This window comes from Aulostomus chinensis, chromosome 12 (genome assembly GCF_037954235.1).
Source record: "Aulostomus chinensis isolate RoL2024-O1b breed Wild chromosome 12, RoL_Achi_v1.0, whole genome shotgun sequence".
Classification (NCBI taxonomy): Eukaryota; Metazoa; Chordata; class Actinopteri; order Syngnathiformes; family Aulostomidae; genus Aulostomus; species Aulostomus chinensis.
In genome coordinates this window covers 23,158,360-23,230,448 of record NC_141331.1, presented here as the reverse complement: position 1 = coordinate 23,230,448, position 72,089 = coordinate 23,158,360, and the positions used below count along the sequence as shown (strand labels likewise).

Here is a 72,089-nt window from a genome sequence, read left to right as displayed (position 1 = left end):
ACTATCCCCAGACTCCTCTAAATTCATCTTATGGGAGTTCAACCACAGCAATCCTGAAAAATCCCTGAAAGGCTTCATACATCTATTGCATCATCCGCCTGGGGAAGACACTGGACAGATGCTATGGTTCTGTTCTTGATGCCTACAGGTCTGTCACCCTCCCCCCGCTCCGCTGATCACCACACCATCCTGCTTCTTCCTGCCTCCAGCCCCCTGGTCATTAGGACAGCAATGAGGGTGACCAAGAGCATCAAACAGTGAACCAGGGATTAACGCTCTCCAGGGATGTCTGGAGTCCACTGACTGGAGCAACCTCCTCTCTCCCTCCAATGACGTTGATGAGTAGGTGGATGTGGTCTCCTCCTACATCAACTTCTGTAAGGAGAACATCATCCCCTGAAAGTCAGTCACCCTCTTTCCCAACAGTAAATCCCTGCATCACCAAGGAGCTGAAAGAGATCATCAACAGGAAGAAACAGATCTTCTTCAATGAGTATGAGATGGAGAAAAAGGAGATAAACAAGGAGGTCAAAAGAGCCATCAAGATCCCCAAGCTGAAATACAAAAACAGTGGAGGAGAAATTCACTCAGGGGAACCTCTGTGCAGCTTGGTAAGGTCTGAAGAGAATGACAGCTGTTAACGCTGTCACCACCACCAGTGACCAAGTCCACATCACTGGCAGCAGACATGCAAATCTCCCCAATAACTTCAACTCCTTCTACACCAGGTTTGAGACTGACAACTCGAACCAGCTCGCCAACATCAGGTCTCACCCGGAGCCCAGCGCATCCCCCATCACGTTCTACACCAAGAATGTTGCGAGGGCCCTCAAGATGACCAAGATGAACAGTGGACCAGGCACCAACAACATCAGTGGCCGGGTCCTCAAACACTGCGCTGACCAGCTTGGGTTTATTTTCCAAAGCCTGTTCCAGACCTCCATTAACACTGGCACTGTCCCCAAGCTCTGGAAACACTCCACCATCATCCCAATCCCCAAAAGGAATCCTTCCAAGACCCAGAATGACGCACGCCCAGTGGCACAACTCAACTGTCATTTGGTGAAGTTTGCTAATGACAAGGTCCTCCTGTCCCTCCTGTCCCTCCTGTCCCTCCTGTCTGGCTGCACCCACACCTGCACCATGGACCTGCCCTGCAGCAGTTTATTGAGTGGTGTGATACCTCCCGGCTGGAACTGAACGTCAGCATGACCAAGGAGATGGTGGTGACCTTCTCCAGAAGACAGAGGGAGCTGGCTGCAGCTATCCATGGGTCATCGTGGAGACTGTGACAGAGTACAAATATCTGAGGACCATCGGCAATGACCACCTGAGGTTCTCCACCAACATGGAGGTGATACTGAAGAAGTGCCACCAGAGAATGTACCTGCTAAGGAAATTGAACTCATTCTCTGTCAGCAGCAAGATCTTTCTGACCTTCCTCCACACATTTATCGAATAAGTCTTATCGTTCTCAGTGGTCTGCTGGTTCTTCTCCATTAACCTGCAAGAGAAGAACTGCTTACATAGTATTGTCAAGGTGTGTTCCAAGATAATTGGACTTCCCATTTGCTCCCTGATGTGTACGTGCAGCAGATTCGTGGCATGGCTACCCTGATCCTGAACGACCACTCCCACATTCTCTTCCTGACATTCAAAAGGCTGCCATGCAGTCACAGGCTACAGTGTCTGGCCTGCAGGACCCAGCAGAAGAGATTTCCCTTTGTTCCCCAAACTGTCCTCCTCCTGAACTCTCTGAACTCTGACAAGGATTGCCACTTGTCATACACTCAGTGTATGCATGTACTTTCTGAATATGCTTCAATTATGTAAATATATTCTATTTATGCTACGCTTCATTCTGTACATACTGCAATATATGTAAAAGAATATTCTAAATAATATGTTTAAAAAATTAAGTTTTAATTTCTCAGTGCAATAATGTAAATGTACGACTCATCCACAGCGTACTACTACTTCTATTATGCACCTTACAAGGTAGCCACTGTTGTTGTGAAATTTATGTAACCAACTGCACCACTCTTTGCTCCCTTAATTGCCCCCCCCCCCCCCACACACACACACACACACACACACACACCACAGGGATAAAGAAAGTTTTCTGAATCTGAATCTGAATCTGAATGATTCAACATCCTGGTGGAATAATCCTCATTGCAAAATTTAGATGACCTAGTGAAGAGAGAAGATCCTTCTTAACACAGAACCAGGAGTGGAGTATGATTTAACATATCTTAAATATGACACGATTTCTCTTAGGGAGGAGAAACTTCTTTAAGAACACTGTCCAATATAATCCCGAGAAATTCAGTGTGCGTCCTGGGTCCTACCATTTTCTCTTCAGACAGAGTGATGAGAAAACATTTCTTACAATTGTAATACAATAAACTGGGTCAAAACAGGGAAATCAATCACTGAAACATCATCTAAAGATGCGGAATGAAAGGCAGTTTGCAATTGTTAGCCAAAATAACGCATAACTATCAAAAATGTGAGGGCTGCTTTGACATCGAAATTTTATTTAATCAAAAAGAAAATATATTTGAATGCCAATAAAGGCCAAAATGACGCGATTGGGAAGGATGAAATGGCATCACTTTAAAAACATCTGTGATGCCTAAATTCCCTTGCCAATCAAACCCACCCCTTAGACTCTTTTAGAGCTGTTAGTTAATGTTTATGTACATGAGTGATCTTGGAAAGCCAGAAAAGACCAGCCAAAAATCCCTTTACTAGCCCAGTAAAAAGATTTTTTTTTAGCTTGGGTTTTCCACTTCTTGCTAATAGTAGCAGAGCCTTCGGGTTGTTGCCCTTTGATCGCATCTTAAATAGGTTATATGAGAAACTCAAACAGGACCCTATGAGTCAGGCCAGGTGGAGCATAGATGTTATGAGTGAACAGAACCTCGAGGATTCAAACTATGGGCCAGTTGCTCAGTTGTTTTGGACCAGGGGAGAGATGTGATGAGTCATGGGGAGAGCTTCTTGCTCCCCAGAAGGGAAAGGTGCACCGGTCTCAGTATCTGGGATTTCAAGAAGAGGGGGAAGGGGGACATTATTCAAACAAAGAAACAATAAGGAAGTGAATCTGATCAGATCAAATACAAGTGCGTAATTTTCAAAGGAATGCTGAGTCCATACTGGTGACCTGTCCAGGGTGTGCCCCGCCTCTCGCCCGTAGCCGCTGGGATAGGCTCCAGCCCCCCCGCGACCCTTAATAGAAAGGAATAAGCGGAAGATGATGACTGACTGACTGAGTCCATATAAAGTCAATACTGAAAGCCAACAGAGAAAAACAAGACTGTAAGTTAGCAGAAATCTTTAATTTATTAATGTAAAGCACTGTCTTTTTGTTTTTGTTTGTGATCACAGACATAACAAACCAAACTAAGGGAATCTGTGATTTGTCAAAAATGAGGGTGAAACATTTGAATCTGATTAGTGGGAAATCAAGCTAAATTACAGCTCTGTTGTGCGGAAAGACCCCCTCAAGCTGGTTATGGTGGCTTTTAGTGGTGGCTTTATGTTGTGCGGACAGCTGGTTCATCCACCAATGTGATGAATTAGCTACAAAATGCACACACATTGAGCCAGCTGATGCTGGCATCAGCTTTAGCAGGCTAAGGATTAAATATATCTGTTCTATTTAGCTTGGAATTACAAACACACATGCACACACACCTACCCACACACGCTCAGGTAAAAACAGACACACACCTTCACTCATTTACACATGCTTAATACTATGTGATACAGATAAAGAAGGAGCAAGTCAGTGGAAATTAAAGAAATGTAGGTATTTACCTTTTCTGTGTGTGTGTGTGTTTGTGTGTGTGTGTGTGTGTGTGTGTGAGTGTGTGTGTGTGTTTGTGTGTGAAATCCCAGGCTGACCAGGCAGTCAGTAATCGAGGCCAGCTGTGAGTTATAATCCCACACACACTCACACACAGCTGCCAGTCAAGCACTAGTCCTTCCATTCATCCATTTTCTCTACAGCTTCTCTCCAGCTTATCTGTTATGGGTCGCGGGGTGGGGGTGGGGTGTGGGGTTGCTATCTAAGCTGACGTTGGGCGACCCTGGATGGGTTGCAAATCCGTCACAGGGCCATCCAGAGCAATAAGGGGCTCAGTATGTAGTATCTTGCTGAGGATCGAACCAGCGACCCTTTGTGGTGGCATTCCTCATCAGTGGCATGGTTGAGTCATGCCACTGATGAGGAAATGAATGTAGACATACTTGAGTATTGGATAAAAGCAGGCCAGTGCTTGAAGTTTCATCAGGTTTCAGCCTCTTAAATACCAGTACAATGAATTACAGTTCACCATCTCTTTCTGCACCACTGAATACGTTTCAATGTTTGTATTGACAACAATACTTTCTAGCAGCAAAGTGACATGAAAGCACATTACTCCTAAAGCCTGTTCAGCTCCCTAATGAGCAGTGGGAGCTGCTGTGAGCCCCTTTTAAGTCTCAAAGCACTCTGAGGCTCCATCACACTGTGTAGCAGCACAGCGGTCCTGGCTGCAGCTGGAACAGAGAAGACTTTCAATAAAGATTGTTTTAAAAAAGCAGAGAAGATCCACACCACCCTTAACTTAAGCTGTTATTTTTTAAAAGTGAAATATTTCATCTGAACAATTCAAAGCAACCGTTCATTCAACCCTGCTCTGTGTTTCTAGTTATCTTTCATTATCAACTGTTTTGATCAAATTGTGATATAAAGTAAAACAATGATCAACAAAAAGTTAATTTGTAGGTCTAAACACATTTAGGGTATTTTTCAGTTATTTCTGTCAATGTTAATCCTTTCTCCAGCATATAACTTCCATTATAAGCAAATTACTTCATCAGTTATGTAATATAGTCATCATGACATCATCTAGCTACTTTTAGGACAGCCAGTAGCTCCTTTCCATACTGGGCAAAACTGCTCCAGAAGGTGTTTGTAAAGGTGGCTGCAGAAGTGGAGGCGAAGAGGAGTCAGGCAGACAAGGAACATGCTACTGCAGCCACCTATCACTGCTGAGTGCTGTATGAAGGCCTGACATGTTCTGGTGACAGGCAGATTCTCCAGGTATTGGGAGGGGTCTGGAGGCTTGACTCTTATGAGTAACTGCGATTTTTATCACAATGCATCCCACTAACTCGCAAGTTCCTTGGTTAACCTCAGTACTGACAACCAACCATAATGTGCTAGCTTGAGAGCTGTGAACACCACACCAATCTTGACTTCTTAACAGGGCTGTTGAAGGAACCACCAACCAAAGGAGGAGCTGCACAGTCATGGATATACCTGCTTGCCAGGCTAGCGTCTGCTACAGTGGTGGCAGGTGTTGGAAAACTGGAAACAGGATTCAAGTTTAACTTTCAGGTACATGTTGTCCCCCGCCCACACTTGTTGTTGTTGTTGTTTTTAATTGTAAGAGAGTGCATGCTTGTTTAACAGCATTTTAATTTTAGTTTTAGCAAGCTTTAGTTTTAACAGAAAATGAAAGGCTATTAGTTACAATTTCTGTTTCAGTCTTGGTCCCCTGGGTCCCAAGCTGCTCTTCCTTGTATTCAAACCTGAAGGTGAAAATAATTAAAAACTACTGAGTTCTCAGGCTCTCCAAATCTAGTTGGCATTGTCAGACAATGACTAAAAATCAAGGCCTCGTTTATGTTTCAGATGTATGGGGGATATGACTGTGACACTGTATTAGCCACCATTCCAAATTCATGCCTGGTATACGCACATTAGTAATGCCTTTGGTCCACTGGGTATGCCTTCAGCAAGACCTGATTTTGGTGCAATCAGTCTTATTAACAGCACAAAGATTACATAAAAGCAACATCAGAGGATGAAGTTGCTAACATGAAGTTAAGATGATGCTAAGATGAAGTTAACAGAAAGCATTCTAATATGATTAACATGCAACTAATGTGTGATGCACAATTGCATATTGTCAAAAAATTGTGGCAGGGTAGCCTGGATCAAGCCTCAATTTATTTTACCTAAAAAAACAGCATGATTTGGAACATGCCACAAGTAGACAGGATGCATGATGGGCTGCTCCTTGGTAAGTAATTTAATTTCTCTGTTAAAGTTATTTAAAGTAATGTGGTACTTGTGCACGTGCGATCAATTTCATGTAGCTTCAGAAGTACAAAGGAAATGTGCTGGGATTCATGCCTGTCTATGAGATACTTATATTCCTCATATTTGTTAAGGATTTTGATTTCTTCCTCTTGAGTCACAAAAAAGAACTCCCACACATTGTCTAGCTGGCAATATATTTATTGGCAAGTTATGGTACTTGACCTTGATCATGCAAACTTGAACTCCATGAGGTCTAAAATGTTGCTAATACACATGTTGTCATAGACAATGTGTGAGAGTCCTTTTTACAAGTGCCTTTTCCCTTTCACATCTAAGAAGTACAAAGTGTTCTTCTATTATTTTTCTGTAAAAGAAGCAGCACTCAGCCTCTTCATTTTGACAGTTATTTAAAGTTGATGCCATCCCATTTATGTGAACATGCTCACATACAGGTGAGGAAATGCTGCCTAGATTTATTGAGTTGATATCTAAATTTGAGGGTCCACTTATCCCTGACTGCTGGGTTTGTCAACACAAAATATGCAAATTCCCTTGGTGTGTTGAACTTGCTTTGTAGTAGTGGCACCGCTTTTCTCAAAGCAAGGTGTTTACATGAACATGATATGACCAGGATACTGTCATTCTAGATCAAGAAGAAAACATTATACATCATGTACCTCTCAAGAGCAACATGCAAACCTTGCCAGGGGCTGTGGGTCAAGCAGTGTGTTTGCATGCTATCATATTTTACCTCATACAGAGTGACACATAAGTAACTGCACTCTGTCTTTGTTAGCATGTGTTTCTTTGTTTATTTGCTCTTTGTGCTGGAAGCAGAGGTCAATCCCAACAACTATAGTTTTCAAGATGCTATCATGATAGACGCCATACAACGAAGTCTCTCTGGTCATCTCCATTTGCTTTGTTGAATGTGTCTGTTGCAGTGACAGGAAACAATCATTTTTGATTATGGTTGGGTCACTTCTACCATGATGACACTGTTGTTGTTGTTTTTGGGTTTTTTTTGCTGAGAAGATCTTTGTCAGGACACCACATGTCCATACCTTAGTTGTTAAACTTGAAGAAAATTATCCTGCCAGCTTAACGAGGAAGCTAGGCAAAGAATGATAATGATTAAAAGCCCCACCCTAACAGTGACCCAAAGACAAGAAACACAGCTGTCACAGAGGTACCCAAGTGTCTTGGGTTTGCCCAACTTAACAGATTCAATGAGAAAATAATCAACAGTACATGGAGATGTACACAATGACCAGCAGCTGCAGCTTTGTTTTCATTTGAAATCATAATGTTTCAATGGTAGGGGGCTAAGTGGCGATGACTGTCAGCTATTGGCCCAATCCTGATTTTGACTTGCCTTTGACACATTTCTCCTGCAAAGGTTGCTTAGCTCATTTGAATTCAGCACTTCACACACACACACACACACACACACACACACACACACACACACACACACACACACACACACACACACATTTCAGAAATTTTCCACTACAAGACACATTCACTATCCATTATGAATAATGCCAACAGTGCAGCAAAGGGCGTCACCTTCTCCACACTTGTCACTTGTGCTACTGTGTAAAGAAAATGACTTAAGAAGTTTTGAAAAACATGTAATTCCTTTTGAAGATGCCCGTATATACAGTGTTTCAGACACATCACACAAAGGCACATCTTGCTGGTAAAACAGATGAGAAAACACTTTGCTTGCATATTTCCTTTCTATCTTTGGGTCAATGTTGAATGTCACCATGTGAACAGGCATAATCCAATGAATTGGCAACTTACGAACAACTCTGGACTCGATTGCCCCACTAAAAAAGAAAACTATACATCCAAGGAAACAAGCACCTTGATACAATTCCGCAATCAGACAGCTTAAACACAAAACTCAGAAACTGGAGAAAATATGGCGTGCCTCCAAACTGGAGGAGTCAGATATAGTCTGGCAAGATAGCCTTAAAAGCTATAAGCAAGCCCTTGGTAGAACTGGAGCAGCCTACTACTCAGCATTAATAGAGGAACACAAGAACAACCCCAGGTTCCTCTTCAGTGCTGCAGCCAGACTGACAGAGAGCCACATCTATTGAACCAAGCATTCCTGTTTATCTGGGTAGCAACGATTTCATGGACTTCTTCAATGACAATTTCTATTTATTAAGAAAGAAAATTCCTCTCCTCCTGCCATCAGCTGACAACATGGCACCTATAACCCTAGAAACCTTGGAGGCAGCTGTTGGACCAGACATAGACTTTGATCGTTTTTCTCCCATTAGCCTTCATGAGCTTAGTACAACAATTTCCTCCTCTAAACAGTCCACCTGTCTTCTAGACCCCATCCCAACTAAGCTGCTTAAAGACCCCCCCCCCCCCCCCCCCCCATGAGCATCTCTCTCTTAGATACGATGAATGTGTCACTGTTATCTGGTTCCTGCTTGTTAAAAGGAAGGTTTTCATCACCGTTGTTGCAGAATGTGTGTATGTTCTCATGGAGAATAGTTGGGTGTAAATTCATTGAAGGAGTGTGGTACTAGACCTGCTCTACTTGTAAAGTGTCATGAGATAACTTTTGCTGTGATTTGGCACTATAAGAAAAAAATAAAACAATTAAATATTGTATGATTTAAGTACCTGTATTGACCAAAAGTAAACGAGCTACATCTTTGAAAACATTCTTCTGGCTGCTACATACTAACTGCACTGCATTGGACCTCAGCTGCTTGGGGTTACCCTCTGTGTTGGTCTGGCATGAAAACTTGGAGGTAGTAGTGTACCACAACTTTGTTGTGTTTTTGTCTTGTTGGCAAATTAGCAAGTTACATGTGGTACAAACTTGACGGTATTATGTCAAGAAAGGATGGGATCAGCAGACTCTCACATACAGCGCAGATGCACCCCTGCAACAAGCGCGCGCCTCAAAAGAAATGGAAAATGTGAACTGACCTTTATTCATTCCAAATCCAAGACAGGTTGATCCTTGAAACCTAAACAGAAGATATCACTAGATTTTGAAACAGTCTGTGTCCTGATTGTTGTAAGCCTGCTTGTTTTTTCAGTTTCTGATTAATAAGTTTAAAAGAGGGTCTTATACAATTCTATACTATAAGTATTACCAAAAAAAAAAAGGAATGTAGTGCAAATCACAGCAGATTTTGGTCTGCTTTCCATAAGTAGAAACAGACAGATAATGATGTTCCCTGGAATCTAACAAATTCAACCTCAGTATCTGTGCAGCAACTTCACTTGACACAAATAACTGGATTAAGTATTTGAACAATAAACATAAATGCTACAATAATGTAAACTGTTTCTTTAAATTTACAAAAGCACAAAATACATCCTGTGTCCTGTCACAGGACCTTAGTGTCCTGTTATGGTCGAAGACAAAAGGGAGGGCACTAATGTATTTCCCTATTCCAAAGACACACAAACACACACTAACCTGAGGGGATGACAGGACAAGCAAACTAATGGAAATGTGAAAAGACAAAGAGAGAGGTCTTAGAGTGGCTGTCTCTCACCCTGAGGCTAGTAGCTGGTAATGACAGTGGTCAAAGAAACACACACACACGCACATACACACACAGAGTAGTGGCCAACAGCAGTGATGTTTGAGACAAGCTACCACATACAATTTGATGTTTGTATGTTCATCCTTAAAGGAGTCTGAGGTGCAACAATCAAAAGGATTATCATCTAATATCGTTGTAATTTTGCATTTATTCACATTTTTCAAAAATAATGTTTTCAAATTAGACCAGTAACTTCCATTTTTTTCCTCATAAAGAAAAAGATACAGAGATGGAAATACAGATGAAATACAGATGAACTTTCACTTTGACTAAGTGAGATGTCTTCTCAGGCTAGAAAATTGCCTTCCTGATCTTGTGTGACTCAAACAGGCTCAAAATCTCAACAAAATCATGTTGAGTAACAAAATCTAAATCAGCTGCAGTATTCAAAAACAGTATGAAGGGAAGTTGGCTCAGTCAGACATGCTCTGCAAGGTTGGTCTTGTGTACATATGCTTTATAAATAACAGAAATAACAGTATCACTGTTGTGATAGTGGACTGGATTGATTTCCAGGTCTTATCAGGAGAAAATACAGATGTTATCAAGCCTGCAGAGACATGTGCCATGCCTACCCAATAGTTTTGATGGTTGGGAAATGCACATCTGTGTTGTCAAATTGGTGAAAATTACCATGTTATGTTCCATAATTTCTCCGATTTAAATTCCTTATTTAAGAGTCTAATAAGATGCAAAAGTAGTTGCCATCCACATAATATGGTGTCAAGCCAACCACAAGTGACATAAGAATGTGCTAGTTAAAGGGTGTTGGGATAGGGATACAATGGTGGCAGCCATAAGTCTGTGAACGTTAGTGAGAGGTTACCATAAATTATAACTTGACTGAGGTAAGCATAATTCTTGTAATAATCAATCATCATCATTAAAAAGCATCAAGTTTTTTCTTAATACGAAGTCAAATTTCCACAGTAAATTCAGAAACCTGAAGACTGGAAAAAACTGGAAAGGATATGGTGTTCTTCCGAACTGCAAGTCTTGTTTAATCCGGTACAATAGATATCCCCAAAATCAGAGCAGCGATTAGCTTTAAAAGAGGAATATAATGCAAACCGAGGTTACTCTTCAGCACTGCAGCCAGACTAATAGAGAACCGCAGCTCTGTTGAGTGGTGTATTCTCGTATCCCTTAGCAGATGACTCCATAAGCTTTTTCAATGATTCAACTTATAACAGATCAAATTCAAAACTTTCTCCTGTCTGCTGGCACCACATTGTCCTTCAACACTGAAATCTTAAACAGCTTAAAGATAGGATATATAGCTTAACTGCTTTTCTCCCAAAAAATAATTTCTTCATCTAACCATCAACCTGCTTCCTAGACCCTATTCCAACTTTTTGTGTGAAAAAAATACCTTTTAGCCTTCGATAACACTTCTCAAAATATGATCAATCTGTCACTGTTAGCTTATTACATACCACAGACATTTACAGTAGCAGCAACGATGACACCATACAGCTAACTAAACTTCAAGTGTGTCGTAAGGACATAAAATTGTGGATGACCCACAATTTTCTGTTAGTAAACTAAGACAAAACCAAAGTTATTGTGCCTGGTACAAAACACACTTAGAAACACTTTATCTGATGAGATCCCTTAGGCCCTCTGGACAGCACTACTGCGGCCTTGGTCAGAGGTAATTTTTTTTTACTTCCAGGCTGGATTACTGCAATTCCATATTTTCTGGTTGCTCCAATAAGTCTCTTACTCTCCGGCTGGTCCAAAAATGCTTTGTTGCATAACAGCAGATGTATTCATGGTCTGTTTTTTCAGGAATTCTTCAATAGGGATGAAACAGCTAAGTCGTTGACAAAAGTTCAGAACAAAATTACAAAATAAACAACAAATTCATTTCTCAATTCGTTGGCAATGGATTGTGCATGTTTTTCACACTGCATGTGTAACACGGTTGACATTATATCTTTATTTTTACATTTGAAATGTCACCAAATCCTAATGAATATTGTTTAAGATGTGTTTATTGGAGGTAGACTGTTACACATGGCTGAACTAAACATAATTTTTCTGGAAAACTAATGTAGCTGAGCTAAGTAGTGAGCCGTCTCCTTTCCTATCTGTCTTTGCTGAGTACACCCTCAACACAACAAACAAATCAATGACCTGCGAGAGGCATGATCAAAACTCGGACTCAGGAGGCTTGGGCACAGTAGAAAGCCTGGTTTGTATTTACTGTTCCAAGTTTCTAAATGGTCAACCCAATCCAATCCAACTTTACATCTAACAGGCATAACATGAGCATTGACAGGTGAAGTCAATATCTGATTTTCTCTTAATGATGCCTCGGGCTTCTTTCTCTTCCTCTCTGTCCTCTCTGTCCTCCTGTAATCAGACGTGTTACTAACGCAACTTCTTCTCTGTAGACTTTGTGCTTCCCCACTGATGCTGCTGCTGGAGGAGGCTACAGACCTGAAGAGGCTCAAGCTGCAACTCTTGGTATAAGTATTAGTATTAGTACTAGTGGTATTTGAATCAGTATTCTCAATACTGTCCTAGCATTAACATCAGCATTCTGTTTGCTAGCACATAATTGCTTATATTATGCTGAAACTGATGGCTTGAATAACCTGTAGATGTTACTACTGGTAGCTAGTTGTTGTTATTGTTTGCTGTCTTTCTCCCTCCAGCCTGTTTACCTCAATCTGTCATTCTCTCCCCCATTCTCTCTCTCTTAATCTCTGTCCCTCTCTTTCCTTCTCTGTCTTTTTCCATTATCTGTCTTTGTCTCTGACCTGCTTCTCTGCTCTTTTCCCCCCAACCATTCAAAGCAGATGGCTGTTCCCAGTGAGCCTGGATCTGCTCGACGTTCCTGCCTGTTAAAAGGAAGGTTTTCATTGCCGCTGTTGAAGGATGTGCTATCTGATGGAGAATTGTTGAGTGTAAAATCATTGAAGGAGTGTGGTACTAGACCTGCTCTACTTGTAAAGTGAGATAACTTTTTTTTTATTTGGTGCTATACAATTAAAATAGACTTGACTTGACCTGACTTAACTCTTCATCGTGGCACCTGTCAGTGAGTGGGATATATTTGGCAGCAAGTGAATATTTTGTTCTCAAAGTTGATATGTTAGAAGCAGAAAAAATGGGCAAGCTTACAGACTTGAGTAAGTTTGACAAGGGACAAATTGTGATAGATAGATGATTGGGTCTGATGGGTGTATTCCCAGCCTGCAGTGGTCACTAGCTATCAAAAGTGGTCCAAGGAAGGTACAGTGGTGAACTGGCAACAGGGTCATGGGTGGCATGGGCATTTTGTAGTGTATGGGCGGTGATCCACGGGGAAAAACAAAGGATTTATGGTGCTTATTCATGAATATGAAAATAGACCCATCCTGCGTTTTCATTGCATTCCATATCAGGAGGCGCTTTGTGTTCAAATGTGTGGCGTGCAGCTTGGTGAGGTGATGTCGCTGGTCATTCAAGTGGTCAACTTTATTGTTGCCCAAACTTTGAATGATCGGCAATTTAAAATACTGCTGGAAAAAGTTGGGAATAATTATCCCGGTCTGCTTATGCACAGCAATGTGTTTTTGCTTGTCAAGAGGGAAGATGCTCAGCCATGTTGTGGCTTGCTTGAGTGAAATCTGACTTTTCTTAAAATGAAAGGTCAAGCATCCTGAGCTTGCTAAAAACCAAGTGGCTGCTGAAATTTCCTTATTTTGTGGACATGACTGAACATCTGAGCCAACTCAATGTGCCACTGACAGGCATTGGAAATACAGTGTTGTCCCTTCAACAAGCAGTGTTTGCATTGGGAAAAAAATGCTGGAACTCTTTATCGTGGACATTGAAAGAGGTCGTTTACTACACTTTGAAAAATGGAGAGAACTTAAAGATGTGACCCCGCTCAACATTTTGATCTCCAGCAGCTAGCTGGCTTCATATCTAAACTCCTGCAGTCATTCAAAGCACACTTTGGGGAATTTCTTGAGCGCACTTTCTTTTTAAGGTCATCACTCATCCACACAAGTGTGCAGCGGAAGGAATACTTTGAGGAGCTACTCAATCCCACCAGCACATATTCCACGGGGGAACATTCCTCAGCCTCCCGAGAAAGGTCTATGCCAGGGAACTGGAGAAGAGGGTCCAGTCGATAGTCAAACCTCAGATCAAGGAGGAGCAATGTGCTTATCATCCCAGCTGTGGAACCATGTATCAGCTCTTCACCCTTGCTAGGGTGCTGGAGGGGGCATGGAAGTATGCCTAACCAGTCCACATGTGTTTTGTGGATTTGGAAAAGGCTATGACCATGTTCCCAGGAGCATCCTGTGGTGGTACTCCAGGACTTTGGGGTGGATTGCCCCTTACAAAGGGCCTTTCATTCTCTGTACCGAAGGAGTCAGAGCTTGGTTCAAAATTGCCGGCAGTAAGTCGGACTTGTTTCAGTCAGGGTTTGACTCCACCAAGGCTGCCCTCTGTTACAGGTTCTGTTCATAACTTCTATGGACAGAATTTCTAGGCGCAGCCAGGTGGTAGAAGGTGTCAAGTTTGGTGGCGGGAAGATGTCATGTCTGCTTTATGCTGATGATGTAATGCGGTGTCCAATTTTAAAAGTGTGGCTGGATTGTACACACATTCCCAATGTATATCAAAAAATGATTTATGACGTCCACTTCCAGGAACAAAATACGAGTAAAATGTAGTTGTAAAAAAAAAGGTATTCAAAAGGAAAAATAGCAAACTAGAAACTAAACATCAGAAAATGTGGTCCAAACAGTTTGTTAAGCCATGCTTCCCTCATCCATTGGCCACAACTAAAATTGTGACAAGCTCTATATGGCCTTTGATGTCACCATATAACGACGGTAACATTACAGAATACATGAACACAAAAAGAAATTAATAATTCCAAAGCCTTTCATCAAACGAAAGTATACAAAAGTGTCCCTACTTCAAAACAATATTATGAATTATAATTCAAAGTAAAAAACATCAAAATGGCTGTAACACATGGTCCTCTTAGCTCCATCAAACAATGACCTCCAGCTCCAGCTGGGGCAGTTCACAGCCGAGTGTGAAGCGGCTGGGATGAGAATCAGCACCTCCAAGTCCAAGGCCATGGTCCTCAGCCGGAAAAGGGTGGAATGCCCACTCCGAGTCAGGGAGGAGGTCCTGCCTCAAGTAGAGGAGTTTAAGTATCTCAGGATTTTGTTCATGAGTGAGGGTAGGATGGATTCTGGCTTTGCAGATTTTACGGACCACATGGCTCTTGTCGATATCGCAACTGCCTTCCATTGTTTTGAAACAAAATATGCCCAAACATCAGCTTTAAAAGCTGCTGGAGCTGGCTGTAGCCTCACATCCTCAGTCATCGCCAGTGAACTGTGCTAATTTAGCAGTTAGCATGCAGTTTGCCACAGACTGGCACTCTTGCAGGATCTCGGGATCCCGCGGGACGTCAGTGTTTCTTTGGCGCGGAGGAGGTAATGACATAAGTACAACACAAAAATGAACAAACATCGTGAATATTTGCATGTTGAGTTGTTAATAAAAAATAGATACAGTGCTGTTGAATATCGATACGGTATTGTCAAATAAAATATCGCAATATTTAAGTGTATTGATATTTTCTTACACCCCTAGTCTGCAGTCATGCAGGTGCTAAACCTGTCGGTTGTGGTGAAGAGGGAGTTAAACCAAAAGGTGATGCTCTCGATTAATCAGTCAATCCACTTTCCAACCCTCACCTATGGTCATGAGCTTTGGGTAATTACTGAAAAAACGAGATCGCGAATACAAGCGGCGGAAAGGAGTTTTCTCCATATGGTGGCTGTGCTCTCCCTTAGAGTTAGGATGAGAAGCTTGGACATGTGGAAGGGACTCAGAATAGACCCGCTGCTCCTCCATGTGAAGAGAAGTTAGTTGAGGTGGTTCGGGCATCTGGTGAAGATGCCTCCTGGGGCTGACCGAGGACACGCTGAAGGAATTATACCTCTCAGCTGGTGTGGGAACGCCTCTGGATTCCCCTGGAAGAGCTGGTGGAAGGGGCTGGAGAAAGGGCAGTCTAGGTTTCCTTGCTGAGGCTGCTGCCCCTTCAACTTGGACCCAGATAAGTGGACAACGACCACGATGGTGGCAAATTCACAGGTTGTGCAAGCCTGAGTAGTTACTTACGCTGCCTCAAAAATAGGACGCAAATGCAACCACTTTGTTGCAGTCTGAGGCCCTGAAATATATTGTTGCTTGCCTCACACTGTGAAGGAAGACCTATCAACCAGTAAGCGAGAAAGTTTGGCATAGCTAAGTACAACATAAAGCTCACTACTGTAGTCCAGTCAGGTAGATATAAAAGAGTATATACCCATGGCACTTCTGGATCCAAACATCAAAATTCCAAGTTTACTCTCATTTAGGTTTAGAATGTTTAAAGCCAAGCTTTGACATCTTCAAGACACATCAATGATGGTTTTAGAAAATTAGCATTACTCTTCTTTTAGGGCTGATAAATTTGGGTATTTTTAGTGTAACATCCAAACAACATGGCATAGTATAAAAAAAAAATTCTGGTCGCCTATAATGTGTGTATTACACACACACATACAGACTGTTTCCCAATCCAATATTTACCTTTGGTGGCAATATGAGCTTAATCAACAGCAAAGTTATTAAAAGATGCAAATTTGATTGAAGTGTTCATCCTTTATTTTCTTGATTGTTAGTACATGCCCAAACAATATTTTAAAATAAGCTAAATAAGAACCCTTAGGAAACTCTGTGATTCATAATCTGATTTACTGAATATATAATTTCAATAATCCATGAAAATAATCATGAGTCACTGTTCTACCTTCAGAGTTTTCAGATCGCAGACCATATTTGTTTTCACTTTTTTTCCCCATTTCATCATGTTTTCTCCAAGTTGTTTCTACAAGTTCTCACAAGGAAGATCAAAAATTCTCCAGTTATTCTTCCTCCTTTGTAAGGAAATATTTCTGTCAGCAGTGGTGGTCAAAACCTGTTCTTGATACTGTTTATGTTTTACACTTTTTCTTGCATTCCACATACATTCTGTTGCTCACTTTGTACAGAGTAGTCACTCATAAGTGTCATCCATGTCACGCTGAGTCCCTTCTTTTTTCTGAAAGCTATGTAGCCTTTTTCTCAAAAATCCTTCACTGCAGCAACTTTTCTTGGGTGTTTTGTAGGTTTTTCAGCTCCACTCTTGTGCAGTCTACTCAGTCACTGCACTAAACACTGGTGCACCCGCCTTCCCTTTTAACCTTAGTTAGCACTAAGGTTCACCTTGAATAGTGTCTGGTCCTGATGGAGCAGTGCAGCTATTTAAAGATGGAACAGGAGTCATAGCGTTCTGAAGTGAAGGTCGGACAGATAGGGCATCCTTACTGCACTTCCTGCTCTGAGTCTAATCCCTGCTGTAACATACAAAATGATGTCATTCTAACATATGAGAGGATTATAATTCACACACCCCACTTTCTCAGGGAATCAAAATGATACATACACATTCATTCACTTAAAAATGCATCAAACAGAGACAGAATCCAAAACAAATTCTCAAAATTAAGGGATTAAATCCCATACATTGTTTGTTTATTTATAACTGTTAATTGGACATTATTTTTTTCATGTGTGTCAACATTGAGGTAAGGTTTGTTTAGGTTTTGGCACAAAAAACTCTTGGTTAAATCAGGGGAAGTTTGTGGTTTGACTTCAAATGAACACTTTTGGTAAGGCCAAACATGGTGGTTAGTTTAAAGTTCCACCTCATCAAGGTAAGGCAACCTTTGTTATTATGGTGGTGTATGATAACCACAAGCGATACTTTATGGGCTGACTGTGGTGACCATAACAATGGATGCCACTGCTTTCTTCAGGATGTCCACAAACTTCAATGAAGTCAGATTGGGCAATTATATGCTCTGTCCTAAAAGCATTTCGAGAGACTGACATCCAATAAAAATGCTGGAGTCCATCCATCCATTGTCTACCACTTATCCCGTCAGGGGTCACGGGGTGCTGGAGCCTATCCCAGCAGCTTTTGGACAAGAGGTGGGGTTCACCCTGGACGGGTCACCAGTCCATCACAGGGCCAACACATGTAGACAGACAACCACTCACTCACAGCCACACCTACGGTCAATTTACAGTATCCAATCAGCCTAGTCCCCATTTGCATGTCTTTGGACTGTGGGAGGAAGCCAGAGTACTTGGAGAGAACCCATGCAGGCACAGGGAGAACATGGAGACTCTACACAGACAGATCCTGTGCTCAAGCCACGGCTCAAACCTTGAACCTTCTTACTGTGATGCGACAGTGCTATACACTGCACCAATGTGCTGCCCATGCCGTAGTCAAAGCTGAAATTTAACAAATGTAGTTGGAAGGTTACTGTATTTCTGAGATTGTAAGAGGTGTGTGTGTGGTTAAGTAACAATATGTAACCTGACAGATACAACTGATCACAACTGATGATGATGGGGGAGGGGACCCCTTCCTTACTTTCTATCCTTTACACTGTACTTGCTCTGACCATACTTGCTGCCAAAATGCTAATGATGAAACATGAATATGTTGTGATTTGGAGCCATATAAATAAAAATGACTTCACTGGGTTTGGTGCTGAATATAACAATATGCCTGAACGCATCCTGGAAAATGTTCCTCTGTTAATGTGTTGCTCGTGCTACAAATCATTGAGTAATCAGAAGTCATGTAATTTAAGAGTTGCAGAGATTAAACCAGATGTTCCTCTTTTATAGACTGTCAGGGATGAACTGAACACACAACTGCATGTAGGTTACCCAGCAGACTGTGCAGGATTTGGTGGGACATGATTGGTTGAGCCAAAGGGAGATTGTGGGATTGAGATTATAATCCACAGATATAAGTGTGTGTGTGTGTGTGTGTGTGTGTGTGTGTGTGTGTGTGTGTGTGTGTGTGTGTGTGTGTGTGAGCTCAGTTAGTATAATCTGTAGTCTAATAATAGAGATTACCCCTCTACCAAACATCTACTGAGAGTTGTCTGACTCTGCTGCTCCCTACTTTAGTGTCCCTGTCAAAAATACTGAGCCCCTCTGACCTCCCAGTGGCTTTGTGTGTCAATGAAGTGTCCATCAGTCTGCAGAGCACTTTCAGCACAGCACAGAAGTTCACACTTGACCTTTGGGACCAGAATATATGACAAAATAATCTACTTCTAGAGCTCTCAATGTCTATTGTCTTCTAGAACTAGCTATGTGTCTTTATTTAAGGCTGATTCATGATTGTACTTAAGTTTAGGCAAGTCTCACTGCTCGGCAGCCTTCTTAGCAACACCTCAAAGCAGTTACATTGGGCGAAAAGCAGGGGTTAATTTGAGCCGGATCCTGCCGGATCAAGATCCAGCTCCTCTGAATTTTGGCCTCCCTGTGTTCCTGTACTTATTTGGGCAGATCCGATACCTCTGATATTTAAAAAAAAAAAAATTGTAAAAAGATTTTTAAAATGTTTAAAATAAAATAGTAACATGCATATATTAATTTACAGAACAAATCCTAAGAATTAAACATTTATTAAGATTTAACATCATTTGAAGGAGTCGGAGCTCTGTTTATGCACTAATGCCAACAAACCGCCCCTGACACAGAAAAAACAAACAAACAAACAAAACTTTTGCAATTCACTACATCTGAGGAGCAAGCAGAGAGGAAAAAACAGTTATTATATCAATGCCAACTTGTCAAAAAGAGTTAACTGTCTTTTTTCAAAAAGAAGGAAGAGCTGCATGATGCCGCAAAACGAGTCAGAAAAGCCTCCACAAGCGCCGACGAGGGCAGCTGCAGCGGTCATGTTGACGATCAAAATCGGCTGCAGCAGGAGGCTAGCACTGCCACAGCTAGCCAGGTTCACCTACAGCTAGCCTAGCTGGGGCAGGAGGCTGGCACCGTGGCAGCAGCTGGCCAGGTTCACCTCCAGCCAGCCAAGCCGGGTCTAACATGATGTGGGGTGTTTTGGACAACTAAATGGTGAGCATCCTGTCTAATAATAGGCCGCCGTGCCAATCTTAAAAAAAAGAGCTCACAATAAATCACACAAATCATCCATATCATTACTGTATTTATTGTTTGTTTTACAAGTTAGACCTGTTGAGAAATTAATTGCTGACTGTGTACTCTAAGTCCCACCTGTGGTGATGTGGGCATTTGCCTGTGCTGCACAGAGTATCTCAAAATAATTGTAAATTATCATCATAACATTTATACCATGGATATTATTTAAAATTGAGGCTTGTAAGTCCCACAGCATGGCAAGTGGGCATTTATATGTTGTTTTCAGCATGTTTTCTGAATACGTTCTGGGACCTGTGCCCCTCTCTCCTCCCTGAGCTGTCATATGTACTAAGCGTTTCGGCACCTTGTGATTTACAAATTAAGCAATGAGTATAGGGTATTGGACTGTCTGATTCAGGCAGAGTTTGGTCTGCATTGCCAGCAGTAAGGCGGACTCATTTCCGGTGAAGGTTGGACTCCGCCAGGGCTGCCATTTGTCACTGATTCTGTTCATAACTTTTACTGACAGAATCTCAAGGCGCAGCCAGGGTGTTGAGGGGATCCAATTTGGTGGCTGCAGGATAGGGTCTCTGCTTTTTACAAACGATGTGGACCTCCAAGTCCAAGCCCATGGTCCTTGCCTGGATAAGGGTAGGATGCCATCCCAGGTCCCATTTCAAGCTGACTACTGATGGATGCGTCTTTCCAAGTTCCACAGTGCTTTTCATTATGTCCTGAATTCTGTGAGGTTAGCATTCTGTGAATTCTGATGATCACAAAGTCAACAACATATAAAAGATGATGGAAACAGATTGCTGCAACCTTGCAAAAACGATCAATTTCGATTTGTTTGACTTTGGAGATGACTTTAAAACATCTAACACACATATAGAGTATGACGAAGATCTCCCCAAGCCAGGTAGAAGAACGAGGCAAACTCATGAGCTTCTTAAAATACTCATTGACAATGGAACCATCGGTCCACAAGTAGCACAGACACGGACATAAAACAGGGGCAGAGATGACTGTCCAGTTGAAAACTGTCAAAATGAGGGCAATGACAACTCCAGGGGTCCCAGATACGGGGCTCCTGCTGCCATTTACCCCACAAAAAAAAGTAAATGTTGAAATAGGAGGACGACATGGCCTGGATAAAGAACCAGAGAGGACTGAAGAGGATAGCTACCAAACACGGAGGCCCCTCACTCGACCTGCTCGTTAGTGTAACAGCAGGGCAGAGAACTGGGGGCGTCCCAGTGGTGGGTCCCTGGGTGAACACCTTACAAGTACTTGGTGGAGGAAAGAGACTGACACACAGTTCTGGCAGAGAGAACGCTGCTCTAATTGAGCAACGTTATGATCGGCCCAACCATGGTGAGCAGAAGAACCCTAAAGAGAACAGGAGGCCTCCATGTGGTGTTTCCCACATTCGCAGAAGACATTTCATCAGCAACGGCCCTTCAAAAGCAGACCGCAGTGACTGATGGAGACCACATAATTAACATGATTGCATGCTGTGCAAATGAAATTGCATAAGTATACAATACCCTTGAAAGGAAGGTAGTAACTGGCCCACGGACGGTGGTTACATCATTACTTATAAGTCAAATAGCTTCTCAGTAGCAAAATCAACCAAATACTGAGATAATGTCTACAAAAGCTACAAGCTAACTTTCCCAGGAAAAGCTCTGAAGTGTGCAGTTTGAAAAACCTGTGGCTGCCATACTCATTCTTTTCTAATGCCTTTTTCATTGGTGCCATTAAGTCCCACTTTTTCAAAATAAAATTTAAAAAAAAATCAGATTCTTAAAGCCTCTTCCATATTACTGCCTCGCTTGAGATAATCATGGCTGCGCTAATCGACGATTTGGTTTCCACTAGAGGTCCTCCAGTCCATGTCAGGCATGTCCAAGTAGTTGCTCGGCGGTCCACTTCACTTTACTTTCAAGAAGACAGTAGACAAAGAATTCAGAGTGTCTGACTTGTTGATAGATTTGGAGTTGACATTGTTGAAACCAGTGAGTTGGCCCAGTGATGGTTATACTGAAACTGTTGAAACTCTGGCATTTATGACAAGGGATGAGCAAGAAGACCATAGAGGTTTAAGAAAAAATAAAATCCATTATATAAAGATCTGTCACATATTTTTCAAGCTTCTTTTTTTCTGTCTTGCAACCCACCCTCCTGTCTGCGGACAACTAAATGGTGAGCATACTGTCTAATAATAGGCCGCCGTGCCAATCTTCATGATTTTTTATGCACCTTATGATTTACAAATTAAGCAATGGCTAAAAGGCTTCTCAAATGAAAGCAGAACAACCCGCCTATTGCATTTTCAACAGTCACAAGGTCAAAAAATCTGCATGTACAAAATCACAAGTGAAAAAACACTATTAAGGTATAAAACATAAAACTTCTCCTGTGATACTGGCTATTATAATTTCCTTTGACAAACTATTTACGAGAGATGGATCCAGATTTTTGAATATTGGAATATTAACTAAATATTTAAAAAAATCAAAGTTTGATTTAATATTAACAAATAAAAGAATTGTGTAACTATTAGTGATTTTTATTTATGACTTGACAACAGACTCAGTAACAGTTGGGCTGTTTTCTAAAGGAGGTGCCTGATTGGCAAGACAGCAGTGCCCAGCTGCAGTGTTTGTTGAGAAGAGAACAACCAGATTAAATATTGTCACCTCCTTAAAATAATTGCCAAAGACATTTTTTAACTTTTTTTTTTGTGTGCCTAAAACAACTCATGATGCCTTATCTTGTTTTTGTGTGTGTGTGTGTGTGTGTGTGTGTGTGTGTGTGTGTGTGTGTGTGTGTGTGTGTGTGTGTTTTCTGAAAAACTACAAAAAATGATTTAGGCTATTTAAGAAGGCAACAATATGGCAGATTCCATCTCAAAGGAAATTCGAACAGCACTACACAGGCTGTATGTTAGGGTTAAAAAAAACTGACAGTGATGTGCACTAAAAACACAGACAAGGTAATAACGTTTCCTCTCCTCTACTATCTGTCTTCATTCTTTATAACATTACTGAATTCTTCCATTATTGTATAGCCAAAGCTGTAGCTGCTCTCGGCCATTCAGCCTTTGGAACACGTATCATTATGAAACAGAAAGTAAACACAGCTTTATTAACACCAACTGTTGATTTAATCACTGCAGCATAGACTTATAAAATCCAGTGTGTGCTTTGCATCTTTCTGAAGTGTAACTCACAACTATGTGGTGTCTGTGGCTTCACATCGTAAGAATATTTTACACTGAATTCACATTACACATCTTAAATACTGATAGTGGCATCATTTGTCAGGGCACCTATAGGTATTTCAGTACCAGCCCAATCACCTACCTTGGTACCTGTCCCTGTCTATGACATTTTCGTCATGTCATGTTCCTTTGATTAGTGATGGAGAAAGAGATGGGCTTGGCATTGTCAGAGATGAATCTCGCCACTCATGTTTGACTGACGTGTATTTCTTCAGTTGTAAATATTATTCAAACTGATGCTTAAGTGAGTGCATAACTTAAGACTCAAAAGTGTTCATCTGACTCAGTGTGGTTGATATATCATTTGAGCACAGATGAATGCATAAAATGAAACATGAGTTCTGTTTTGTTTTTTTTTTATTCTGAATCATTTGTTTTCCTAACAAGAATGGTCAGAACCACAGTGCTGTTAGCATACTCTATAAGTACGACATGGTGAAAATCTCATTTGAGCACATAGGCCAGAAAACATTAGCCTGTGCTGAAAGTTGAGAAGACAACTATGACATAATTTCCTTCTCAACATGCTGTCTCATCAAACATTCAACACCTGCTCCACTCAACTAATGGAAGAAGAAACACGAGACACACACCCAGAAACACACACCTTGGAAGGCATGTCGTTGAGGTTTTACAGACTCATTCATGTCTACTTTCTGAATGTATTTTGGATTACAAACGGAGGCTAGAGCTAAAGCCCATCCCAGCTGACTTCGGGCGAGAGGCTGGGTACACCCTGGACAGATCGCCAGTCTGTCACAGACCCAACACATATACACCAACAACCATTCACACTCACACCGACACACAATTTAGAGTAGTTGATAAACCTAATTTGCACATCTTTGGTCTGTGGGAGGAAACCAGAGAACCCAGAGAGAACCCACACAGGATCTTTACTTATTAAACTGTATTTATGTTGACTCTGTCAGATGACCTTCTGAAGCGATTTGACTGTCAGTGTGTCCTTCCAACCTCCCAGTGTGTAATACCGAAGAGACACAAGTCACAAGGAAACACTTCATCACTGCTGACCTATTTACACATACTTTCTTTTTCAGAGATATTCTATCATCATGTCCTTTACGCAGTCTGTCCTTTAGACACACTCTTTCCTACCCCTAACTCTCAACTCCCTGTCAGGACACTAATTGTATTTCTTATAATGATCAGTCAGTGACATTTTATTAGTGTTGTCTCTTCCTCATTTTCACATGGTGGATAATTCATTGTAACTTCCTCAGACAACACAGGGAGCAGGTGCAGGCAAAGGCACACACACAGATATCTCCATAAATCACAGTGGACAGAATGGGACTACTGAGGTAGCTTGCTGTTAGCAGTTTGTTCTCAAGCAATGCCTAGCCAACTGAGCATACACAAAATCTCAAAAACATTCAACAGTATTTTAAGTACTGTGTTACACATTTAGCAACACCAATATGTCCTCCTTCATCATCAACAAAACTACAGAGCACAGAAATCTTTGGAATAGGCAGTCTAACACCTGACTCGCAATGTCATTAATCTTAATGGTATACTGTCAAAACTGAGAAGACGCCTTCAGCATGAATTCAAAATTTGACCTGATGACAATGATGATAAGATAAGATAAGATAAACCTTTATTCGTCCCTCAGAGGGGAAACTGGCGCTGTTACAGCAGCAGAAACAGAGGAGTAGCAGCAGAAAAAGGACAAGAGCAAACTGTCGATGGGCAGGGTTAAAAAAAAAAAAAGCTGATAATGATGATGATGATGATGATGATGATGATGATGATGATGACGATGACGATGATGATGATGATGATGATGATGATGATGATGACGATGACAATGATGATGATGATTCATAAAAAGGTGTTAAAAACCATCTTGAGAGAATGTCATCAATCCAGCTAATTAGTTCTCCAGATATTGGCTAAAAACATAAACTCAACCTGATTCTAGCCTTAGAGAAAATACGTCTTCTGTATAATCTATAATGAAGAATGGATTCAACCTTTTTTTAGGGTTCATCTTGTACAGTAGGAACAGGCATTTTGGACTAAAGTGCTAGACCAGCAAAATCAAGTAACTGAAGTCTTTTAAATACTCATACACTTAAATATCTATGATTGTTTAGCTAAGATGACAGAAAGGGGCATAAGATTATGAAGATGAAGTCATTTACTATCAAGACATGTACAGTCAGTACAAGCACACATAAATAGACAAATTTAGTTAAAAAAAAAAAGAAAAAACTCAGTTGGTACTTGAATCCATGCAAGTAAAAAAACATATGTGTGTGTGCTCTTGCCAGGCTTCAAAATTAATCTGTCTTGACGTAACAACATGCTGGTTCTCAATCTGCCCACTGCTGGAGTCCTGGCATACGCACACACACACACACACACACACACACACACACACACACACACACACACACACACACACACACACACACACACAGTGTTTTTTTGTCATATTCTATAAATAGGTCAAATTTATTTGTGTGGCGGAGGACAGGAGTTTGTATTGCAGTGCTATAAATCTACCTTCACTGTGCTGTACATACAATGACAACTTCAATCTGCAAAAGTACAAAAACCAATAGATTTTCAGTTCAACCTGACAAAATTCTTCGGAGACTGGTAAATCTGTACTAACAAACCACTAGTTATCACTTGTAAAAATAACAAGAAGCAGGAAGTAACAAACAGTCTAATGGCAGTTTAATAGGGTCTAACCACTATAGTTGGTACAATATAAAACTAGGTTATATGGTCAAACAAATAGTTTGTATGATGTGAAAACAGCTTGTAAAATCTAACCAGTTAATATAGTCCAACAGTCGATTACCTTAGTCTGACTGAATTTACATAGTTATTAGTGTAGTCTGTAGCGGTAGGGATGGGCTTAAAAAAAATTTCCAAGCTTTGAATATCTCACGGAGCACTGTTCAATCCATCATCCAGAAATGGAAAGAGTACGGCACAACTGGAAACCTACCAAGACATGGCTGTCTAACTAAAACTACAGGCCTACAGGTAAGACCAAAATTGAGTTATTTGGCCTAAATGCAAACCACTGTATGAGGCAGAATATTAACACTGCACATCACTCTGAACACACCATTACCACTGTCAAACATGGCGGTGGCAGCATCATGCTCTAGGGGTGCTTCTCTTCAGCAGGGACAGGGAAGATGGTCAGAGTTGATTGGAAGATGAATGGAGCTAAATACAGGGCATTCTTGAAAGAAAACCTGTTGGAGTCTGCAAAAGACTTGAGACTGGGACAGAGGTTCACCTCCCAGCAGTTTATGTTTACAACAAAACATATTCATGTGTTAGAATGGCCAGACTTAAATTCAGTCAAGAATCTGTGGGGAGATCTAAAAACTGCTGTTCACAAACGCTCTCCATCTAATCTGACTGAGCTTGAGCTGTTTTGTAAAGAATGGGCAAAAATTTCAGTCCCTAGATATGTAAAGTTGGTAGAGATGTACCCCAAAGACTTGCAGCTGCAATTGCAGCAAAAGGCATTTCCACAAAGTATTGACTCAGCTGAATACTTTTGAACACTGCATTTTTCAGTTTTTAATTCAAAAACATTTTTAATTCATGTCTAATTTTCTTTTTAATTCACAACTGAGTACCACCTTGTGTTGGTCGGTCTTTGACATAAAATTCCAATAAAATATATTTATGTTTGTCATGAGTCTGTCTTCCCAGTATGTTTCCCTCCCCTGTGTCTATCTCTTCTAGAGGCGGATCCAGTGAGCAGGTTGCACACCTGTTGTCCATCAGTCAGCAACCTGTGTTAAAAGTCCAGTCTCCACAGTCACTCTTCGTCAGATCATCCACTTTCCCATGTGGTACGCTGCAGTTTAGGCTCGCAATTTCTCTGTGTTTATGGTAACTTTCCTAATGCATGTTTACCATCGTGACCTACCTTGTTTCTCCTGTGATCAGGAGGTCCTCCTCGCCTGCCTGCACCCTGCCCGAGCCAGCTGAATGCGCCCCTGTGGCTCCCCTTATCTCTCCACCCTTGCTTCACCGCCCTTCCTCACCACCTTGTCTCACCACCACCTTGCACTTCTTGGATCTCACAGCCACTGCACTCACCGGCTTCACTGCTCCACCTGGAACCAACAATAGCACCATTAAAACACCTTTAACGAACTCCATGTCTCCTATGTCTTTAGGGTCCACCCTTGTTTAGTGTATCACGACAGTGTTTGTGGTTGTAATGTGACAAAATGTGTTAAAGTTCAAGGGGTATGAATACTTTGGCAAGCCACTAAAAAAACATAAGGCTGTAGTATGAGGTACTCTTGAACTATAGCAGTTTTACTAATAGGTCTAATGTCCATCCCTATCATAAATCAGAGTAACACCTTAAGCCTTCTGCTGTGTTGAGCCCCTTTTTCGCCTTCTGATCAGCCTTAAAAGATTCAACAAGGCGGAAACATTCCTGAATGATTATGGTCCATATCAACATGATAGCACATGAAATTGCTGCAGATTTGTCAGTTACACATCTGCAAATCTGCTCTGTGGGATTAAGCTGTGGTTACAGTGGAGGCCATTTGAGGACAGCGAATTCATTATTATGTTCAAGATACTAATTTGAGATTGTTTGAGCTTCATGACATGGCATCCTGCTGTAATTAGCCATCAGAAGATGGCACATTGTAGCCATAAAGAGATGGACATGGTCAGCAACAATACTCAGGTTGGATGTAGTGTTTAAACACTGTTCAGTAGTCTAATGTAATGGGGAATACTTTATTGGTTTACACTGGGACTCTTTACAGCAAAGGACCCAGAAAATATCTTCAATACCATTACATCACCAGCAGCAGCCTGAACCGTTGGCACAAGACAGGATTAATCCATGCTTTCATGTTGTTTATGCCTTATTTAAAGCCCTTCCATCCAAATGAGTCTGATCAGACCAGGGAATATTTTTTCGTGTAGCCTCAATTTCCTGTTCTGAGTTGCATACTGTATTTATTACCTCTAGCATGTTTTTTCTCTTTATTTTTACTTAACATTAAATGAAAATAAATAACTGAAAAAGCCAAAACTACAAATCAAAACAATGAAAAACAACTATGTACATTTAATTACTGTCGACCATTCATTCAGTGACATAGAAAATCCTTTAGTTTTCACCAACAGTCTGAAAGCAGCTGAAGTCAGTTTTGTAACAGTTTAATAACTCATTTATACAGTCTATGTCACTAAAGTCCAAAATCAGTTTACTAATACTGGAGAATACTTCGTCAGATCACAGTAAATGAATGACTGGCCAACAATGACCATCTATCTTACTTCCTGGTTCTTCCTCTGAACAGGTCTCAAGAGCTGAGCTCAGAGTGACAGAGTGTTTCCTCTGCAAACTCCTCCCTCCTGCCTGCAGAAGACTTCTACTTCAATTAAGTTGATTTGTTTTAATTAGACTCACAGAGGTATGAGACACACATACTGAGGGTCCAAAAATCCAAACAACTCCAAGGAGGGAAGGAACGATCCAGGTCACAAGGAAAATTTGAGAAATTAGATGTGGAGAGGGAAACAGGATAAAGCAAAAAGACAGACAGACATAAGTACAATAAGAGTAGGTGAAGAGTAGGGAAGCATAAAGGAGGAGACTGAGTGGGAGAAGGAGTGAGGAAAGCAGGACATAGGAAAGGAAATCAAGGAAATGTTTTCAAGTCTGTCAGCTGCAGGGGGCGTTAAAGGGTAGCTGATCATGGTTCATAGTCACGCTGACTATAAAACATACAGTGACCCAAGTTCTCTCTCACACATCCACCCACTAGCATGCAGTCACCTATGTGAAAATTAACATTTCCATGACAGAAAGAATGTGCGTGCGTGCGTGCGTGCGTGCGTGCGTGCGTGCGTGCGCGTGGATGGGTGTGTTTTGTAGGTCCTAACAACTTTAAAGGGCAAATTCATGGTTCAGACTTAGCTTTATCTAAGACAGAATTAAGTTTCCTCACAACCATGTAAAGACCAAACTTTTTCTTCTGCCAAAGTCATTATTTGATTCTGGAATAAAGAGTAAAATATGACATGTTACTGTCCTTTACTCTTCAGTTCTGATTTTAGTTGTATTAGTGTTGTCACATTTTGATTTAAATAAAGCAAAGACTGCACGTCAAAGCATGTGAAACCAAGACAAATGTATCAGTCTGATGGGTTAAAATAAAATCCATTTAATCATATATTCAGTGAAATCTTTAAATGTAATTAATTCAACTTACAAAAATTCAAAATGGATGAAAAACAAGAGAATAAAAGCATAAAGACAAATAAAAAAAACACATTCAAGACCCAGAATACAAATTTACTTGCAGGGGCACTGGGAATTTTCATTATTAATTAATCTTCAGATTATTTTCTCGAATTAATGGGGAGGGTGTAATAACAATTTGGAAATCACAATTTCCTACAATGTGAGGTAATGTCATCAAATTTCTTATTCCGACAAAAACCTGAATAAAAATAAGTGACAATGCTATGAAATTAAATCTGTGAATATTTGGCATTCCATTTTGAAATATTACCACAATAATAATTGGAATACTAAAACAGTATTAATAATCTAATGTTGGTCGACTAATTGATCAAACTATCCACTGTTCCTGTTGCAGGTAAGTAAGAAATAGAAGCGCATCTCACCAAAGAGTAAAATGAAAGTAAAAGTACTTATTTCAGACCATTAAAAAGTTGTATGTTATTTACAACATGTATATTCCCATACAAGATGTTATCCCTTGCTATTAATGATGAATTAACATTCAAAGGAAAAACTATCTCAATGCAAGTAGGTGAAAGTGGAAAAAACTGCTGGTTCACTTTTACACTTAGACTAAGATTGAGTCCATTGTCATCCCAGGCTGTCGGCAACATTACCACTGCCATCAGCGTCTGACACTTACAAATCATGTATTGCCGATTTCTTCTTTGAATTAATGTCAATGTAAATCGACTCATGTCAATATGATCAGACAAACTGCTCCGACCAAAACAGTACACATTTTAGCCTAAACAATATCTTCATGTCACCATTAAAGTCTCAAACCAGTACTGAATGTGTAATGATGTCGTCATAATGCTGTTTTTCACTCACTCACACACACACACACACACACACACACACAAACACACACACACACACACACACACACACACACACACACACACACACACACACAAAGAAACAACAAAAATTATTGCGCTGATGGTTGGGGTGCCATGCAAGGTGCCATTCAGGAGAAATTTGAGTATTATTTTAAAGACAACAACAAACAACAAACAACAAACAAACAAACAGTCTCTGGGGGGGGCGTGAATGAGACCAGCGACCCCTGAATGACATGTCAGCAATGCTACCTCTGAGGTTCCTATAGCCACAACCAGTTCATTTAGCATAAAGATTAAAAACTGTTAGCACAGCTATGTCTGATGTTATTAAAATCCATTTACCAGTACCTACAAAGCTCACTAAAGAAAATATGCACATTTACCAAAATATAAAAATGACTCCATACCGGGAGTTATACACTGGACTATTTTCATTGCTGTTGATTTTGATAGAGGGGTTCAGAATCAGAATCCCTTTATTGTAACTGCATAGAATGCAACAATGTTGGGTGGTAGTCCTGACAGCGCATTCACACAAAATAAACAAATGACAACTAAGAGGGCTAAAGTATATACAAAAATCTATCAATATATACCCTATAAAGACCTGGGATATAAAAAAAAATGTTGATGAGTCAGCCCTGGCTCTACGAATACAAGTAAGTGTCTTGCAAAACTATTTCAACCAATCAGCATCAGGGGGCATTCATAGTTGCGCACTGCTTCTTCGTCGTTCTAAGTCGATAGAAATGGTATCATCTCATATTTGGCAGCAAGAAACAACCAGCAGCATAACTCAGATCACTGGGATCAGTTTGGCTACTAATCCCAGGAGAGAGGCTAAGGTAGGGTGACCAGGTGTTACGCTTGATGCAAGAGCTCGTAGTATTTTCATCCTTTGTCCAATATCCCATGTAGAAAGATGATGTCCCACATTTTGCGCGGCTCCAGTTATCTAAAGTCAAGCTTTTAGCTTTGCTCAAATCTGGGGTTTTTTTGTAAAATGTCTTTGAGGCAAGCGGGGAGGGCTGTCATAACATGGCTCTGTTTTATGTCAAAGGGCATACAAGTTGGTCAAGTGCAGGTTAAGTTGTCTTTGTCTTCTGCCCCACCAAACAGGGAAAAATGGTTGTCACAAAGCATGCAGAGTTAGGGCAGACTCTGGTGTGAAGACAGTAAAGACTGAATAACTACTTCTAACTGGGTGAAGTCGGTTCTCAGAGGTTATTTTCTCAGATAGTCCAACTTCCCACAGTGGAGAATACAACATGGAGCCAAATGTGTGGGCTAGAAATCATATCAACATTTTAGACTAAGTAAAGTGTTCCCCATAGGGTCCCACACAAACTTTGTTCCACATTGGTTGGCTGGGATCTGGTCACCACTGGTAGGATGGGTAGCAAAGGGTTAAGCTGTACAAACATCTTTCCTTCATGCAAATGCATGATCTCTCTCCAGTCAGAATGACAAGGTAAAGTTCCTCATGGACGTGAAGCACAGAGAAAGGTTGGATTCTAATTCTGAATGACCCGCTGAATGTTCCTGAGCGAGCCACGGAGCTAGCAAGCCAACAACTGCACTGCTGTAACACACCCTGTCCGTAAACTATTGTTGTTAACATATAAACATGGCAGGGTTGTATATGGTTTTGCTCTTTTAAAATTTCTAATTTACCATGTTAGTATATGTATATTACTGATGACAGAGAAAGTTATGCTTAAGTAAGTTAATCGTAAGTTTAAGTTATAAGTTACTGTTTAAAATATAGGTGACACGGTGGTGCCGTGGTCAGCACTGTCGCCTCACGGCAGGAAGGTTTCAGGTTCGAGTCCCAGCTCGGACACGGGGTCTTGCTGTTAGGAGTTTGCATGTTCTCCCTGTACCTGCGTGGGTTCTCTCCAGCTTCCTCCCACAGTCCAAAGACATGCAAAAGGGGGACGAGGCTGATTGATACTCTAAATTAATGGAAGGTGTGGCTGTGAGTGTGAATGGTTGTCTGTTTATATGTGTTGGCCCTGCGATGGACTGGCGACCCATCCAAGGTGAACCCTGCCTCATGCCCGAAGGCTGCTGGGATAGGCTCCACCCCCCCCCCCCCCACACACACACACACGCACACACAACCTTTAACAGGATAAGCAGAAGAAAATGGATGGATGGACTTTTAAAATATCAATGATAATATTGTCTTGGCATTCGGCCAAATTATTCTTTTGATCAGGTAGTTGTTAGTTTCAGTGCACTGGCGATGAACATCCATGACTTTGGGGTTGGAGCTTCTGAAGGATCAATGAAAGAAGGGGTGTGTTTTTTTCTTGACTGGAATGCCAGCATTCTAAACAGGCCAGTGTTGAGTAGCTGAGTGATCAAGTTACACCATTGGTGCAGTGGCCAACTGTTGGGGTATCTCATTGGCTGCTATTCTTACAAAAATAATGAGTATGAAATGACGTAAGCAATGCCTGGCACAGCTTCAACACACCGTTCTCCTAACCAAGCGGAAGAACTGCGGGACCAGGCAGCAGCACAGGTCAAAAAGCAGGTGATTGCAGGTCAGCTGTGACAGCAAAGCCAGATTTGAGATGACACTATATATGAAAATGATTTGAAGAAACACCAGGCAGGTTCCCAACATGTAATGAAAGGTGAGTGGGACTTTTTACCTGCTACACCAGCTCTGTCTGAGCTGTTTCCAGCAATGTGTACTGAGGACGGTTAATAAAAGAAGAACAGGGGAATGCATTGACAGTGGGTCAAAATATGTTTGTCGACGAATGTATTTACACTGTTAATTTTATTTCAAGACATCTATAACTCAAAGGTTGGTATCTCACACACTTTGATCATTTTTGATTCATCTGTAGGAGCTGCATCCTTGGAACACTCACCTGGTCTGAGGGAGGGCGTGGGAAAGGGGTGCAGTTCTCGTAATTGAATACTGCTGAATAAATACATCCACAAAGGAAAACTATTTCTGGACATTATCTGCCAAATACAAGAAAATCAAAATTCATAATCAAAAACCTTTGAATGTTCTGAGAATTTTATATGGCCATCAACAACCTACTCAAGCGGAAATCATCGCGGACAGATTTATCCTGAGCAGCCAGCATCATTTATGACACTACACAACAATGCAAAATAGACAAGGGTGTATTATCCAGCTGAGAGTGAACACTGCTAGGAATCAAATGGTTATTAGCTCTTCATTTGATCAGTATTGACAGTGTGCACGTCACCCAATATTCATGTGAGGTGCATGCAGTTGGCTGGCAGGCAGAACTCACCATGACACTCGTTTCTTGCTGCGTTTCACAGCAGTGGTTGTAAGCTTTTATAGCTTGACATTTCATTTAGAAGGCAAGTGAATAAGATGACAGGAAAAACAACTTGAAGCTGGCATGTGAGCTGTGGTGATAGTAGCTTCACTGACAAATATTACAAGGGCACGACAGAAAAGATCAGCAGAACAGGATCTAAAATAAAGAAATTCACTTTCATATTGGGCAAACACTGTCAAACACAATCACTACATGTTCAAGGTTTTGAGCATCATATGTATTTCAGTGTAAACAACAATTTTAATAGTATGGTAATACTGTGGATAAAAAGGAGATTTCATAATTCCCTCGAGTCAATAAATGTATACAGACAGGTGACGTAGCTGAGGTACAATGTGTTGCACGTTACAGCAATTATAATTTATGTTTTGCTCATACATGCTATGTGCTTCTTTATGTTGTGGCTCTGTATTTCAAAAGCATACAGCATGTTCCATGAACAAATGTAATCAGCTAATTATAAATAGCAGCACAAATGTGACTTATAGACTGAGGCTTAATAAGTACATTTATAGTAGAGTGCTCAAACAGGCCTTTTTTTTTTACTGTTCATGATTTAAAGGGATACATCACCCAAAAACTCGGACTCGAGCCGTGCTCTATAGTCTCCCACCCTCTTCCATCCACAGTGCAAAATCTAGTCCCTCGTCCTGCAAGTGCAATATCCCTCAACTTGAACTTGTACATATACCTTCTTGTCTTATTTATTTAGATATATAAATTCATATATATATATATATATATATATATATATATATATATATGTATGTGTGTGTGTGTGTGTGTGTGTGTGTGTGTGTTAATCCATCCATCTGTTGTCTTCTGCTTATGCCTGTTAAGGGTCGTGGGGGGGCTGGAGCCTATCCCAGCAGCTATGGGCAAGAGGTGGGGTTCACCTGGACAGGTCACCAGTCCATCGCAGGGCCGACACATAGAGACAGACAACGATTGGCTCTCACAGTCACACCTACGGTCAATTTAGAGTATCAATCAGCCTCGTCCCCCTTTTGCATGTCTTTGGACGGTGGGAAGAATGTATATATATATATATATATATATATATACACACACACATATATATATACATATATATACACATATATATATATATATATATATATATATATATATATATATATATACATATATATACATATATATATAATATCTCCTTCTGTAAATACCTATTTCTGTTCTCTACTCTCTATTTTGCTACCTCTTGCTATCCCGGGACCTGAGTTCAATTGTCGTACCACCAACATGGAAATGTGAGTGGTACAACAATAAAGATCCTTGAATCCTTGAAAAAGTGTATATTGTCTTTAAAGTATACTCACAAAAAGTTATCTTGAGCCCATATTTTTGCATCTTCATATTTAGCTCAAAACACTTACACATGGTAGCTCAGATCAAAGTGTTTTTGTAATATTGAGCATAAGGCTTGATAAAGAAGATGTAAATTATGCCCTGTAGATTTTGGACGGACAGGAAAAATGTGTGAACTCAAGACATCTATTTGTGAGTACTTGAAAGGCTAAACACACTTCTTTGAGGAATCATCACTTAAATACTTAGCCTACTTTAAACTCAGATAATATTTATTTGTCATATCAAAATTAGGGATACATTTGGCAGTATAGTATGTTTACCTGAAAACATTTCCTTTAGTTTAGGTGTCTTCTTCTTGTCTGGTGCGTGACCAACAGACACGTGTATTTTGATATTGTTCGTGTATTTAGTCTGAGACCTTGGTTGTAAAAAGAGAACAGCAAATGCAGCCTAGATAGTTGCGCAGTGACAAAGAGAAATGGAGAGGAATCAAGTGGGACAAAAAAAAAAAACTAATGGGGTGCTTATTCTTCAGGTCTGATAGGTCAGACAGGTCAGACCGACAGACATTTGAAAAGTTAAGGAAGGCAGAAATGTGTTCAAATTAAAAGTTCTAAGATAAAGGTACAGGCGGACAGAGATCAGCTTTAACTGCGTCTAAAGCCTCTGCTGCGCTGCGGTCCGGTCTGTTTCATAACCTCCAACTAACACAGAAAAAAAGAAAATGACGAGGAGAGGAGGATAAAGACGAGGAGAGAAAAAGAACAGAAGGAGTCGATGACTTACCGGGGGAGAAGTCAGAGGAGGAGGTGGTGGAGGAGATGATGGAATGATGAAGAAAGTAGGGTTCGTTCCTTTGACGCGCTGAACTGTTTCCCCCAGACTCACACACACACACCGTCAGCCGCCGATCACTTCTCAATAACGGACGCTGAACCTGATGTGTATTCTGCCTCAGAGTACGACCAGTATTTGGCTGATCACTTATCAATTATCCCATCAGGTATCCGGATACTGAGCAACTCCGTCGGCGGGCGAAGCGCGGTGCGCTCTGCGCTTCACGGAGAACGGAACAGCGGGAGTGCGCATGCGCTGAACACCCGCGTGCACGCAGAACCAGACCCGCGCACATGGCAAAATAGAGAAGACTTTCAAGTGGATGGATTTGAAAGGGATATCTGGGTTTAACTCTTGGGCTATCGGAAATCAGTTGATGTGCATTACTTTTATTCGTCATGTTGCAGGGACGGACGTTAATCTGACATTAATCATTGCGGTAAAGAGTGAAGAGTCGGTCTGTAATGCTAGGCAAGTCGTAGTCATGGTTAAAGTGATGTAAGAGCAATAACCTCTGAAGTGATGGAAACACGACTGTGTTCGTGTGCGTGTTGTGAACAGGAGGCTCTGGTTGATTTACCTCCAGTTTTTATTTGTTGGTAAGAAAACAAATCATAGCATTTATTTTAGAACTGTAAATACTGGCTGCATACACAGTTTTCTAGATTGTGCTTTGTGCCTTAGCCATCACAAATAGATAGCTGTTGTTTTCAAATTCAGTTGAGCTCTCTCCACACACACACACACACACACACACACACACACACACACACACACACACACACACACACACAGTGTTCATTATTTTCTGTCTATCTTTGTAATAACAGTCAACTCAACTCTTCATGACATCAGGAAGAGACGTCAGGTTAAAATGAATCCTGGAAAACTGAGCTTTTGCCAAACAATGACATAAGCAGGTGTCAGATTTGTGTGGGAGTGTAGATGAGAGAAAAAACTGAGCTTGTTTTTCACATTCCAACATTTTAAATGTCCAATACACAAAAAGATAATATCCACCTGGATTCATATTGATTTTATCAGCTGCACAGTAGTTTCAATGTGAGTGTTGTGGCCCAGCAGCTGCATAAAGGAACACAACTACAACACTTTTCTTACTCAGTCTGTTTTCAGACTACAAAATCCAAGAGGCAGAGAAGTATTTCTACTCAGACTCCTGTGTACTGGAAGACACTGTATAGTGAGTCGTGACAGATATAGCTCTTGCACTTCAATGAGAATTCTGCTTCGTTTAATACAATAAACAGTTCTGTTCAGATCAGAAATCCTTCATTAATCCCTTGCAGGAAATTGTTGGATTGCAGTGCTCCATTTCACAGTAAATAAACAATATATAATAAAGAAAAAAAATTGAGAATCCAGAATATAAGGAGATATCTTTTGTACATATTTACGATTCATTGACTGTTGTCCTAATGCTCAGTGGGGAAAACAACCTACACACCCAAACACATAACAAAAGCCTTAGGTTTGTTACATACATAACAGTATTGATTGAACACCCTCTTCACCTTTTTGGTCTTACATTTTGGTTAATCCCAATTCCTCAAAGGTTTTGTCATTTTTCAGATATTCAAGAGACTGAAGAGAGATGGTAACATGTCAGAAAACTGAGACATTTCACACTCCTGCGCCTCGGGAAAGACTGTCAACCCAAACTTAAGTATGATGGGAAGGTCCCTAAACTTCCGAGCCATTTTATAGCTAATATATCCCACTGACAAAATCCAGTAATGATTACCCTACTAACAAATATCTGAGAACTATTTTATACTCCAAAAACTGTGTGATATCTGCCTTTAGTTTTCTTTTCTTCTTTTCTACAAATTGTACCCTCTTGTTTTTGTCTTCATAAGCCACCTCAGAACATGTGTGTGGCAGCATGCTAACATGACCTGCCATGCACATGACTGATGCCTGATAATATCATAACAATGGAGGCCTATTTTCTACTTTAGTTGCGCATATTACCACAAGGCACATTCAGGTAGGTGGAATGCAGAACAGCACTGGCAGCCACCATCTTTAACTTGCATCTGGCAACCTGGTTCATCCACCAGGTAGGAGGAGAGCTGCAGTATGTTACTAATTCCTTTTCAATAGCTGCAGTATGGGGAAAAACACTGTTTATAGTGCTGCTTATAGCCCAAAAAACATATTTGTGAGTCAAAAGTTTTGTTTCACCAAAAGCAGACAATAAAATTCAGAATATTACAATTTTTCTCTTGAAATTCCTCCTGCTTTTTTTTCTACATTCAATATTTTTGTCATTTATGCAAGTGCAAAGTGCAGCTTGTAGCAACAATCTCATTTGAATGGAGCCTTTTACTGTCTTTCACTTCCTTTACTACTGTAGCACTCTTTGTGACAATTTAAAGCCCTAACAAAGCTGAACACTACCTGCTCAGCACAATACAACAAAGTGAGCAGATGGCTAAAATATTCAAAAGCTAAAACTCTGCTTTTGCAGCTGCATCATTTCAACAAAAGGAAACTCTTGAAAGTACGTGGATAACTTTGTACACATTAACCCTAATTGCACATGGATAGTGCTTCATCTCAAAAGTTGGGACCATCAAAACTACTTGTTTTCTAAATGAGCCCCTTTGGTTTCTTTCTGTTCAAATCTCACTTGTTCACTCCCTCCCTTTTTTGTGGCGGAAGGCCAAGCTGTGGTCCTGGTGAATGTGTTCCTCCATTTGTGTCACAGCAAACCAGCCTGCTTCTTTTGCTCTGTGGGACATGCAACCAATCACAGTCCAGCACGGCAGCAACCCATTTAGACATGCACACTTACTGTTCACGCACATCTGTCTTCTTGAGCATTGAAATCAAGGTGAGAAAAGGATTAACTTACACACCCACACCAACCTACACCCACCCACACACACACACACACACGCACACACACACGCATATCCACACATTCAGTTACCTGCAGCTTATATGCACCTGTCAACTGAGAATCAGTATTTTTGCATTATGTTTTTAGAATATAGATTTTAGTCATGTCTGAAATAACAGGATCCTTGAGTGTGAAGGCCATGGTGAGGTTTGGGATGTAATAGGAAGGATTTTAGTGCTCTGGAATACCTCTAGTTGTGATTTTTTTATACGTAAATATGTTTTACAGTTTAAAAATTAAACAACTGAGAATATGATCTTGCATGTGCTTAATCAGCGACTGCACTACCTTGCTTGACTGGATGCTAAAGCGAAACATCTAAACTGGATTGACAGGTGTCTTTGCTTATGAAACAAGAGTTGATGAACTGCAGACATAAGCACATCCTCAGTTGTGGTCACTGTTTACTGTCAACATGCCGCTTGCATCGTAGTTTCAACTGACTCTTCAGCTTCATATTTTAAAATCCATAACTGAGGAGCCTTAGTACAAACACATCCTGACCATATGTGAAAGAGTGCTACACACAGAGGAGTTGTGGGACTAGAGCCATTTCTAGCACCATACGCCTCTTTGAACAACAAAGGTAAGACCATGGTTAATCGGCCAGTGTTCACTGCCATACATCACATATCTATATCTTTATCTCATATATTTTTCAAGTTCTAAATAGCATGTTACAATGGGATTTCAGCCGCTGTGCAGTTACTCTTAGCATTGTTCATCCACAGTATTGGGAACATTATTTTCAAGCAACTAATTATATGTTTTTGAAGGTAACAAGTTACAATTGAATATTATGTTAGGGAAGTTCAATTTCATTTCTATAGCGCCAAATCACAACAAAAGTTATCTCATGACACTTTACAGGTAGAGCAGGTCCAGTACCTCACTCCTTCAATGAATCTACACCCAACAATTCTCCATCAGCAAGCACATCCTGCAACAGTGGTGATGAAAACCTTCCTTTTAACAGGCAGGAACGTCAAGCAGACCCAGGCTCAATGGGAACAGTCATCTGTTTTGACTCGTTGGGGGAAAGAGAACAGGAAAGCGGGGCAGAGACAAAGACAGATAATGGAGAAAGAAATAGAGAAGGAAAGAGAGGGACAGAGATAAAGAGAGAGAGAGAAAGTAGGAGGGAATGACGGACAGACGCGGACGTAAACAGGCTGGAAGGAGAAAGATGTCAAACAATAATAAGAACTAGCTCCCAATAATAACATCTACAGGTTACCAGCTGGTGTTCTACAGGTTATTCAAGCAATCAATTTCAGCATTAATATGAGCAATTATGTGCTATCAAACAGAATGCTGATGTTAATGCTGGTACAGTATCGTGAGTAGCCTACTGATATAAGTACTACTAGCATGAATACCAATACTGATGCTCAGAATGGCAGCTTGAACCTCTTCAGGTTTGTAGCATCCTCCAGCAGTAGCATCATGCAGCCAGGCATCTGGAAAGTGGGGAAACACAAACAGAAGAGGTTGAGTTAGTAACACATATGAGCACAGGAAGAAAAGAGAACAGAGAGGAGAGAGAAGCCCAGTGCATCATGGGAGATCCCCTGGCAGTCCGAGCCCATAGCAGCACATCTAAGGGCTAGTCTTAGCGGTTCTGTTCTGTTGAATGCACTTACACATTGGCTTCCTTTTTGAGAGATGCTGTTTACTTTTTTTTGTTTAGTTTACTGTGATGAAAAACATGTGAGTATCGTGCTTTAGCCCTAACTATAAGCTTTATCAAAAAGAGTCTACGGTTCCAGAGGACAGGAACCTTGTCACTGAACGCTCTGGCCCCCATTCTACTTTTAGAGACTCTAGGGACCACAAGTAACCCTGCCTGCGCTGGGTTCTTGCTGCATAGTAGAGAACTATGAGCTTTGCCAGATATTAAGGTGCCTGATTGTTGAGGGCTTTGTATGTTAGAAGGAGAAATTTAAATTCTATCTGTATTTAACAAGGAGCCAGTCCAGAGAAGCCAGTACAGGAGAGATGTGATCTCTTCTACCAGTTCTAGTCAATATAGGGCAGCAGCATTTTGGACCAGCTGGAGAGTTTTTTGAGACTTACTGGCACAGCCAGATAGGAGGGCAATGCAGTAATCCAGCCTGGAAGTGACAAAAGCCTGGACTTAGTTTTTCTGCATCTTTTTCAAACAGGATGTGTCTTTTCTTCACTGTTACATAGATGAAAGCAGGCAGTCCAGGAGATTTGCTGTATGTGGGAGTTACAGGATAGATCTTTGTCAAATATAACTCCGACATACCTCATGGTAGTGCTGGAGGCCAGGTTAATGCCATCGAGGGTACCTTACTCATTAGATAATGTGTTTCCTAGGTATAAAGAGAGTATAGAGTAATATAGAGTGAAGAAAACAGATCCATATGGTGGCACGGTGGTGCAGTGCCCCAGTTCCAGCACGGGTCTTTCTGTGTGAGTCTCCATGTTCTCCCTGTGCCTGTGTGGGTTCTCTCTGGTACTCCTGCTTCTTCCCACAGTCCAAAGACATGCAAATGGGGACTAGGCTGATTGGATACTCTAAATTCACCTTAGTCGAGGCTTTGAGTGTGAATGGTTGTCTGTCTATATGTGTTGGCCCAGCTGGGGACCCGTCCAGGGTGAACCCAGCCTCTTGCCCGAAGGCTGCTGGGACCCTTAACAGGATAAGCGGTAGACAATGGATGGAGGACAGTTTCAGGGATGGACCCTTGTGAAACACCATCACCTCCAGCTGACTGTGGTAGTCTCAGAGGAATCATCATTAACAAATGAAAACTGAGGTCAACCTAGTATATATGACCTAAACCAGTTCCTTCAATGCCAATGACAAGTTCCAGTGTCTGGAATAGGATGTGATGTCAACGGTATCAAAAACTGCAATTTTATTTTATTTTTTTACATTACTGTCTGAGTATAGTGATGATTCCTGCTACTTTTGCAACTCTTTCACTAAAATAGGCACAGAGGATGACTCTGGAATTTAAAATTAGATAGAATTGAGGATAATCTTTTAGAGTTTATTGCAGTTCATAGCATCAGTTTGACCGACTGACCCATATGGACCTGGTCTCTGTGGCAATTTTGGCTCACCATTCCATTTTGACAGAGGCTGTATATCTTTCACAAAATATTCCGCCACAAACGTCTGCACTTCTCAGGTTTCAGGCAACACAGCCAATCCAGGGAACAGGAATTGCTCTGTTCTGTTGAATGCACTTGCACATTGGCTTCCTTTTTGAGAGATGCTGTTTACTTCTGTTTTTTGTCTACTGTGATGAAAACCTGTGACTATCGTGTTTCAGTAGTCCCATTTGCTTTGATTTAGACTCAAATAATATATGCCCCGCTGTGTATTCCCAGAAATAATTTTAATTATGCTAACCCAGAGTGGATGGCAGTCATGACATCTGTTTCAGGACCCATTCAATTGCCTCTTTTCACCTCTGAAGCCAAGCAGTTTGTTTCTCCTGTGACTGGCTAACTAACCAGTGTCCTTAGCTGAAACAAACATCTCTAATGTCTGATGCTAACAACCAGAAACGCACTCTAGTAGCACATACTCTCTTTGCGCGGTGTATCTGGACAAAATTTGGTTTGTCATGAACATGAAAAAGATTATCTCTGAAGCAGAGAATAACTTTTTGGGTTTGTTTTAAGATTCCTCTCCGGTCTGGTTGTTAGCTGACAGAATGGACTCAACAAGAGTCACTCTGATGCATTTCACTCAAGGAAAATGAGTCAGGTTAGGTCTGAAAAAGATTGCTTGGCCTGATGACATCTTCTATTTTACTGCTGAGGTTAGGGAGGCTCTAAATGAGGGCTTTTCAATATTGTGCAGCATCTCAGCCTGGAACCTATATGCCACACTCATGCAAGGTCAAGGTCTAAATTCCATATCCATACATTAAAATTAGTATAATCCTTAATGTCGGGTATATTTTACCCCATATATTCCTGATAAAAATATAGTTTTCATCAATACATTATCAAAGTACAACACTCCATGCAAAATTGAAGTATTATACTTTAATTTCCCAATTTGCAATGTCACATAAAATGAGAGAGGTGCCATGAAGAGACCCTGTAAAATGACATGACAAGAACTGTGTGGGTAAAAATCACCTGATGTTTGTGTTTTAGGATTAAGAAGCATGAGATGTCTCACTTGACCTGGCTTCACTTTTCAAACCTGAAATTCTGTCCAAATCTTTCATTCTCTGGTTATAGCTAGCTTGTATCTGACTCATAGTTCATGTCAAATTGCAGGGAAAGCATTGACTGTATATTTAATGAAAGGAGCTTCTGGAGTTCTACTTAGCCAATCAGTGGGATGACGCTGACGCTAGAGCTTTAAACTTGCAGTTAGTAATGACCAGCAGGGAGCCGCTTGCAAGAAATTGTTGCCAAAAATCTGCCTCCCTTTATTACTTCAGTAAATATCTATCCATTAATTTCCAAGTCGTTCTCAGGAGTGTTACATGACTTAAGTCAAATTAAACTTAGAACACTCACTGGATGAAAGAAGCAATATATTACAACACAATGACGACTTTAATAGTTTTCTTTTTAATTTCATGAACAACAAAAAAATTAACAGTAGAAAATACAAAAAAAAGAAACCACTGAGGGTTGAATTAAAGGAAGGAAAGATGGAGAATTCACTTGTCAGACATGTCTATCATGCTGCTTAAAGCAGAGGGCAATTTTTTTATCTCCTCCTTCTCTCCTCTCTGTTCCTGTCTGTGTTTTCTTTATTCCTCTCTCTATTCCTCTCTCTCTGCTTCTCTCCAGCCTTCTCCCTCTTCTCATTCTCTCTCTCTCGTATTTGCTCTCTGTCTCTTTCCCTCCCTCGGTCTCTGTCCCTCCCTTCATCTCTTTGTCTGTATTCAATGTCTGTTCTTCGCTCTCCCCCCCACTCTTCTTTTCCTGCTCTATCCTCATGTCTGCTCCGACGGGCATCTTCATGTGCCCGCTTGTCTGCCTCATGAACACGGCCTTTCCAGTCCTTCCTCGCGTGCTTCTCGTCATTACTGACATCATTTTTCTTGCGTCTGGCACGCTTCCCGTCAAAAGTGGAGTCCTTCCTCTTTTCTTTCATCATCTTCTTCTCACTTTGTTCTCTCCTCTTTTTCTTCTTGTGTTTGCTGTCGGAATCTGGAGGATAAGGATGAAAAGGAATCCAGTGATTAATAACTGTCCAAAAACAGATTCATTCATCATTCACATCCAAGACACATTGAAGTAAACAAAAAAATAGACGTACCTGAACTACTGCTGCTGCTGCTAGAGGATGAGTCTGAGGAGTCTGAATCTGATTCACTGGAGGAGTCTGACGAAGAGTCAGATGTAGACGAAGAGGATGAGGATGAGTCTGAGGATTCCACTTCCTGGTTTTGTGTCATAATCATCTTTGGAGCATTCTTCAGATGTTCCCGCAACTCATCACTGACAGAAAGAAAGGGATTTGTGAGTCAAACAACTGTTCACTCTGTGTCTGTGTGTGAGAGACAGAGAGAAATGATCAACTTCAATCTCAAAAGCTTTATTTCACTTCTATGGACAAATTCATCCTCTCATTTTGGATGTTTACTCCAGCTATTTTTTTTTAAACATTCAGGGCTTCCGCAACTGCATTACAAGCCAATTAACCAACCAGGTTTCATCATCAGGGAATTTTTTTACACTGCATCTTATTTTTGAGATTTTTTCTTGTTGTATACTGGAATGTGCTTTAAGTGATGAACTCCAGAGATGGGTAACTCGGTTGTGCATTTGACTTTCCCGAGTGCACGGAAGAGAGAGGGTGACTATGTCATGCAAGCTTGGGTCCACCTGCTCCTCAAAGGGCCCAATCTCAACTCAGCCCAGGTTGAAAATTACAGGCCGGTCTCACTTCTGCCATTCCTGTACAAAATACTTGGGCGCGCAGTCTTCAACCAAATTTCTGAGTATCTGCAGAAGAACAACCTGATTGACTCCTATCAAACTGGCTTTAGGCGTGACCACTCCACCAAAACTGTACTCCTGTCAGTCACAGAATCAATGCAACTGGTTAGAGCTGCTGGTCAGTCCTCTGTCCTACTACAACTGGACCTGTCTGCTGCTTTTGACACTGTGAACTATCAAATTCCCCTCTCCACACTCTCTGAACTCAGCATCTCAGGATCTGTCCTGTTGTGGTTCAGGTCCTACCTCACAGGTAAATCCTTCAGAGTGTCATGGTGGGGAGATGTGTCTGAATCACATGGCTTGTGTCTGAATCACATGGCTTATCGACAGGGGTACCCCAGGGGTCAGTGCTTGGGCCCCTGCTCTTCTCCCAATCCACCATCTCACTTGGTGCTATAATCTGCTCACATGGCTTCTCCTACCACTGCCATGACCCTACCAGACACAAGCCACGCAGCTTCTAGTACAGGCCCTTGTGATTTCACACAGCGACTACTGCAACTCCCTCCTAGCAGGCCTCCCTTTGTGTACATTTAAACCTCTGCAGATGATCCAGAATGCAGCACCACATCTGGTCTTTAACCTTCCCAAAGCTGCACTTGTCACCCCACTGTTAAAGGCTCTTCGCTGGCTTCCAGTGGCAGCTCGAATCAACTTCAAAGCTCTTCTTCTCTCTTTCAAAACAGTGACAAGAACGGCTCCTGTCTACCTGGAATCCCTCATCCAGGTCTACACTCCCTCTCTCCCGCTGCACTCTGCCTGTGAGAGACGGCTGGTGCGCCCAGCATGGCTCGAAATCTCTAGCTCGACTCTTCTCCTCTGTTGTTCCCAAATGGTGGAATGAACTACCCAACTCCATATGATCCGCAGAGTCTATTTTGAAGAGACATTTGATGACTCAACTGTTAAGGGAACACCAAGGCACTTAAATCTGACCCTCCTCTTTGTCCTCAGGGATAGAATGAGTCAGAAGGTTTAATATCCAGCTCTGTGTGAATATTGACTGACAATGTTGACTACTGAATGTGTTGAATGTTGAAAGATATGGTTGATATTGAATTATTGGTTGTGGTCAGTTGTGGTTAAATTATATTTAGAAAAACAACAACAACAAAATAAAAAAGGAAACCAGCCCAAAACCTGGCACTTCCTCTGCAAATAGATGGCAGCACCTGCGACCAATCAAACTTGAAGCACTTTGTTGTACTCACTAAGGCTTTCACTCCAATCTAAATTCTTGCCTGTGTTGTATGTTACTTTGGACAAAAGCATCTGCCAAATGTAATTGTAGAATTGTAGAATTATGATCAGTATTAAGCTAGCTAATGAAGCAGTGTCGTTTCTGTACAGCTGTGTACAAAAGCAGACTGACCACATTCCCAATGTGATTACCTGGTTTATGCCTGGTAAAAAAAATTGCCTTCCATCAAACTGGTTTTTAAACCCAGTTTCCCAATCTTGTTGATAGCTCTCAAGCTGTGGCCTGTCCAGCTTCCCCCCCCCCCCCCCAACATGTCAAATAATTACATGGGATTTAAAAATGTCAAAATATCACTGATTTTGTTTCTGCTAGTGAGGTGCAATTTACAAAAAATGTGAATGTCTGTAAAAAAAAGACTACGCAGCATTCTGAGTATGCGATTAATAGAGAGAATCGTGATGACTTCAGTGAAGAGTTACCCGTTTTGATTAACAGTAAAAAAAAAAAAACATACAATTTAGTAACTCATCTAATAATTTCTGCGATAATATCTGTGGGTGGGAACAAAGATCATGATGCCAATTTTTATTCATAGCAGAAGTATAAGCAAAAAATATTCTGAAACGTCAGGGGGAATTTGACATGTCTTAAAAAGTTTCAAAATCTACCATTTCCAATTGTATTAATTCTTATTCAAAGCAGTAGTATAAGCAGCACCATGGAGAGCACTCAGTCATAGTCCCTCTGGTGAACAACTGTACAATAACCAAGGCCAGAGTGGGGTCTCCTGAACGAATATAACAAGACGGGTGAGGGGAGAGAACAGGAGGGCCACTCAATCGGGCAAAAAAGCCACACACAAATCCTACACAGTTGTCCTTTAACTCTTTCTCTGCCAACCTTTTAAAAGTTACCGTGTAACAGTGAAAACAATGATTGGTACTTTTGGTCATGTATGTACAAATGTATGTATATGTTTGTATAACCCTCTTACGTTAGTCCTCCCAGTCCAATGGAGGTGAAAAAGTTGATGGCAAATCGAGTGTTTCTGGGATTATCACGAGGAAACAGACCTTCAAAGAATGCCTGCAGAGTCCTGAAAAACACACACACACCACACAAGTTTCCATTAGGAAATGACATTAAATTGCCTTCCTTCCTTGAGACTTGTAATAACCCCCACTAACCACTACTAGCCGAAACATTAAACTGCGTATGCAGATGGACAACATGCCAGCTTACAAAAAGTTAAGCCAACAGCTTTCAATTGCACCCCAGCTGCTGGCTACAGTGTTTGGAACTGAAAATGTCATGATTGACATTTGTCAAAAGGAGATGCAATGCTGGCTGCACAGTGGTGCAGTGGTCAGCACTGTGGCCTCACAGCAAGAAGGTTCTGGGTTCGAGTCCCGGCTCGGGCGCGGGATCTTTCTGTGTGAGTCTCCATGTTCTCCCTGTTCCTGTGTGGGTTCTCTCTGGTACTCTGGCTTCCTCCCACCATCCAAAGACATGCAATTGGGGACTAGGCTGATTGGATTCTCTAAATTGACCGTAGGTATGAATGTGAGTGTGAATGGTTGTTCGTCTCTGTATGTTGGCCCTGCGATGGACTGGCGACCTGTCCAGGGTGAACCCCGCCTCTCACCCGTAGATGCGGGGATAGGCTCCAGCAAGGGATAAGGAATAAGCGGAAGACGACAATGGAGATGCAATGCTAGTTTTTCCATTATTGGGATTTAATACCAGAAAAAAAATTGTTGTAGGGCATGAAAAAAATTGCTCTTTAGGCAATTATACCATAATATACCCATTGCATTCATTCATAACCACTGAGCTGAGGCTAGTTTCCGATGTTATCAGCACAGACCAAGAGGGCACCTATCCCACATATTTGGGCTTTGACTGTTTTTACAGTAGAATGAAGAAGAAATGTGTTTTCCTTTCATATGCAGTCTATAGTACAAAAAGATTTATGCCCGTGAAACACCCACTCAATGTTGTTAGTTCAACTTTTCAGCAATTTGCAGCCAACAATCACCAAGTAACAGAGAATCAGTGCTGTTCTTATTTTGGCTTTTCCCATATTTTATGTTATCAATATGTGATAAGTTTTGCACCACCAACCGGTGAAACGGCCAGTTACTGGAAATTGTCCAGATTAATTTGAAAACATTAACAGGGTCTAACAGGAAAAAGAAAGTATATCATCATAAAACAAGCCATATTTTTCAGTTTAGAGCAGCAGTATGGACTGACTAATTCCCCTTTCACACTGAAACACGCGTGTCAACGCGGGTGTTTGTACCTGCGTTTGCTCAGCATTAGGGCGCATTCAAGCTTCCAGGAGACGCGGGTCTGAGCTCCCGCTGTGAGGGCTGCATGCCTCTGTTTTTCTCTCTCGTACGTCATTGCACTGACAACGTCATCATTACACATAAAAGTGCGCCGTGTCTCAAAATGCCGGGGTGTTCCCATAAATCACCATGTCCCTTACGGTTCTATGAATCTGCCGCCGGATCTCCTCTTCACCGCGGACGATGAGCAGCTCGCGGACTTCACGATCTTGCCAGTGCGCTCCCATGATCGGTAAAAAAGATGTGAAGATCGTGGTACAAGTTGTTTAGAAACACGGTCACGCTTGCACAGTTCATGTTAGGGTTGTTGATTGGTGGGAGTTCCCAAGCATAGATTAATTCACCTAAGATCATAAACATTTAAAAGGTTTGAAAAAAAGGAGTGAAATAGTGTCTCGGGGACATCAACAGGAAGACCGATCTTATGGCAGAGGCCAAAACTTTACTGAGAGATGAGTGAGCAGCTCTCACAGCGCAGCCTAGTCCAATTTTTTTTATTTATTTTTTTCCCGGAGCTTCCACAATGACAGCCTGACAGGCAGCACCGTGACAAAATCAGAATGTGACAGGAAGGTCGCGGGAAACCTTAGACAATGCGGGTTACCTTTTTCACACTACAGGCAAGCCGAGGCGAGTCGCTAAACACCTGGGTTGCTTGGAGGGTCGGTGGACGCGGGTTGAAATGCCGAGTAGACCCTTTCAGAATGTCCAAACACCTGTGTTCATCCGCGTTTTTGGTGCAGTGTGAAAGGGGCTTTATTTTTCAATGTTGCAATATGAAAGAAAACTTTCAAAACATTGAAGTAAAGTATTAAACGAGCAGTGGGGCTTCAGCTTCAAGTCAAAACTTTTTTTTAGAACTTTGTGTAAGGGTTCGTACATATCTTTGAGCCTCTGGTTGAGTTTGGGAAGGCCCATGTAGGCACAGAGCTCCTGGAAAAGAATCTTTACAAAGATCCTGCTGGATGATGTTGTTGTCTCCTCGCTTATCCTGATACACTCCAACACCTGGCAGAGAGACATTTGGAAGATATGGCAGTGAGAGGGAGAGAGAGAGAAAGAGAGAGAGAGAGAGAGAGGGAGAGAGCGAGAGAGTTAGAGAGGTGATATGCACTGTGGGGAATGTTAGTAATCAAAATAACCAGTGGCATGAGTGTTAATCATAGAATTGGTGTGTTTGAGAGAGAGAGAGAGAGAGAGAGAGAGAGAGAGAGAGAGAGAGAGACAGTTTGTGTGTGTGCCACATGCGCACGCTTACACTCCAGGGAATAGAGTCTGTGTAAAGGAGGTGAGCGAACAGCCGGGCCACATTCCTCAGTTTGTTGGTCTCTAGTCGGTGAATCGTGTCATACTGCTCTGAAAAGATCCCCTCAAAACTCTCCATGTACTCCTTTTTCAGCAGGCAGAACCTCTGTACAAGCAAACACACACAAACACATTTGACCTGTAAAGCCCCAGAGCACTTGACACAGATAGTGCTTCCATGCAGTATTTCAAATATTTTAGGTGTTTTGTCTTGGTATAGTCATTCAAAGAGGTGACACAGCAAAACTCACGCATCCTTGTGAAATACGCAGTGCTTGTCTTCTAGATGGATGAGTCAGTCCCCTGCCTGTCACTTGAGTTTAGATGTCAGGAGACACTTCAACTTATCCTCACTGATCAAAAGATTTGTCCTCCATGGCAGCAAATTATTACATTATCAAAGCTCCAGCACTGGACTAAATGCACACTTCTGAAGCAGCACAGGACACACTATATATAAACTAAAGATGTACTTGTTGCTAGACTCGCAGTATTCCATAAACAACCAATAATGTAACATGTTAATTAGATACACAGTAGGAAGCAGGACCTACTCTAATTAAGCGCGTTCATATTTCCTCTATCCATCTGATGCTGGAAGCTGAGTTTTAACTATTTTGTAGCAACCAACTCACTGATCGGCTCTGAATTATTAAGGAAGACAGTCTCCAATAGTTGTCTGACAGTCTAGGTCAGTAAAAGCGGGGTGTTCACCATGGATGAACTGTTTTGGCACTTGATGTCCTGATATATCCTGCTATGACCCATATAGGGTTTATGAGACAGGTGGCATACATTGCAACAAAATGTGGCAAACGGCAAGATTCTATTATCAACATGACCACACAACTATAAGCAACAAAGGATCATTCAATCTGACAGCAAATAATTGAATCTATAAGGGGTCTTTGCAGAATCTCAAGCTACAAATGAGATTCCTCATCAATACCACAGGAAATGTCCATTCTCTCTAATTACTGTCATTACTACATCTATTACAATCTCATCTTGGCACATTAAAAAGGTAGAAACTGTGCCTTACTGCTACATTGTTGCTTTATTGTTGTTTGCATTATTTCAAAGACACATTCAATGGGAAAAAAGTGCAATCTTCTAGTTTTGTTTGTTTGTGTTTTCTCACCCCAGCCAGCAGACCGAAGAACTTCTCATAGGTTCTCTGTTGAGCGCAGCAGTCCAAAATCATGTTACACAGCTCCTTCTGTTCACGCAAACATAGCATTTCTAATCAATATGGAGAATACATGTATACAGAAGGTACACGGAACAGTTCACAGCATTCACTTGTAGTATTCTCCATTTCCAAGGGAGAAGGCCTGTTCATGCAATCAACATGTAACCTAAACACAAATCAACACAACACCTTTAGCAGTGAGCTCTCCTTATCTGGTCCCAGTATATGATTTATAGTCACCTCTAGTAACTCTGCATATCCACATTAAAGTCAAATATTGCTTTCATGTGTCATGTGGTGTATCTCTGTTTATCAGGAAAAGTGGATGCTGACTAGGGGAGAAGTCATCTGCTGTATTTTACATCTAATTACAAAACACTACACACAAGAGGCCTTTTAACTTCTTTTTGATTCAATAATAACGTGTTTGTTTCAGCAAACACCACAGAGTCTTTGTGTGTGTGTGTGTGTGTGTGTGTCTGTGTGTGTGTGAGAAGGATGTGTCAGAGGACAAATCTCTTTAAAGTGTGTATGTGTGATAAAGCTGTTGTGTTGAGTGATTCAGTCCTGATGATGATGAAACTCTAACTGACAAGGTCATCAGTTCTGACTTCTCACACTCAGATCATATATTGTCAATACACTTTACTCCATTGAGTTTCATCTCACATTCTCTCCGGCTTAGGGTGCAACAACATTTGCAATATTGGTCTTAAAAAAAGGCAGAGCTATTCTAAGTTTTGCAATAGTGAATTCAGTTTTTTTTTCTTTGAAGGAAGTTTCCTGTTAGATCAAATTCAATCCATAAAACAGTATACGGTTGACTGCTGAATCAAGACCAACCTCAATATGGGTTTCAAACCAAAATGTGTCCTCACTCAGTGAAAGCATGCACTCATACATAAAATCACAGATGTGAGGCTCATGACCAAAAAACGAACACACATGCAGCACGAGGAATGTCTACCTCCAAAAACTGTGGATTTCATCAGCACACCTTCTGGTTGGCTTTTTATTTGCAAGACTTCCTCGATTAAATCTATTTTAGCGGTGCTACCTTGGTTCTTATATCTTTTTCAACAAATTTGAATATTTATTCATGATTAGTTCTTCCTTACATGCGATCAGTCAACTCATTCCTATTTGTGCAAATCTTAAGGTGGCGTGGCATTCCAAACTTATCTCAATAATATTGGGCCTGTAATTTTAATAACCCTTTTCTGGAAGCCTAAGCTGACACAGGGAGAATAACCTCAGAGGGTTAAAGTGGGAATGTCTTCTTCTAAACTCACACTTCGGTCAGTGATTTGCTCTCAACCACCCCTCTTAAGTGAAGGAATAGCGGTACTGCATCAAGCTTAAGCACATGAGGTTCTCCCTTAGAGGTTCCTAAAATAACCTTTAATAAAATCTGGAAATCCCTTTTTTGACCACGTCAACACTCCTAGCAGAGATGGAGAATGTGATTACTGAATAAAACTGACAAGACCCCCCCCCCCCCCCCCCCCAACCAGTAATGTTACTGAGGGTCTATGCCTCAGTATTTGCTTGTCTGTTAAATGACATTTGTCAGGCAGGACTGAGGATTCTTTTGATGTTTCTTGCCTATTCCTCTATTTTTGAAACTGTGTGTTTGGGGTTCATTTTTTTTGTTCTTCTGTTTAGTCAGTTATGTTACTGCCATGTACAAATGGAATCAGTCAACTGCCTACTAGTTTTGTAATTGTGTGCACGAGCACTTGTACGAAAGTAATAAAGAGATTGGCAAAGAAAAATCTGTTACTGACTGATTTCAAGTCATTTTGTTATAATAACCCATACTTTAGGTTCCTGTCAGTCCTCCAGCACAGTGGTTCCCAAACTGAGGTACGCATACCCCCAGGGGCATGTGAAAAACATTAAAAGCATGATTTGCAAACAGCCTGATTACATTTTGAAACTGGAATATAAATAGACGCACAATCTGAGGTGCCTTCTCGCACTGCCAAAATTACATGTATGTAAAGGTAGGTCCTCTCTGGTCTTTAGAGGGTAGCCTTTACAGTGGCCTTCAGTATGGTTGCATTTAATAAAAAAATTTTGTGAGTGTTAAGGGGTACATGGGTGTGGGTCAGTTAAAATTTTGGGAACGACTGAGCTATGAGAGGAAAAAACTTCATATTCTTTCCCAATAATTTATCACGGCAGCCCATGTGTATGTGTGTGTGTGTGTGTGTGTGTGTACACCAGTTTTTTTCTTCGCGATTGTGGACCTGTTCTGGTATTAACACCAACCTTGGAAGGGTTTCAGAGTTCCTCATGAAAGTTACAGTTAAAATGGTAACAGGTTAAGGTTAGGGTTTGGATTGGAATGTCCTAATAATGATAGCTGTGCTAACCACTGTGTGTATGTATGCACGTGCACACGCATGCTCACCGTCTGGCTCTCTGGAAAGTCCATCTTGATTAGTTTGTGAGCGCACTCTTCAAAGTCCAAACTGTGGAAGCAACCAATCATTAATCAATCAACCAGAAGTATTAACTAAGTCTTTGAGCTGATTTTATGTACAAAACCATGTGTATGTGTGGATGGGAAAATAAATGACAGTAAAATTTAACGCTGCCACAATCTGTTGCAGTGGGTCATCTTGGTCTCCAAATGCAAATGAGTGATCTGTTCTTCAATTAAACCACGGTAAAGAGCCCCCCCCCCACCCACAAGTCATTCAGAAATAGCCAGAGCTGTAAATGACTTCAAACTCCCTTGGGGAAAGTAAGTTATTCAGCTTATGTTTTGATTTATGTGTTACAATATGTACACTACCAGCGAAAAGTTTGGACACACCTTCTCATTCAATGTTTTTTCTTTATTTTTACTACTTTCTACATTGTAGGTACATACTGAAGACATTGAATATATGAAGCAAAATATATAGAATTATGTAGCAAAGAAAAAAAAAGTTTAATAACTGTAAATAAGTTTGCTTTACACTGCAAACCCTTGGCCTTCTCTCAGTGAGCTTCATGATGTCGTCACCTGAAATGGTTTGTCTGCCTTGTCAGGGTTCATTTGTGGAATTTCTTGCCTTCTTAATGGGGTTGGGACCATCAGTTGTGTTGTGCAGAGGTCAGGTTGGTACACAGCTGACAGCCCTATTTGACAACTGTTAGAATTCATTATGGCAAGAACCAATCAGCTAAGTAAAGAGAAACGACAGTCCATCATTACTATAAGAACTGAAGGTCAGTCAGTCCTGAAAATTGCAAAAACTCTGAATGTGTCCCAAAAACAAAACATTTCAGGTTACAACCTCATGAAGCTCACTGAGAGAATGCCAAGAGTGTGCAAAGAAGTAATCAAAGCAAAGGGTAGCTATTTTGAAAAATATAAAATATAAAACATGTTTTGAGTTATTTTACATTTTTTCTGTTTACTACATCATTCCAGGCATTCATTCATAGTTTTGAGTTCCAGTCAGAATCTACAATATTCTATTGAGAATAGAATTCAAAATTCTCCTTCTAACATACAAAGTCCTCAACTGTCAGGCTCCTTCATACCTGACAGAGCTCATAGTCTCCTATTACCCAGCTAGAACCCTTCGCTCCCAGGATGCAGGGTTCCTGCTGGTTCCTAGAGTTTCTAAAAGTAGACTGGGAGCCAGAGCCTTCAGCTATCAAGCTCTGCCCCCTTGGAACCGTCTCCCTGTTTCAGTCTAGGATGCAGACACCCTCTCGACCTTTAAGAGCAGACTTAAGACCTTCCTTTTTGATCAGGCTTATAGTTGGGCTGGTTTAAGACATTAGATATGCTGCTATAGGCTTAGGCTGCTGGGGGATCTCCCATGGTGCACTGGGCTTCTCTCTCCTCCTCTCTTTCCTCTCTGTCCTCCTGTATGTGTTATATATAAATCATACTCATATGTGTTACAAACTCATCTTCTTCTCTGGAGCCTTCAGGCTCCCCACATCCCAGATCCCAGGTGCTGCTGGAGGAGGCTGCAGACCTGAAGAGGCTCAAGCTGCCACCCATAGCTCCACCTGCTCACGTCCCTGTCTGTCCATCAGTCTCTTCCCTTTATCACTCTCTTGATCTCTGTCCCACTCTTTCCTTGTGTATATCTGTCTTCCTCCATTATCTGTCTTTGTCTCTGCCCTGCTCTCCTGCTCTCTTTCCCCCCAACCGGTCAAAGCAGAAGGCCGTCCCCATTGAGCCTGGATCTGCTCAATGTTCCTGCCTGTTAAAAGGAAGGTTTTCGTCGCCGCTGTTGCAGGATGTGCTTGCTGATGGAGAATTGTTGGGTGTAGATTCATTGAAGGAGTGTGGTACTAGACCTGCTCTACCTGTAAAGTGTCATGAGATAACTTTTGTTGTGATTTGGCACTATATAAATAAAATTGACTTGACTTGACTACAAAGTAAATTGTCATGAAACTAAAGAAAAACTATGAAATGAGAGGCTGTGTCCAAACTTCTGACCGGTAGTGTACGTGTACACGATTTTAGCTCTGTGAGGACAAACTTTCGTTTGAAACCATTATAGTGGAGAAACACTTAGAGACACCTTCAAAGGGCTTGAGTGTTCAGGCACTGGACTGGGTTAGAGGTATGTGCTAGTTGTGGTGGTTAAGGGTAAAGTGCTAGGGAAAAACATAAAGTCAATGAATGACCTCAACAACCACATGAAGATCAGTCATGTTGTGTGGGTACCTGGACTGAATAGCGAGGTAGATGGTCCTTCTGAAAGCAACCAGGTTGACTTCTGTCTTATCAAAAATGGTAACCTTCTCATCTGACCAGGAGAGACAGAAGCCATCTTATAATTTGTTTCTTTCTATCAAAATCAGACTCATATTGTTTAAAATTCAAGTGACTTTACTTATTTCAGTCCTTAAAGCTTGGCTTTATGAAAATGTTCATTTGTTAACTTCACGAGAGACTATTTTCATTTTCTGATGAAAAGTGATGTCAATACAGTATCACAATAATGGCACAAGGGTAATTATAAAATAACTTACTGAAGGCCTAACTGCCCTTCAAGAAAGAAAACAGATGAGTGGATCAAACCATTGTCTCACCTTCTTCCCCCTCTTTCTCATCTTCATCATTTTCATCTTCTTCACTGTCATCCCCCTCTTCCCCCGAATCGCTGCTGCCTTCATCCAAGATATCTGGCAAGAAGCTGACTGGTTAAACTGTGTTCAATGTGCTAACTCTTTGCAAAGTAACTGGATGGAGATGGATGTGCTGTCTCACCTCTCTTGATAGTTTTATATTTCTCCTCATTTTCCAGAAAGTCTGGGTCCAATTTGAAGACATCTGAGAGAAGCACACACAGGTTAGGACTACACCTATCACAGTGTATCATCGCTTTCTTAAAAAACTAGAAAGAAAACAGAAGAGCAATGTAGCATGGTAGCAGCATGCCCTCTCCCTCTCAGGGGCTTACTGAGGACATCCTCTGTGTTGTACTCGTCATCCAGTGGCAGCATGTGGGTGAACTGGTCGTCCTCGGTCACCAGGTCCAGGCCCTCTGGGATAACTGGATGATCTTTGAAACCATCCTTCCTGATGGCAAACATCACCTCAATCATGTACTGGACTCTCTTATCAATTGATGACTCGTGGAGGACGTTCCTGAGGCGCTCAAATATGGCTGAAGAGAAACAGAGAGGATGTGTGGTTGCTTTAATGATAAATTGTGCTGAGAGCTATTTTACGTGTGGTATTACTTCATCTTAAACGCAATTTGAAAAACAAAAAAGCCTATGCTTTGCAGCATAGCAAGCAGAGAAGAGTGAAGGAGGGGGGGATAGGACTGATTTCATCTGAAATGTCTGTTTCAACAGCATAGTGATGATTATGCATTTGCACAAATAAACTATAAAAAAGGTTGCATATGCTCAGTTCAAAGCCCTGATTTTGGTTAAAGAAGCCCATGTTGACGTCAACTTCCATGTTAGCCTAAAAAAGTATGTTATTTCTGAAAAACTCCATAATCGTCCTGCAGATTTACCTCCACCGGTAAATGGCATTCCTCAGATTTGACAATAAAAAAAAAAACTTTCCTTTGTAACAATCCTACACACCCTTGTCATTACACCCCCCTCTGTGACTGAACTGTCCGAAGATATCTGCTTATTGAATTCACAAGTCCTTATTTGGCAGACAGCTCAACAAGAACATGATGTGCCTATGATGTTGAACACTGAGTTCAAGACCTACATATTTCTGAACAAACCTGCAAATGCCTTTCTAGGGCTTTTCTAGTATAAACCAGGACTCCAGACTGCAACCTTTTTTTGAGAGTGTGCAACTTAATCTTTTACCTAATCGCATTTGTGCAAGTGCACGATCATTATTATTATGGTGACAAAGACATTTCTGATGACACAGGAAGAGTGTTATACATTTCAGATGAAAGCAGTCCTTTTTCTCCACTGGTGCAGCTTTTCTCTCTCCCTCCTGCACTTTCCTCTGCCCTGGCACAGTTACAGTGCGTTCTGGCTGAGACACCCACGAGTCCATCCTGTGTACAGCTGCAATTTCCACCAGCAGCATTTCAGCCACAATGATTTTGCCCATCCAGCTTTGTTAACTATGCCATTTGTGTGGGGACTTCCTGTTTGGCTCAATCTGCTCCATGCAGATTGATACACTGTCTACCAAAAAATGACTCACTGCGTGTTTCCCGTGAAGCGGCGTGCCGAGCCGCTGCTGGTGGAAATGCAGCACTGACTAGAATAGCAGGGATCAGTTTCAGCTGCCATCACATAGCAGTTACGCAATGCCTCCTGCTCCAGGACGTACGAGATTGCGCTGACCCTTAATCACGTGCGTCACGCACTGTGCAGGTCGTTGATAAATACAGTGCTGGAACCCCCAAAAAAGGGTGCAAGAAAAAGATATTTTCAATTTTCTTGTGCTCTTCATTCAAAAAAATCCCAGCACACAAATGATGTACCATTGATTCCTCGAGGGGAGACCTCAGTTAGTTTGAGTCCACACTCCTTCAAGAAAGAGATGGCAACCTCCACGCTGTCATCAGTTGGACGTTCTAGCAGCAGAGTAAGCATCTCCAGACACAAAATCTCATGGGCCTGAGAACACAAGAAATAAGTGAGCACAATTCATTAGACCTGAACATCAATGACACCTTCACTATTTTTAAAGTTGCAAAGCAGGATGTACCACATTCTGATTGATAAGGTGAGCAACAAACTTGGAGGCTGTCAGGCACTGTTGCTGTAAAACAAAACAGACTGTTTAGTATACCACAAAAATAATGCTGCTGCTATTACAACTGATAATGAGAAGCAATAATGCATCATACAATTCGAGACAACTGTCATCAGTTATTACAAGATAGAAAGCAGATGACCCGCATTATCAAGCAGCCTGGTGAATTAATAAAATACTTTTATCATCATTGCAAGGCTGCAAGGACTGACGAAACTCAGGGGAATGTTTCATACTGAAGGGAATCAGCTGTAAGTAGAAACCATAAGAAGCACTTATATCAACAGATACAGTATATCAAAAGCAGTCTTGGGATTTTCTATTCTCAGTTCAACACTGAAGATCCAATTTCCTCCAAAACGCTGTTTGCACTGCCTTATGCTTCCTGTCTCTGTCAGACAGACGTGTAAATACACAGACAAGAACCTTGAGGTTGCGGCGGTAGCCCCTCCTGAAGGTCAGGATCAGACGTTTAAGGATCAGCTCTCCAATTTGTGGAAATTTGGAGTTGATGATGGCAACAACGGCAGCGTAAACATGAGTGAAGATTGGAGATGCTGCCTGTGCCTGCAGAACAGATCGAGCCAGCAGACCCCTGACAAAAACAAGTAAACCATCAGTTGCCATTTTTTACACTTACAACTAAAAGCAAACTCACTCCCGCCAAAGGATAGCCATTTTACATTTGACTCACTTATCATAAGCTAGCAGTTGAAGATTCTTTAATTTAATATTGATCATCAGTGTGTTGTAGTTCACCTGCCCCTGACGATGTTCTCTTGCAGCAGCTCCTGGATGATGTTGACGATGTTGGACACGTTCACTTTATTGATCAGACCATTGATGGATTTCTTCAGGGCCTCCCAGCTCATCCTCTGGTAAGCCAGACTGCACACAACTGGATCATCAGTTTACTTGTCACAAGAAATCACAAGGTATAATCACAGCAAAATGTGAAAGTATATTTAAGATTTTGACCCTTTCCTACAGCCATAGTACCAGCGCCATGTTTTTTATGTCCCGAGAATTATTACCCTAACTCTGTCAAAGTTTGTCTGATCAGACAAACCCATTTCCCATTTTTTCCATCACTATCAGTTTTTTCTCCAGGCGTGGGAAGAGGGGTGCAACAGGTGCTGTAGTTTGAACAGTTTAACATCAGCCAAGCCATACCAATGATCAAAGTAAAATGTTTAGAATAAAATAAAAGTTGACTAGGATTGTCTCTCAACATTTCAACATCCATTTCCTGAATAGATTAGTACAAGTGTGTCTCACCATAGCACTTCCTTGAGGTGAAAGTGAGTCACTGTGGCATGAAGGACTCAGTCTCTGCTTTGATCTTTCACTGAAGTTAGTCACTTGGCTCCTCTCAGTTTTATCAGGAGGCCACAATGATACTAAAGGATTGATGTATCTTTCAACAAGGGTGGACCCCAACTTTCTAGTGATATGTTCTGTACTGATTTGGTGTGTAGTATGAAGTGCTAGCTTGTTCAGATCAGCTACAAATTGTACCTGTAAAACCTCTCACAGAATTTGAGAACATACCTTCAAATTAATGGTTGGTGTCAAATGTGTTTAGCAGGAATAGTTGTTGTAAACAGAGTAGACAGTTGGAATAGTCACTAATTCTTTAAAAGCAATAACTAAGCACACACACATACCTGCTCTTATCTGTGATTTGCTGCTGCATCATGCGTAGCTTTGCAGGGGGGATGTAAGCCCCACCCGTCCTTGTCAGAATGGGGTCAAGCTCTTCCTTCTTCTTCTTAACTGGTGGCTCGTTCGCCCTCTCTAGCTCCCCATCATTACCAGGGGAAGGGATGCGACCCCGCCTTCTGTGGTCCAAATCTGCATCCCGATTGGTCCGCCGTTCAAAGTTCCTGTCCCTTTCATCAAGTCGATCACTGCAGGTGGGACAAAAAATAATCCAAGAACTCACTTTAATACTAAAATGACTGCAACAGCACAAAACAATAATATCGTAACAAGAGGATGAAGTCTGATTAGGTTAGCTCAAATTTAGCTGCAGCAAGGACTGGATCAAACCAGACTTCAATAATACGACAGCCTTTTTAGAAAAATCTGAACAGAGGACTGTTTAAATCTTTACTCATGTTTTCCAGTGGGGGATAACTTAAAAGTCATGTATCTGTTATATACACATCACTTTATCTAACCCTCTAAAAAAATAACTTCAATGACAGGACAAGACAATCACATGTTGCATGTTACCGAGCGTAAGGTCCTCTGTTGTAACGATGCCGGTCCCAGTTTCTCTCTCTGGATGTGGATCTGTCTCGTTCCCTGGACCTGGATCTTTCTCGTTCTCTAGATCTAGACCTGTCCTGTACCCTTGACCTGTCTCGATCTCTGTATCTCGATCTGTCTCGTCCCCTGGACATGGATCTCTCCCGTCCCCTGGACATGGATCTCTCCCGTCCCCTGGACCTGGATCTTTCCCTTCCCCTGGACCTAGCTCTCTCTTGTTCTCTGGATGTGGATCTTCCCCTGGACCTGGATCTGTCTTGTTCTCTGGATTTAGATTTGGATCTGTCTTTTTCCCTAGACCTGGAACGGTCTTGCTCACTGGATATGGAGCCTTCCCGCTCTCTGGATTCAGAATTGTTACGCTCTCTGGATCTGGATCTCTGAAAAACAGATGGATTGCAATTATTCTTTTGGTCTTCAAATGTAAAATTGATCTAGACCATCATTTTGAGGTCATGTGCACGGTTGGAAATAATGTCTGGGATTTTATGCAGTGGATGGAGAACTAGCTTCACCAACAAGGCACTGAGTGTTTGTGTGTGTATATATATATATATATGCTCACACACATACACGTGTGTATATAATATAACGGGGGGGGGGGGCAGTGGTCAGTATCAACCGTGAACATCCAGTCCAAATCTGAACTTCAGACTCCAGCTGGATTCCAGGCACATTCCATCAGGCACCATGCTGCTTTTTGGGTGCTGTTTATAGGGATCTGTTGAGCATGGGGTACTCCGTTATAAAAATAAACTTTTCAAACGTTAAAGGACATGTAATTATCGGCATGGGCGGCATGGCTCAGGGGTAGAGTGGCCGTCTAGCAACCGAAGGGTCGCTGGTTCGATCCTCGACCCCAGTGACCATGTTGAGGTGTCCTTGAGCAAGATACTGGACCCATAATTGCTCCTGATGAGTAGGCTGGTGCCTTGCATGGCAGCCTCCACCAGTGTGTGTGTGAATGGAAGAATGAGATGACACTGTAAAGCGCTTTGAGTGCCGCTAAGGTAGAAAAGCGCTATATAAAATTGAGTCCATATAATTAGCACTTACTTTGATCTGAGCCACGCTGCTCCTCATTTTCCTGAGTGCCCCATGATGCTCATCCTCATCATCATCACTGCTGCTACTGCTGCTGCTGCTGCTGCTGCTGCTGTCTGAGCTGCTAGAAGCAGGACTCCCTGCAGGACTGGGCTGAGGGGATGGATTTTCTGTGGGGCCACTCTCGACCGAGGCGGCCTGCCCAGGCCTCTCTGCTTCGGGACTTGAGTCTTCTTCTGACCTTCCTGAGAGAGACAAAAAAAACTGCTTTAAAATACCACATGAATACAAGTATAGCAGATACTGGTACATGAAAATGTCATAAGTTTTTACTGACCACTGAGTTCTTTCCCAGCAGCACTGGGACTTTGGCATCTTTTTGAAGAGTCCATATCTGAAACAGGACACCCACATGCTTTTCAAATGTGTTAGAACAGACATCACAAATGGCAGGCAAGGCAATTTTATTTGTAGAGCCCGTTTTCACCACCAGTTTGTCTCAAAGGGCTTTACATGGCATCATAACAACATCCTCTGCCCTCAGACCCCCACATGGACTGCCACTGCAATCTACTCCTTTATAGAACAGCACCACCAACAATAATGATACAAATAATGATAAACATCATAAATGTCTTTTGTGATGATTTACAAACAACAATGCATCATATCTTTCAAAACTTTGATTGTGGTGAACACATATCATCACAGTATAGCCCTGACATTTCTGGCAGCAGTATAATTGTGTTAAGTAAGATATCTTTTTTTTTAAAGTACAATTTACTTTCTACTTTGACCTGAATAAAGTCAGTATAATAGCAATAATAACATATAGTATGATGAATCTCTGTTCTGTGTATGTTCACAGTTTCGGACACGAGGTCCTGGTGAAACACACTGCGCATATATATTTATTATATTGTTCTATGTTTTGTTCTTTTTAATGGTTCCTGCAATCCAATAAACTACCAGCAACACAACAAATTCCTCCTCTGTGTAGAATCGTACTTGGTGATAAAGCTTTTCCTGATTCTGGTGGTGATTTATATCACTGTGACTCATTCCGCAGGCTTTAAGGATTAGAACATCGCATTAAGGGACACTTTGAAAGGCATTTTCAACGTTTCCGCTCTCCAAGTGTACGCCAGCTAAAGTAGCGTTACAAGAGAACAGATCGCGTAAATATTGTCACCTAAACAAATCAAATTCGACTTAAATTAGAAAGTAAATTCGGTCCTCAAATCTGTTTTTTGGATGCGATTTCAAACGAAGCTACAAAGCCTCTTCCAGCGACGTCTCCGTACTGCTAACACGTGAATTTCGTTGTGGTAAATGTTGCTACTTTGCTAACGCTACCTTCACAGATTCATTAAAACCAATCGTTTTAATTCCCCGTCTCCGAAAAACAACTGATCGTTTTACAGGGTTTGTATTATACTTAACACATTCAGCTGTCTTACTTTAGTTCCTCCTGTTATTCGGCGTAATTATGGCGGAAAAAACGTCTTACGCTACACATAACTTCCAGGTCAGAGTTAGCTTCCGTATTTCAAAATAAAAGGCTTATGGTTTATGCCTTTCGACCATGGCTTTCGACAACAATCTTGGTTTGATTCGAAATAAACAGCTTAAATGGATGTGCCCAAAGAAGTCGAGGTTTCAGTTTAAATGAACGCAGTGCAAGAGGTTATGTTTACGGCGGTTAACTTCGTCTTCTTCTGTTAGATTCATGCCTATTGGCATTCATAGTAGTTGCACTACCACCACCTTCTGGAAAAAAAACAAGTGCACATATCAAGTTTTCAGCCATCCCTTAAGACACAAGTGGTAGTAGAAATCTTTCCCTCACTGTTGTAGCCAACCCTTTTCCAGATATGTCCTTCACATTAAACAAAATACAAAAAAACAAAAAAAACCTCCTGGTAGCATCCAGTACCATCTTAAACCTCTCTGATTTCCCCTACCCCTCCACATCGCAGTTAATCATGGTGAGAAATGCCAAAAACTCTCTCTTGTCTATACTAAAGTAATCAGATTCATTGCCTTTCTCTTGTTTTTGCACTGTATTTGGTTTGTCCCTTCTCTCCATTCTTTAGCTGCCTCAGTGACTTTGATCTTATTTATTCAAATACTTTTTATCCTCTTTGGACACTGTGATGACCCAGAATAGTAGTTCCCCCCGCAGCACAGGCAGTTCTCCAGATCTTCATCCTTTTCGAAATCCTGTCACAATTATCTTCTCAGCCCCCTACACACTGCAGTAGCATGCAAACATCTCCTCCTTCTCCCCCACTCGGTACCTAGTATGTCTTCTACCTTCACATTTTCCTGTAAGTTTCAGAAATAGCCCTTCACTATACTCAAACTCTCCCCCAGACCTCTCCTTCTTTGATCCAGATCTGAGAGGAAAGCAAGTCACACAAATGTGTTTTCCAAAAACTTGAGTCTTCAAGGCTTTTTCTCTCTGATATTTGAAACACATTCAATTACTTTTATCCCACTTTTGGCGATTTTAACTGAGTGACCATCATCAAGTTTAGCTGCGACACACTTTCCAACTACATGTGGATCCTTGAAAATAGTTTTTGCTTGTTAAGCCTTATGAGTTGGTAAATAAAAGTAAACTAAACTGAAAAAGCTAAATCCCCATCAGACAGTGAAAGAAGAGTTTTAAGCCTGTGCTTTAGGGCCTGAGCCCCAAAGGGACAAAGACCTATGTTCTTTCTTCTTTCTTTCTTTATTATGACACCATTTTAAACCTCAATTTGACCCCCTAAATATGCTCAAAACTCACCAAATTTGGCACACATCAGGTCTGGTCGAAAATTTGATAAAATATCAAAATTAACCCCCAAAGTGCCAAAATGTGCTCCACAGTGCCATCTAAGTATTTTAAAAGGGACGCCACTAAAATGTGAATTATAATGTAAGATTTGGCCAAAGTCATGGGATATTTCACAAGAAGAGTCCTGTAAAATCCTCATCAAACTGACAGGGCAAAGTGTGTGTGTGTGTGTGTGTGGGGGGGGGGGGGGGGGTTGGGGGGCGTAAAGTCAGAACCGTCAGCCCAGGCCTGAAAACATCTACGACAGCCCTTTGACTGCGCCACACCCCGACACACGCAAGGGTGCGAAGGCCCGTTCAATGCTGCTTGCACCTTTAATTAAGTTTGAGTTTGTTGTTATGTTTTCCTTCTTGTCAGGATTTGTTCTTCACAGACACTTTAGAATTGAGGTGACTGAAACTGAAATCAGATGAAATCAAAGGGTTGAAAGAAGCTGAAGATTCAGGTAAAAGTTCATTTTAAATGTCCAACCAGGTCCAACCAGGTCCATCGTTACAACTGACATAAAGCATTTTAAAAGACTCTTATTGGTTTTGTGCAAAATATGTGCTGACTGCCAAATTAATATTGTTGAATATATGTATTTCCCAGTACTTTTGAAATATTTGCTAGGTCGATCTCAATGTGTACTTGCTAATGATAATCCCTTTGAAACCACTACATTCAGCTATGGTGTTCCACAAGGGTCTGTGCTTGGACCAGTCCTCTTGACTTTGTATGTGCTTCCTCTAGGTCACCTAATAAGGAAACACTAGATTAATTTTTACTGTTATGCACATGATATGCAGCTGTACTTATCAGTCCATCCACATGAAACAAATCAGCTGACTAAACTGGAGGCCTGTCTAAAGGACATAAAAACATGGATGACCCATAATTTCCTTTAAACACTGATAAAACTGAAGTTGTGCTGGGCCCAAAACACCTTAGGAACACCTTATCTAATGAGATAGGTACAATGGGGAGGAGACAGCTCCATGTAACCAGATGTGTCCCCCAGCTGTCTAAGCCTATAGCAGCATAGCTATCAATGGTTCAGAGTTACCTGAACCAGCCCTAACTGAAAGCTCTGTTACAGAGGACGGTCTTAAGCCTAGACTTAAATGTAGTTAGAGTGTCTGCCTCTCTGACCCATGGAGAGAGCTGGTTCCACAGTAGAGGAGCCTGATAACTGAAGGCCTCCCAGTCTGCTTGTAGAGATACTGGGAGTCATTAACAGACCTGCATTCTGGGAGCGGAGTGCTCTGGTAGAACAGTAGGGATGAATTAGTTCTTTCAAATAGGATGGAGTTTTATCATTAAGAGCCTTATAAGTCAGCAGAAGGATTTTGAAGTGGATTCTAGATCCTACAGGAAGCCAGTGGAGAGAAGCTAAAGTGGGAGAGATGTGTTCTCTCTTCTTAACTCCCGTCAAAACCCTCGCTGCGGCGTTCTGGACCAGCTGGAGACTCTTTAGGGAGTATTTAGGACATCCTAAGGAGAGAGTTGCAGTAGTCCAGCCTAGAAGTGATAAATGCATGCACCATTTTCTCAGCATCACTCTGGGAAAGGATATTCCCAATCTTAGCGATACTTCGCAGATGGAAGAAGGCGGTCCTGGTCACATGCTTTATGTGGGAGCTGAAGGAAAAGTCCTGGTCAAAAATGACTCCAACATTCCTTGCAGTTGTACTCTGGGTCAGGGTGATGCCATCTAGAGTAGCAATCTGATTAAAGAGTGTGTCCCTGAGGTGATTAGGTCCAAACACGATGACCTCAGTTTTATCTGAATTCAGTAGTAAGAAGTTAGAAGATATCCAGGATTTAATGTCTTTCAGGCAGTCTTGCAGATTAGTAAACTTGCTTGTGTCATCTGGCTCCATTGACAAGTAGCGTTGCGTATCGTCCTCATAACAGTGAAAGTTGACAGAGTGCTTCAGGATTATGTCACCTAATGGGAGCATGTAAAGAATGAAGAGAATTGGTCCATGAAGAGAATTGGTCTGTATTGTAGAGTATTGGATGGCATCACCCCGGCCCCCAGCACTACCGTAAGGAACCTAGGAGTTCTCTTTGATCAGGATCTGTCCTTTAACTCCCACATAAAGCAATTCTTTAGGACTGCTTTCTTTCATCTATGTAACATCGCTAAGATCAGACACATCCTGTCTCAAAATGATGCAGAAAAACTAGTCCATGGTTTTGTCGAGCCAAGAAGAGAAGGGCCGTCCACCGTGGTGAGGGTGACCCTGACAGCAGTCCAGGTCGAAGGAAGCACAACGTGGTATCATCTGAGCCATTGCACCAAACACCAGGCAGAGAAAAAGGGCAGTATAAAACTGAAAGATCATGAAGAGAATCATGTGGTTGTGCAGGACAGTGATGTGCAGCCTAGTTTTGCAATTACTAGGCAGTCTGGAGATGAGAGGTCCTGCTCCAAGCCAGACTCGAGACGAGGCCACCAAGGCATCTGCTGAGGTCACTGCCGCTCCAGAGGACAACACTCATCCACGCTCGGGTGAAGCATGATGCAACGACAAAACTACCCATTCACGCTGTGTTGAAACCCATGCCAGCATTTTCAGACAAAATTCATCATGACACTAAACTGTTTAGCCAGATACAGGTTAACCAGCGAGCCAAGAGAGATCTACACACCATGTGGACGTGGACAGGGTTAGTGGACATCCCAGAGGAGGTAAGAGGTGAAAGAACCATGTATGAAATATGGGTAGAGATAGACAAAACAGAGTTGTGTAAAACAAAGACAGGACAAAAGGAGGTAAAAGTGGAACGTCAGCCATGCTGAATAGTGATAAACCTGGGAGATATGTCCTAGAATTTATCCAGACTTACAAAGGGGGGAGAACTATGAAGGTAAAGGCGCCCTGGAAAGCCTTAGCAATAGTCAGTCAGAGTGAGTTTGAATCTAGGATAAGAGGTGGACTGGTTCTAGCCGCACTGGTCCTACTAAGTCTAAGCATGCCTCCAGGTGTAACTCGGCCTCCAGCCAAGAAACTTACAACATCCAATTCTCAAATTTGCAAAAGTTGCTACTATGGCGAGTACAACAATTACACCAACCACTGTTGAAATTGCTGAGAAAGTAACAGAGGCTACTCCAGTTGGCACGACCAGTATCTCAATTACCACTACGATTGTTGAAATTCCAATTGCTACCAAAATTGTAGAGAAAACTAACTCCACAGCTAAGCTATTAACCATTGCTAAAACTGTAGAGCAAGCCGTGACCACAAGGCTAATCGATACTGATAAGTTAGAAACAACTCTTGCTCGCTCTTGCACAGAAGCTACTAACACACCTAGTGCTGAGTCACAGTATGATTGTTATGATGACATGTTGTCTGATATTACAGATGTGTATCAAGTCGCAGTGTTCAAACCCCAACAGAAAAGAATGAGACCAGCATTTGATGCTCCATGGGAAACAGCCAGTCACAATGAGTGGTACAAATGGGCCCAGTATGCGGTAAAAGAAATGATGTCTGATGAGTGTATAGAGTGTGCAGGTGCACCCACAGGGTTGCCTACAGTTGTACCTGAAACGTACACCTATGTGGAATGTGCCAAGGAACAGAGATGTAAGTGTGCGGAAGGGAGTTTCATAACCCAGGAACATCTGCCTCTGGGAATGCCGTGGGATGCGTATAGATACCCCCTGTGTGGTATCGTATGTTGAATGCTGTATGGCTCTCCCCTGAGGCATGGATTGTTGGTCCAATGCACAAACAGTTTCAATTGTGACACACGTGATCAGTGTAAGAAATTCGAGATGTGTACGTCGCTAAGAGAGCCCCCAACTGACTACAAGATAGATGAAAATGCAGAGTATGAGTGTTATGCTACTCAGCGGATGGAGCGTTCTCCATTGCTATGAGTAAACTTGAGGCCTTAAAATCTGAAATGACCAAAAATGCTGGTAAGGGTGGAAACATCAAGTTTGATGGGTCAGATGACATTTTTGGAAAATGGGGAGCCGCATTGGCTAAGATAGGGTTAAGTGCGCTTGTTGTACGAATTCTGGTTCTCTTATTGACATGTTGCATCGTGCCTATCCTGAAGAGATGGTGTGTGAGAGCGATGGACAAAAAGCTGGATCTTGTAGCGGACATGCAAGGAGCTCAATTGCTAAGTATGCTGACCCCGGAACAAGCGGTGCGCAGAATGCTTCTGGCGCAAGGGGGGAGGACATGCCAGATTTGTTCCCCGATCCTAGCAACAGGGACTACGAGGATAGTCTGGAGGATGATGAGAAGATGTGAGAGGTGGTCAACATTACTTCTTACGTCCTGAAGAGCACACGCCGCGTAATCGCACCACACGCTCTACCATACAACCACACAAACAAGAGACTGTGGACAGCATATCCATTTATCACTCATCTTGTTTAGTTGTTGTTCACTTGTCATTTGTTTTTTATTTTAATTTTTATAATTCTTATAGTTTTCTGTGTATGCATACATTGTGATTATATCTTGATCAGGTGAAGAGTATTTTGATGATATCTCGAGTGAATTGTGCAGCAAATGGTCATATCACCATGTTTATCAACATATTCTGTGTCTGATCCATCTGCTGTGATGGGCTTCCCGGCAGGAGGGGGCCGATGGAGGAGTTTTTCCTGGATCCAACAGCCGCCAGGTTTTTTTCGCCTCCATCAGGAAGGATGGACAGAGACTGAAAACATATTTATGGTTCATGTATTTCATGTATTCATATATGTACTTTATCTGATATGTTTTATGTAATCACATTTACGCTTGATCTAATATGTTGATCTGATATATTCATGTATACACATCATACATGTGTGTTTCCATGTACTATCGTGTGCCAGTTGGAGGGATACATGGTCATACAGTCCATCCATATTCACATATAGGCATCCTACACCATTCATTCCCCTCGTAAACGTGAGGGCGAGAGTCCTCAAAGGGGGGATTATGTGGTGGTGTAATGTATGGTTTTATATCAGAATTCATAATTCTGTGTGTCTCATGATTCTGTGTGAGGAGTAGAAGTCCGTTAGTCCAAATCAATAATTTAAGTGCCAATGCACAAAACTGACCCAGACATTCTGGCGTTTCAGAGTCAGCATGACGTCTAAATGACCAGGTCGGAGTGAACACAAGCGTGCGCACACACACACACACCAAGTCTCAAAGTACGTGCCTCTCCGGCTATAAGAGACAGGTGGATGGGGCTTTCGGGGGGCTTCTTCTTGACATGGATAGTTTCTACTATTCCGTGTTGTAGACTGTAATACTCTGAGAATAAAATCCCATTGGCTGTACTCGATCTCTCTCGCTTTGGTCTATTCTTATATTTTGTCACTTGGTAACCAGTGGAGTTTCCAATTGAATCCTCTATAGTCTCTCCTGTACCTGCTTCTTTGCATTGGCTCTCTGTCAAATTCAGAACAGAATGTAAAATTCTCCTTCTAACATACCAAGTCCTCAACAATCAAGCACCCTCATATTTGACAGAGCTCATAGTCCCCTATTATCCTGCTAGAACCGTTACTAGTGGTTCCTGGAGTTTCTAGTAGTAGAATAGGAGACAGACCCTTCAGCTATCAGACTCCCTTCCCAGTCTTCCAGTTTTGGTCCAGGATGCAGACATCATCTCTATGTTTAAGAGCAGACTTAAGACCTTCATTTTTGATAGAGCTTATTGTTAGGTCTAGCTTAGGCTAGCCCCTAGATATGCTGCTATAGGCTTAGACTGCGGGGGGATGTCCCATAGTGCACTGGGCTTCTCTGTCCTCCTCTCTGTCCTCCTGCATGTGTTATATATAAATCAAACTCATATGTGTTTCTTACTCGTCTTCTTCTATGGAGCCTTTGGGCTCCCCGCTTCCCAGATCCTGGTGCTGCTGGAGGAGGCTACAGACCTGAAGAGGCTCAAGCTGCCACCCGTAGCCCCACCTGCTCATGTCCCTGTCTGTCCATCAATCTCCTCCCTTTCTCGCCTTCTCGATCTCTCTCCCTCTCTTTTCTTCTGTACTTGTCTTCCTCCATTATCTGTCTTTGTCTCTGCCCCACCCTCCTGCTCTCTTTCCCCCTAACTGGTCAAAGCAGAAGGCCGTCCTCATTGAGCCTGGATCTGCTCAATGTTCCTGCCTGTTAAAAGGAAGGTTTTCGTCGCCGCTGTTGCAGGATGTGCTTGCTGATGGAGAATAGTTGGGTGTAAATTCATTGAAGGAGTGTGGTACTAGACCTGCTCTACCTGTAAAGTGTCATGAGATAACTTTTGTTGGGATTTGGCGCTGTATAGCACTATATATAATAAAATTGACTTGACTTGACTTGAAATAGAGGACCAGTACTTTCTTCTTTATATTTGCACGAAACACTCACATCAACCTTTAAACACAGTGACAGGCACATATCCCATAGACATACCCGGATAACCCTGATGCATTTTTTTTTGTTTTAAATGTTACTATAATGTCACTCATCTTTAACATTTTCATGCCTTACTTTAAAGAAAATTCATGTTTTGCTTTTTGTGCTGAAACATTTCTGAGGCCCATCTCCTCGACTTTGACTCGCATAAAATTTGTGATGAGGAATACTGTTACTGAAGTCAATGACAGCCTCAGTTATCACCCTTAGCTTTTGTTATATTAAATACTAAAATGTAAATTAACACAAAACCATGGCTGCAGTATTTCCATCTGTGGAAACAAAAGTACAAATGATTGAAAACTGCTTGAATAAAGTTGAAGTATCACAAATTTTTGCTTATGTACAGTATTTAAGTTAGTTTATGCAGCTGTGGCAGAAGAGTTAGCTCAGAATAGTTTCCATGTCACTGTTTGCAGAAGTTACTAGAGTTGGTGGGAACTACATGGCAACTACAGCATAAGTTTTAGCAGATTTATTGTTTTTGTGACCAATAGCCTGCCTTTCACTCCCACACACACACACACACACACACACACACACACACCATGACAGACAGCACACAACTATACTGAAAATAAATACATCTTTATTATTCTTATCTCTACAGAGTGAGCACTCCCTGCATCCCCCTGAAAAGACATCAATACAAAATACACATCATTAATAATAATCATCAAAGGAATGAACAAACACAAACAAAGACTGTTTAATATAATTAGAAGATGAAGGATCTGTGATCGGTTAATAAAAAAAAGCTCACAGTGAGAACTGGTCTAACACAGAAGAGTTTAAAAAGCTTCTCTACAAACATAAATCTAATTATGATGAAAATCTAAGATTAAATTGAACATTGAACAATGATTTGGAGGGTTTACATGATCGAATATTCTCTTCGGTCGCATGACACCTAAACCAGCTCCTGTAGCAGAACATAGACTGTAACGCATCTGAAGGCTCCAGATTATCACCAAGTGCACCTTTGAACTTTGATTTTCTTTCTCATAAGTGATTAAGACACATACCAGAGTAGAAACCAGATTTATATTTTTTACTGAGGTTCGGTTTTCACAAGGTATTTTTAATTCTGGAGTGAAGAATTGAAGAATTATTCATTTAGAGGATTCAGAAATAAGTATTTGGGGGTGTGTTAGCCTTAAATGACAGGTGTCAGCCAATTGCACTGAAACCTGTGTCACCACAAAGATGGTTTAATATTTTAGAGATCACATATTCAGTAAGTGGGTCAGACGAATTATAGCACACTATCACGCATGTAATTATATTTCAGCAATCTATCAGCTCCATTGATATGTGAAATCTTTGCACAGATTTCTTGATCCATTCCATTTTCTATGCCACTTATCCGTTAAGGATTGCAGGGGGGGGGCTAGAGCCTATCACCAGTCCATCACAGGACCATCTGGAGCACTTTGACATGGCCACCGGGGATGTGAGGGTCGAACCAGCAACCCTTCGGTTGCTAGATGGCCACTCTACCTCAGAGCAATGCCGGATTTCTTCCGTCAGTGTGGAGCTAACATGGTAATGCAGCAAACATGCAAACACAGCCAAGGTTTAGAATATCAGTGACCTCCTAAACAGTTTTTGCATCTGACCATCATACACCATGATAAACATCATCACTGTCACTATGGCAACTTACCAAAACCTGCTCCTAAAGAGTAACCTCTGACCTGGCCTCTACATAA

At 41.5% G+C, this 72,089-nt stretch overlaps 3 protein-coding genes across 5 annotated transcripts in view; all 3 read right to left on the bottom strand.

Annotated features, from left to right (window-relative positions):
* znf385b (zinc finger protein 385B) overlaps window positions 1-33,468 on the bottom strand; it is an 84,232-nt gene extending 50,764 nt beyond the window's left edge. Inside the window, exon 1 of the mRNA XM_086220826.1 lies at window positions 33,436-33,468. The gene's annotated coding sequence lies outside the window, so the exon portion shown is untranslated. The remainder of the gene's footprint in view (window positions 1-33,435) is intronic.
* Window positions 33,469-42,896: 9,428 nt separating this feature from the next.
* cwc22 (CWC22 spliceosome associated protein) lies at window positions 42,897-63,098 on the bottom strand. Its single transcript, XM_086220825.1, has 20 exons — window positions 62,586-63,098; window positions 61,463-61,519; window positions 61,138-61,370; window positions 60,046-60,461; window positions 59,475-59,717; window positions 58,567-58,695; window positions 58,234-58,402; window positions 57,760-57,813; window positions 57,533-57,668; window positions 56,018-56,224; window positions 55,825-55,887; window positions 55,647-55,739; window positions 55,279-55,360; window positions 53,005-53,065; window positions 50,538-50,615; window positions 49,350-49,502; window positions 48,972-49,099; window positions 46,732-46,833; window positions 43,851-44,032; window positions 42,897-43,741 (listed from the first exon to the last, which is right to left on the bottom strand). Exons 2-20 carry the CDS (start codon window positions 61,515-61,517, stop codon window positions 43,296-43,298), a joined length of 3,030 nt encoding a protein of 1,009 aa, XP_086076951.1. The 5' UTR covers window positions 61,518-61,519; window positions 62,586-63,098; the 3' UTR covers window positions 42,897-43,295.
* A 7,848-nt stretch (window positions 63,099-70,946) lies between these two features.
* The window catches only part of itprid2 (ITPR interacting domain containing 2), a 68,497-nt gene continuing 67,354 nt past the window's right edge, over window positions 70,947-72,089 (bottom strand). For all 3 annotated transcript variants that reach the window (XM_086220822.1, XM_086220823.1, XM_086220824.1), the window contains one exon: window positions 70,947-72,089. This exon is cut by the window's right edge and continues 1,770 nt beyond it. The gene's annotated coding sequence lies outside the window, so the exon portion shown is untranslated.

Excerpts from the sequence above, each read along its gene's own strand:
- cwc22 (XM_086220825.1), bottom strand. The coding sequence starts at position 61,517 with ATGGACTCTTCAAAAAGATGCCAAAGTCCCAGTGCTGCTGGGAAAGAA. Across the intron at positions 50,616-53,004 it reads ACTTTCCAGAGAGCCAGACG|AAGGAGCTGTGTAACATGAT; the intron begins GTGAGCATGCGT and ends TTGCGTGAACAG. Across the intron at positions 43,742-43,850 it reads CAGCAGCAGCAGTAGTTCAG|ATTCCGACAGCAAACACAAG; the intron begins GTACGTCTATTT and ends CTTATCCTCCAG.